The sequence below is a fragment of the Loxodonta africana genome, chromosome X (assembly GCF_030014295.1).
Source record: "Loxodonta africana isolate mLoxAfr1 chromosome X, mLoxAfr1.hap2, whole genome shotgun sequence".
NCBI lineage: Eukaryota > Metazoa > Chordata > Mammalia > Proboscidea > Elephantidae > Loxodonta > Loxodonta africana.
The window spans coordinates 122,983,497-123,055,585 of record NC_087369.1 but is presented as its reverse complement, the minus strand read 5'-3'; the positions used below and the strand labels follow the sequence as shown (position 1 = coordinate 123,055,585).

Here is a 72,089-nt window from a genome sequence, read left to right as displayed (position 1 = left end):
CCAAAAAAAAAAAAAAAAAAACCCGTTGCTGTTGAGTCTATTCTGACTCATAGCAACCCTGTAGGGCAGAGTAGAACTCCCCCATAGGGTTTCCAAGGAGCGCCTGGTGGATTCAAACTGCCAGTCTTTTTGGTTAGCAGCTGTAGCTCTTAACTCCTATGCCACCAGGGTTTCCTGGTAAAGTAAAGGGTCAGCAAAAAAGAAGAAGACCCTCAACATGATGGATTGACACAGTGTCTGCAACAATGGGCTCAAACGTTGCTATGATCGTGAGGATGGGACAGGACAAGGTAGTGTTTCCTTCTGTTGTTCATAGGGTTGCTATGAGTCGGAACCTACTAGACAGGTACCTAACAACAGCAAGAGATCATTCAGTCACTTGATTGTAGGAGGTCTCTTAGGGTTCTGCCACAGATGAGTCACCGCTTTGCATGATATGTGATTTTTACATGCTCACCCTGAGAGGGCTAGCTTATCTCCAGGAACCCTGGGACACCTCACTGTGAATGGATAATATTCCCCTGCACTCTCCTCATGAAGCAAACAAAACTCCTGTCAGCAGGAACATGCTTTCTCCCTCCCAACTGGGCGGACTTCTGCACATCGCTTGGGTCCCAGCCCAGTTGCTCTAATTAGAAGGCTCTGTCAGGTGGGGGCTGAAGGGCACAGGTGCTCTGCTTTCAGCGAAAGATGAAGAGGGGAGGGATGGCTGTGTGGAGACGTTTCCGGTGTCCAGAGCAACCAGCTGCTCTGTGGTTGCCATAGAAACAGACATGAGATGGTGACCATGACAACTTTTCAACAGAGACAGACGTGACCCGGTAGGAGGAGTGGATTCCCACAGTCAGGTGCTTGGAACTCAGCGGAGGGGGTGGGTGCTCAGCCCTCGGCGTGGGGAGACAAGGGGTCTCAGGGCCAAGGTGCAATTTCCCACTTTGGGACTCGAGTGAGCGTTGTATCCTGCTCCGGGGTGGCCTGGAGATCTCTACATCCACAGGCAGGGTTAGTGAGGGAGGGTCTTGGGTGGAGAGAGAGAGAGAATAAGAGAGCATGTGTTCATGCTCTGGAGCTGGAGAGAGAGTGTGTATGAGTGTGTGCGTGCGTGTGTGTGTGCGTCTGTGTGAGTGTGTGTGTGTGTGTGTGTGTCACTGCAGCTGCGGGGAGTGTTTATTGTGAGGAATACTTGAGCTTACCTTTTAGTTAGCAGCTGAATCTTTAATCACTGCACCATCAGTGCTCCATTGAGCTTAGTTACTGTGAATCATGTCAGGCTCTTTGAGTTCCCAGCCGATATTAGGAACTAAGTCAGGCTTGTTGTTTTTCCCAGGTTTAGGGGACCAGCGTGGGTACCGTGGGAACTTGGTGACTGCTGTGGGATTTGGTGCAGTCTGAGCCTCCATTTACGATTCTTACTTGAACCACTTATTACTATGATAGTTGTCAGGTGTTGCTTTTCTAATTCTGTCATTCCTTTTACATTAGCATTGGATCAATCATGGAATAGAGCTTTCTCTTCTCCCTTACCTATTCGTTTATTCATTCATGTATTTATTTACATGAGTAATACTCATAGATTCCTATTATGCTTAAAGGTTTACCATCTGTTTCTATTGTTATTTCAATGCTCATTTTGCCCCCAAAGTGGCCAGTGGAAGCCCTTTCAAGTTGGTTTCTGTGTCCATTTGACACCTCCCTAGCATTCTTTGAAGATGTACTTTGCTCTCTGAGCCTATTTCCCCATCTGTAAGGAAAGTAATGATGCCTGCCCCAGAGCATTGCTTTGAGGATTTGAAGAGAAAAAGTCTGAAAATAAAACCCCAGTGTGTGGCATCTGTGGGCTTCAGCAAATGTTGGCTCCCCATTCCACATTTTCCTCCTTTGTTCTGTGAGCGCCATGCTTCTGACATTAGCATAATAGCAGAGCTAGCAGAGAGCATAGATGGAAATGTACTAGCAAGCAGGGATAAACCCACATTTCACCATGTGTGAGCTTCAGTGTCACTGCTGTGTGCTGGAGGGGGCTGTCTGATGGAGCTGGGGAAGAGGAAAAGCCTCCTGCACCACTTCCAGTTCACTGCGTGGGGATAGGCCAAGAGAGTCATCAGCCCTTCCCCTCCTGTTTCATGTGCTTTGCCTCCTCTTACTTTTCTCTCTTCTGCTTATCTGGAAATGCCCAAATTTCACCTTCATATTTGAGAGACAGTATTGCTGTATATGTAATTCTTGGCTGGCAATTTTTTTCCTTCAAGGCTTTATATATGTCATCCCTTTGTCTTCTTGCCTGCATGGTTTCTGCTGAGTAGTCAGAGTTTAGTCTTATTGACTCTCTTTTGTAGATGACGTTTCATTTATCCCTCGCTGCTCTTAAAATTCTCTCTTTATATTTGGTTTTGGCAGGTTTGATTATGTCTTGGTGACTTTCTTTTGGAATCTACCTTGTGTGGGGTTCAATGAGCATCTTGGATAGATATCTTCTCATCTTTCACAATATCAGGGAAGTTTTCTGCCAACAGATCTTCAACAATTCTCTCTGTATTTTGTTATCCCTCCCTGTTTGGTATTCCCATCACTCGTAGGTTATTTCTTTTGATAGAGTCCCACATAATTCTTAGGGTTTCTTCATTTTTTTTAATTCTTTTATCTGATTTTTCCTCAAATAAGTTGGTGTCAAGAGCTTTATCTTCAATCTCACTAATTCTGACTTCCATTGCCTCAATTGTGCTCCTGTGACATTCTATCGAAGTGTCTAATTCTGAAATTTTATTGTTAATCTTTTGGATTTCTGTTTGCTGTCTCTCTACAGATACTTGCAGGCTGTTAAATCTGTCATTACACTTTTGTATAACCTTCTTAAGATCCCCTGTTGCTTTGTCTGTGTGTTCCTTGGCTTGGTGTGTGTTTTGCCTGATCTCCTCCCTGATCTCTTGAAGAGTTCTGTATATTAATCTTTTGAATCCTACCTCTGGTAATTCCAAAACCTTATCTTCCTCCAGAAGGTTTCCTGGTTCTTTGTTTTGGTCACTTGCTGAAGCGATCATGGTCTGCCTCTTTACGTGATTTGATATTGACTGCTGTCTCCGAGCCATATGTAAGTTATTATATTTATTTTATGTTTCCTTACTGTGTCCTAGCTTCTTATTTTGTTTTGTTCTTTGATATGCCCAGATAGGCTGGTTATCTGAGCTACTTTGATTATTGGCGTCTTTGAAGGTCTCAAGTCCTGTCACCAGGTGGCTAGAGCTGCTACTAGGTATGTAAGCCCAGAAGTCTGTTTCCTTTTCTTCTGTGGATTCAGCTCATGTGTCCAGATTGTTGGTCACTAAGTATGTGGTGCAGGCTCTCATCTACAGTACTAGACAGGCAGGGCTACATAGGGTGATTGGAGCAGACATAGGTATCTGGCTGCAGTAGGGGGTTATGTGTTCAGCAAGGTAGGGGGCTGATGGCTGCCCCTGATTGCTTGGGTTGAAGGCATATCCCTGTTCCCTAGAGCACATAGGTGGGTGGGTTTTGCAACTGAACTTTAGGCACAATGATCTTGGCTGTAAGGACTGGGAGACATCCCTTCTTCTCGGACCCCTGTTGTGGGTGGCTAGGTGGAGTGGGTGCAGCCACCAGTCCTCAGGCCCTTGATGTAGGTAGGTAAGGATGCTGCATATTGGGCAGAATGGTGTCAAATGTCATGAATCTGCCACTTTCCCTTAGCTGTTACAGCTGAAAATAGACTTCAAATATATACGCTGTTGTACTATGCTGTTGAGGGCCTACACTGTTGAAATGGGCCCACACAGGTCTAGGCAGGGGTGAAAGGCATTTGAACGCTCTGAACTCCCCTAGGCAAAGGGGCAGTGCCTCCCCTGAGGTCCCAGCTTAGGGAAGGCGGCAGATTTTTTTCCTGTTTGTTCATTTGTTTATTTGTTCCCTTTCCAAAGCTGGGAGATTGGCTTGGGCACTCACAAAGAGTCCCATTTCTGGCCTAGGGGGCGTGGCAATCATTGAAGCCAGACAAGGAACAGAGTAGAGCTGGGAGAGGGCAGGTGAAGGGCAGAGAGGCACTTCCCAGAGGGGAGGAGGTTATTTTGATTCCATGAGGTAGGTTAGACACTTGCACTTAACTTTCACAGAACCAGCGCCACTTCCCCCTGGCTCCAGAGGCTTCTGTAGATTCTCCACCCATCAGTTTCTCTTGACAAGGAAAATGCATCCTGAGCACTACTGCTTGCCTCAGCCTGTGTGTGCCAGCCCATCCAGGCTGCAGGGTGCTGGCCAGGTCAGGTCTGGCAAGTCCTCACTGCTTCTGAACTGTCTCTCCCTCCCTCTTCCACTCAGTGCAACTCCTCAGCTTTGTCTTTGATGTTCAGGGCTCCTAGGTATATAATTGATTCACTTGTGTTTACAGTTCTTTGTTGTAAGAGGGGCCACAGGAAGCATCTGACTATTCCGGCATCTTGGCTCCACCTCCCCTTATAGCTAATCATTTTAGTCATTTTTTTTTAACCTCCCAGTTTCTAAAAATATAAGTAAATTGTTGTTGTTGTTAGGTGCCGTTGAGCTGGTTCCGGCTCATAGTGACCCTGTGCACAACAGAACAAAACACTGCCCGATTCTCACAATTGTTGCTATGCCTAAGCCTATTGTTGCAGCCACTGTGTCAAGCCACCTCGTTGAGGGTCTTCCTCTTTTCTGCTGACCCAGTAAATACAATATGCATATTAGTTTTCTCCTCCTTTCATAGGTAAAATGTGACGTATTCTATGCCAGCACTACTTAATAGAAATTTCTGTGGTGATGGAAATCTTCTGTATCTGCACTCTTCAACATGGTAGACACTACTTACATATACCTGTTGAACACCTGAAGTGTGGCAATTTTGACTATGGAACTGAATTTTTAATTTCATTCTCTTTTAATTAATTTTAATTTAAATAGCCACATGTGGCTAGTGGCTACCATATTGGATAGCAGCAGCTTTACACATTTTTCAGCACCTTGCTTTTTTCACTTAACATTATATCCTTGAGATCACTTCATAACCGTATAGAGAGGGAGTCCTAAGTGCTTTACATAGCAGCATAGTCCTCTATGATGTAGATATATTGTAGATTATTCAACCAGCCCCCTACTGGTAGACATTTGTTTTGTTTCTAGTCTTTGGCTGTTACAAATTGGTCTTCCAGGAATGGCCTGGTGCTTATGCTTTTTTTGTATTTTTGCATTGTTTCTTTGGAATAGATTCTTTGAAGAAAGATTATTGGTTCCAAGTGTAAATACCTATATAATTTTACTAGGTATTGTCAAATCCCCTGTATAGGCATTGTACCATTACCACCAGCAATACATGAGCATGACTATTTCCTCACAGACTACCTGAGAGGAACCCCGAAGGAAGGTGATCATCACATGAGAAATCTGTGAAAACCATTCCACTAAACCAGGAGAAGAAGATGTTGGGACTGGGGTTCTGGTCCTGTGCTTGCCTTTGAGAACTCAGTCTTTACTCTTTTCTATCTCCTGTGGATCCAGGTCCACATCCCCTCAACTGGGAGAGAAGACCTTACATGAAGCAAAAACTCCATGTTGCTCCAGATGGGCCCTTCAGGCAACTGAATGGGAGGGACCACCCTCCTAGAGACAAGGATGACACAAAAGTATTTTGGAAATCGTCCACTAGACCCAGCAAAGGGCTCAAGGAGACAGTAAAACCTCTAGTCCCCACCCATGTTAAGGACCAAGACTGAACCCACACAAGGGTTATCTTGTTCTTCACGCTCTCTGGGAGTAAGATCCTAGCAAAGAAGGTAGTAACACAATAGCACTATGCAAGAGGGCTGCTGTGTGGGTTACAAGGTGCCTCAGTTTCCCAAGGTAGCAACTTCTCCCCACTCAACCCCATCACTTCCTGTTGAGATGCTGGGTGCCCATGACTCAGGGCAAATCTTAGACTTAAAGTAATTGAAATGGAGTTTGTTTGAGGCCATACAACATGGGGAGGGCACTGACATGCGTCTTGCTCCCTGTAGACATTTTCGGTTATGCAGGTCTAGGGATTGGGGGAAAGTGTGGGATGCAGACAGGCACTTAGACTGACAGTACCTGGCACACAGTGAGCACCCAATACACACTGAATAAATAAATGAGATGTAGATGGAGGAGTAATCTTTTTATACACATATGAATTTTTCAAAGAGAGTTGGAATCATGGTGTACTTATCATTTTGCAATCTGCTCTGAAGAAAACATTTTGTTTCCATTTATAAAGAATTACGCCTCTTCAATGGGAAAAAATAACCCCTAGAAAATGGAGAAAGATGCCACCTGGTGATCAGAGTCAGAATTGCAGCTATGGAGGTCAACTCTGGCACAATGAAGGGGTTGAAGTTTAGGGAGGAGTGAGGGAGGTGCATGGATTCCATTGTTTAGGCCAGAGCTTTCTGAAATTTTTCACACACCCTCAGCCATCCTTCTATCTTCATGCCCATCCTGGAATCTTGAAGCCCTACAAATGGAAGTTGTGAACTGAATAGAAAGCTGCACAAATTGGTGTGTGAATAGCTGGTGTGAAGAAGGTTGAGATAGAGAAACACACACAGAGAAACACTGTCAAATAAATTGTTTTCATCTGTTTCTTCTACCTATAAAACAGAATAATCTGAACATGCTTCCAAAGCAATAAATATGAGAGTATCCTATTTGTAATAAATTCACAATTATTTTGTTTTTAACATTTTATTCAGCAGTTTCCGTATTTCCAACACCATAGAAATGCAAATTTATAAAAAGAGCCCTGGTGGTACAGTGTTTAGACATTTGGCTGCTAACCAAAAGGTCAGCAGTTGGAATTCACCAGCCACTCCTTGGAAACCCTATGAGGCAGTTCTACTCTGTCCTGTAAGGTAGCTAGCTATGAGTCCGAACTGACTGCATGGCAACAGGTGACAGGTATCTTCTACAGAGAAGCCCTGGTGGCACAATGGTTAAGCTGCTAACAGGCTGCTAACCAAAAGGAGAGTGGTTCCAATGAACCAGCAGCTCCAAGGGAGAAAAACCTAGCAATCTGTTCCTGTAAAGATTACAGCCTCGGAAACCCTATGAGGCAGTTCTAGTCTGTTCTACGAGGTTGCTATGAGTTGGAATCAACTGGACAGCAAACAACAACAACAAAATATCTCCTACTAGCCAGCACACACTCAATTATTATGTAATAAATTTTTAACATCTTATTTTCACACAATAGTATGACTCGATGGCACTGGGTTTAGTATATGAACATATTTCTAAGTCAAGAAATGTATTTCTGCACTATCATTTGCAACTCAGTGCACAGATTTTACTGTTTTACAAAACTTTATTACAATAACTTTGTCAGATTGCCAATTAATACTTTTAAAAATAATTTTTATTGTGCTTTAAGTGAAAGTTTACAAATCAAGTCAGTCTCTCACATAAAAACCCATATACACCTTGCTGCACACTCCCAGTTACTCTCCCCCTAATGAGACAGCCCGCTCTCTCCCTCCACTCTCTCTTTTCATGTCCATTTTGCCAGCTTCTAACCCCCTCCACCCTCTCATCTCCCCTCCAGGCAGGAGATGCCAACATTGGAGAGGGATGCTGGTGAGCAGTGAGCTTCTTGGCCAATTAATACTTTTTGTTGTTCACAAAGTATCAAATAATACAGAAACATGTATTTAGAAATTGAAATTATTCTGTTGCCCTTCTGCCCCCTAACTTCTCCCCCCTCATAATACAAAGATACTCTGTTAATTTATTGGTGTTTATTCTTCAGATTTTTTCTCTGTATGTAATGTACTAACTTATGTTTAATCACACACATACACCTGTACACACATGTTGATATATATTCTTTTGCAGGAGAGGGATCATATTTACATGTTTTATGGCTTGTCTGTTTCCCTTAATAAAATTCATTTTCATTTTATTTATTTGATTTTGCATGTTTCCAAGTGTTTATTGGGGATTTATATTGCTTTTTTATGTGTATTCTGGTATCATTTGCCTCTTTTTTTGTTGTTGTTGTTGTTGCCTATATTCTTTAAGAGTAGTCCACATATCAACAGTATAAATATAGGTTAGGAATCATTTGTCTTAGCTTTTCACATACCTTTTTATTTTTTTGCTATGCAGACAGCATTTGACACTTTATAATAATTTATAGTATTTTAAAATACTTGAGCACATTGTTTTAAGAAGAACACTAGAATTATAATGTTTTGAAGTTTATTGAATTTCAGTTCACAGGATTGAGGGGCAGACAGCTTAATTTTCTGAGCAATTCCAGATTCTGAGTGCTTGAGCAGTAATGTATAAGGTTGTTTCCCTAGGTCAGGTTACCTAACTTTTAACTTCTGTACCCTGATCCAAGTAATGGGATAATTATTGGTCTTGAATAGAGTTGTTAAGATCAAATGAGATGAAAAGTATTCTTCATACAGGAGGTTAGTAAATGTTAATATCCTCCCATTCAGGTTCCCTTTCTAAAGGGCAACAGCTTGTGCTGCTTCCTGGGTCCAGTTTATCACCTCAGGAATCAGCCAATCCATGTAGCCCTCACACTCAGTCCTCTTGGCCCATGGGACAGGATTTCTTTTCCACCATCATCTTCATTACCAAGAAGGGTTGTTGAGTGATTACCAATGGAGGCACGACACAGCCCAGGTTCCATATCAGGGGAGTTTCCCACTATCAGTCCTTAAGACGTGAAAACTCATCCTCTAAAGAGGAGTTTGCAGATTGTCCTGTGCAGAGGGCAAGGAGTAGATGTTTTACCATAAAAAGTTTACATACCTGCCGTGAGTCTGAGCTTGGTCATCTGTAAAATGGAACTAATGGTTTCTTTTTCACAGAGTAGTTATAATAAGAAAAGAATACCTAAAAGAATGCCTGGCACATAGTAACCCAGAAAAACCCAGTGGCACATAGTAGGACTTTGATATACGTTATTTGTGGCCCACCCTGCCTCGTCTCTCCCATAAAATACAAGATTGAGACAGAGAACATCTGGAAATGTAGCAACAAGAAGTAGACTTTGGTCTCATCTCATCATTTCCTTTTATTCCACATTCTTACCCATCTCCTTATTTTCCTTCTCATTTGGCCTGGGTGGACCAGGTTCTTGCTGAGGCCCAGAAAGAAGAAATAATACTGACCAGCAAAGAATACTAAGAGGTCAGCTAGACAGAAGATGAGTCATTAAACCTTTGCCTCTGTTTCCAGATCCATCAAGTGACCAGAGAAACTTGGGTGAGTACCTTCCCTGTGCTGGCCTCAGCCCTAACATAGAAGAACACTCTACATAGAAATAGTAGTTAGCAGCGTGGGCTTTGGGGTCAGAAGGACTGGGATTTGAACCTGGGAACCAATACCTGCTGGTTGCATGATCTTGAGCAATCATTTTCATCTACTATGTGCTCTATAATTGTTGGTATCTTTTATTGTTGCTGTTATTTCTACTACCCATCCAAAGGGTGAATGATAGAAATGAGGAGGAATGGGGATTATACTACCAGGTATTACAATGTTTCACAAACCTATAATTTTATAACCATGGAATAAAGTGGTTGACATAGAGATAAAAGGAAGTCTACAAAAAGCTCATGAGCAGACTCAAATATATAACATCATTTAATATGCGACAAGTCCAGTTATATATATTGTATAAAAAATGGGGCTGGGTCAGCTGGTAAAGGTCTCATTAAAAAGTAAAATGAGATCCTGTCTCCTACTTTGTCATTTAATGCTAATATTAAACCAAAGACAACAACAACAAAAAAAAAAGAGCAGGATGCTAAACTGTATACGATATGATAATAGTTATATGAAATGTATACGTAATGTATGTGTTAGCGAACCCCAAAATCTGAGGCACCTGGCATAACTAGGATAGCTGACGCAGACCTAAATCAGACTCCATTTTGATTCACTGAGAAATTGGCTCCACTCTTGCTTTTCCCATAACTCTTTGTATATCTGTAACTTAGGGTTGAAGCATAGCCAGTTATTTTAAGATAAGAGGAATGGGCTAGATATGCAGTTGTTACAGAAAGTTTGACACAAATGTTCTCAGAAGAATGATTTGTTCAGAATGCTCACAAATGGAATTGCTAATATAAAGACTGTTAAGAAAGATTGTGGTTTGAAGTCGCCTTTATGGTTTTTGCCTATCATGGCTTCCAGCACAAACCCTTTCATGCCTTCCAGCACATAACCTTTGTTTACTCCACCCTAATAAGAGCCTCGTTAACATCATGCGTTATGCAGATGACACAACCTTGTTTGCTGAAAGTGAAAAGGACTTGAAACATTTACTGGTGAAGATCAAAGATCTCAGCCTTCGGTATGGATTAAACCTCAACATAAAGAAAACAAAAATCCTCAGTACTGGACCAATAAGCTACATCATGAGAAACAGAGAAAATATTGAGCTTGTCAAGGATATCATTTTTCTTGGATCCACAATCAACACCCATGGAAGCAGCAGTCAAGAAATCAAAAGATGCACTGCACTGGGCAAATCAGCTGCAAAAGGTCTCTTTAAAGTGTTGAAAAGCCAGGATGTCACCCTGAGGACTAAGGTGTGCCTGATGGAAGCCATGGTATTTTCAGTCGACTCATATGCATGTGAAAGCTGGACAATGAATAACGAAGACTGAAGAAGAATTGATGCCTTTGAATTGTGGTGTTGGTGAAGAATATTGAATATACCATGGACTGCCAAGAGTAGGAACAAATCTGTCTTGGAAGAAATATGACCAGAATGAATGCTCCTTAGAAGCAAGGATGGTGAGACTACAACTCAAATATTTTGGGCATGTTATCAGAAGGGATCACTTCCTGGGGAAGGACATCATGCTTGGTAAAATAGAGGGTCAGCGAAAAAGAGGAAGACTCTCAACGAGATAGACTGACACAGTGGCTGCAAAAATGGGCTCAAGCATAGCAACAATTGTGAGGATGGCAGTGTTTCATTCTGTTGTGCATAGCATCGCTTGAGTCGGAACTGACTTGATGGCACCTAACACCAACAACATAAAAAGCCTCACTCCCCTCCCACACTTCAGAACATTATTTATTATGCTCTGCCTGAGTGTGATAATGTCTCCCAATTTGTGAATCTTTCCATTCCTCAATAAAACTCTTTACTTTCACTTTTAACAGAGTATAAGCCTGGTGCTTCTTCTAGGACATGTATATATATATTTTTTTTTTAATTAACTTTTATTGAGCTTCAAGTGAACGTTTACAAATCAAGTCAGACTGTCACATATAAGTTTATATACACCTTACTCCGTACTCCCACTTGCTCTCCCCCTAATGAGTCAGCCCTTCCAGTCTCTCCTTTCGTGACAATTTTGCCAGCTTCCAACTCTCTCTATCCTCCCATCCCCCCTCCAGACAGGAGATGCCAACACAGTCTCAAGTGTCCACCTGATATAATTACCTCACTCTTCATCAGCATCTCTCTCCTACCCACTGTCCAGTCCCTTTCATGTCTGACGAGTTGTCTTCGGGAATGGTTCCTGTCCTGGGCCACCAGAAGGTTTGGGGACCATGACGACCGGGATTCCTCTAGTCTCAGTCAGACCATTAAGTATGGTCTTTTTATGAGAATGTGGGGTCTGCATCCCACTGCTCTCCTGCTCCCTCAGGGATTCTCTGTTGTGCTCCCTGTCAGGGCAGTCATCGATTGTGGCCGGGCACCAACTAGTTCTTCTGGTCTCAGGATGATGTAGGTCTCTGGTTCATGTGGCCCTTTCTGTCTCTTGGGCTCTTAGTTACTGTGTGACCTTGGTGTTCTTCATTCTCCTTTGCTCCAGGTGGGTTGAGACCAATTGATGCATCTTAGTTGGCCGCCTGTTAGCATTTAAGACCCCAGATGCCACATTTCAAAGTGGGATGCAGAATGTTTTCATAATAGAATTATTTTGCCAATTGACTTAGAAGTCCCCTTAAACCATGGTCCCCAAACCCCCGCCATTGCTCCGCTGAACTTTGAAGCATTCAGTTTATCCCGGAAACTTCTTTGCTTTTGGTCCAGTACAGTCCAGTTGAGCTGACCTTCCATGTATTGAGTATTGTCCTTCCCTTCACCTAAAGCAGTTCTTAGCTACTAATTAATCAGTAAAAAACCCTCTCCCACCCTCTGTCCCTCCCCCCTCGTAACCACAAAAGTATGTGTTCTTCTCAGTTTATACTATTTCTCAAGATCTTATAAGAGTGGTCTTATACAATATTTGTCCTTTTGCCTCTGACTCATTTCGCTCAGCATAATGCCTTCCAGGTTCCTCCATGTTATGAAATGTTTCACAGATTCGTCACTGCTCTTTATTGATGCGTAGTATTCCATTGTGTGAATATACCACAATTTATTTAACCATTCATCCGTTGATGGACACCTTGGTTGCTTCCAGCTTTTTGCTATTGTAAACAGAGCTGCAATCAACATGGGTGTGCATATATCTGTTTGTGTGAAGGCTCTTATTTCTCTAGGGTATATTCCGAGGAGTGGGATTTCTGGGTTGTATGGTAGTTCTATTTCTAACTGTTTAAGATAACGCCAGATAGATTTCCAAAGTGGTTGTACCATTTTACATTCCCACCAGCAGTGTATAAGAGTTCCAATCTCTCCGCAGCCTCTCCAACATTTATTATTTTGTGTTTTTTGGATTAATGCCAGCCTTGTTGGAGTGAGATGGAATCTCATCGTAGTTTTAATTTGCATTTCTCTAATGACTAATGATCGAGAGCATTTTCTCATGAATCTGTTAGCTGCCTGAATATCTTCTTTAGTGAAGTGTGTGTTCATATCCTTTGCCCACTTCTTGATTGGGTTGTTTGTCTTTTTGTGGTTGAGTTTTGACAGAATCATATAGATTTTAGAGATCAGGCACTGGTCGGAGATGTCATAGCTGAAAATTCTTTCCCAGTCTGTAGGTGGTCTTTTTACTCTTTTGGTGAAGTCTTTAGATGAGCATAGGTGTTTGATTTTTAGGAGCTCCCTGTTATCTGGTTTCTCTTCATCATTTTTGATAATGTTTTGTATTCTGTTTATGCCTTGTATTAGGGCTCCTAAGGTTGTCCCTATTTTTTCTTCCATGATCTTTATCGTTTTAGTCTTTATGTTTAGGTCTTTGATCCACTTGGAGTTAGTTTTTGTGCATGGTGTGAGGTATGGGTCCTGTTTCATTTGTTTGCAAACGGATATCCAGTTATGCCAGCACCGTTTGTTAAAAAGACTATCTTTTTCCCAATTAACTGACACTGGGCCTTTGTCAAATATCAGCTGCTCATTCGTGGATGGATTTATATCTGGGTTCTCAATTCTGTTCCATTGGTCTATGTGTCTGTTGTTGTACCAGTACCAGGCTGTTTTGACTACTGTGGCTGTACAATAGGTTTTGAAATCAGGTAGAGTGAGGCCTCCCACTTTCTTCTTCTTTTTCAGTAATGCTTTGCTTAACCGAGGCTTCTTTCCCTTCCATATGAAGTTGGTGATTTGTTTCTCTATTACCTTAAAAAATGTCATTGGAATTTGGATCAGAAGCGCATTGTATGTATAGATGGCTTTTGGTAGAATAGACATTTTTACTATGTTAAGTCTTCCTACCATGAGCAAGGTATGTTTTTCCACTTAAGTATGTCCTTTTTAATTTCTTGTAGTAGAGCTATGTAGTTTTCTTTGTATAGGTCTTTTACATCTTTGGTAAGATTGATTCCTAAGTATTTTATCTTCTTGGGGGCTACTATGAATGGTATTGATTTGGTGATTTCCTCTTCGATGTTCTTTTTCTTGATGTAGAGGAATCCAAGTGATTTTTGTATGTTTATCTTATAACCTGAGACTCTGCCAAACTCTTCTATTAGTTTCAGTAGTTTTCTGGAGGATTCCTTGGGGTTTTCTGTGTATAAGATCATGTCATCTGCAAATAGAGATAATTTTACTTCCTCTTTGCCAATCCGATGCCCTTTATTTCTTTGTCTAGCCTAATTGCTCTGGCTAGGACTTCTAGCACAATGTTGAATAAGAGTGGTGATAAAGGGCATCCTTGTCTGGTTCCCGTTCTCAAGGGAAATGCTTTCAGGTTCTCTCCATTTAGAGTGATGTTGGCTGTTGGCTTTGTATAGATGCCCTTTATTATGTTGAGGAATTTTCCTTCAATTCCTATTTTGGTGAGAGTTTTTATCATAAATGGGTGTTGGACTTTATCAAATGCCTTTTCTGCATCAATTGATAAGATCATGTGGTTTTTGTCTTTTGTTTTATTTATATGGTGGATTACATTAATGGTTTTTCTAATATTAAACCAGCCTTGCATAAGAAAAAAAAAATAAATCCCCCTTGGTCGTGGTGAATTATTTTTTTGATATGTTGTTGAATTCTATTGGCTGGAATTTTGTTGAGGATTTTTGCATCTATGTTCATGAGGGATATAGGTCTGTAATTTTCTTTTTTTGTGGTGTCTTTACCTGGTTTTGGTATTAGGGAGATGGTGGCTTCATAGAATGAGTTGGGTAGTATTCCGTCATTTTCTATGCTTTGAAATACCTTTAGTAGTAGTGGTGTTAACTCTTCTCTGAAAGTTTGGTAGAACTCTGCAGTATAGCCATCCGGGCCAGGGCTTTTTTTTGGGGGGGGAGTTTTTTTTATTACCGTTTCAATCTCTTTTTTTGTTATGGGTCTATTTAGTTGTTCTACTTCTGATTGTGTTAGTTTAGGTAGGTAGTGTTTTTCCAGGAATTCATCCATTTCTTCTAGGTTTCCAAATTTGTTAGAATACAATTTTTCGTAATAATCTGATATGATTCTTTTAATTTCAGTTGGGTCTGCTGTGATGTGGTCCTTCTCGTTTCTTATTCGGGTTATTTGTTTCCTTTCCTGTATTTCTTTAGTCAGTCTATCCAATGGTGTATCGATTTTGTTAATTTTTTCAAAGAACCACCTTTTGGCTTTGTTAATTCTTTCAATTGTTTTTCTGTTCTCTAATTCATTTAGTTCAGCTCTAATTTTTATTATTTGTTTTCTTCTGGTGCCTGATGGATTCTTTTGTTGCTCACTTTCTATTTGTTCAAGTTGTAGGGACCGTTCTCTGATTTTGGCTCTTTCTTCTTTTTGTATGTGTGCATTTATCGATATAAATTGGCCTCTGAGCACTGCTTTTGCTGTGTCCCAGAGGTTTTGATAGGAAGTGTTTTCGTTCTCGTTGCATTCTATGAATTTCCTTATTCCCTCCTTGATGTCTTCTATAACCCAGTCTTTTTTCAGGAGGGTATTGTTCAGTTTCCAAGTATTTGATTTCTTTTCCCTAGTTTTTCTGTTATTGATTTCTACTTTTATGGCCTTGTGGTCTGAGAAGATGCTTTGTAATATTTCGATGTTTTGGATTCTGCAAAGGTTTGTTTTATGACCTAATATGTGGTCTATTCTAGAGAATGTTGCATGTGCGCTAGAAAAAAAAAGTATACTTTGCAGCAGTTGAGCAGAGAGTTCTGTATAAGTCAATGAGGTCAAGTTGGTTGATTGCTGTAATTAGGTCTTCCGTGTCTCTATTGAGCTTCTTACTGGATGTCTTATCCTTCTCCGAAAGTGGTGTGTTGAAGTCTACTACTATAATTGTGGAGGTGTCTATCTCACTTTTCAGTTCTGTTAAAATTTGATTTATGTATCTTGCAGCCCTGTCATTGGGTGCATAACTATTTAATATGGTTATATCTTCCTGATCAATTGTCCCTTTTATCATTATGTAGTGTCCTTCTTCATCCTTTGTGGTGGATTTAAGTTTAAAGTCTATTTTGTCAGAAATTAATATTGCTACTCCTCTTCTTTTTTGCTTATTGTTTGCTTGATATATTTTTTTCCACCCTTTGAGTTTTAGTTTGTTTGTGTCTCTAAGTCTAAGGTGTGTCTCTTGTAGGCAGCATATAGACGGATCGTGTTTCTTTATCCAGTCCGAGACCCTCTGTCTCTTTATTGGTGCATTTAGTCCATTTACATTCAGCGTAATTATAGATAACTAAGTGTTTAGTGTTGTCATTTTGATGCCTTTTTGTGTGTGTTGTTGACAATTTCATTTTTCCACTTACTTTTTTGTGCTGAGACATTTTTCTTTGTAAACTGTGAGATCCTCATTTTCATAGTATTTGACTTGATGTTTGTTGAGTTGTTACGTTTTTCTTGGCTTTTATTTTGAGTTATGGAGTTGTTATACCTCTTTGTGGTTACCTTAATATTTACCCCTATTTTTCTAAGTAAATACCTAACTTGTATTGTCCTATATCGCCTTGTATCCCTCTCCATATGGCAGTTCTATGCCACCTGTATTTAGTCCCTCTTTTTGATTATTGTGATCTTTTACATATTGACTTCAATGATTCCCTGCTTTGAGCGTTTTTTTTTTTAATTAATCTTAATTTCTTTTTGTGATTTCCCTATTTGAGTTGATATCAGGATGCTCTGTTCTGTGACCTTGTGTTGTGCTGGTATCTGATATTATTGGTTTTCTGACCAAACAATTTCCTTTAGTATTTCTTGTAGCTTTGGTTTGGTTTTTGCAAATTCTCTAAGCTTGTGTTTATCTGTAAATATCTTAATTTCGCCTTCATATTTCAGAGAGAGTTTTGCTGGATATATGATCCTTGGCTGGCAGTTTTTCTCCTTCAGTGCTCTGTATATGTCATCCCATTGCCTTCTTGCGTGCATGGTTTCTGCTGAGTAGTCTGAACTTATTCTTATTGATTCTCCCTTGAAGGAGACCTTTCTTTTCTCCCTGGCTGCTTTTAAAATTTTCTCTTTATCTTTGGTTTTGGCGAGTTTGATGATAATATGTCTTGGTGTTTTTCTTTTTGGATCAATCTTAAATGGGGTTCGATGCGCATCTTGGATAGATATCCTTTCGTCTTTCATGATGTCAGGGAAGTTTTCTGTGAGCAGATCTTCAACTATTTTCTCTGTGTTTTCTGTCCTCCCTCCCTGTTCTGGGACTCCAATCACACGCAAGTTATCCTTCTTGATAGAGTCCCACATGATTCTTAGGGTTTCTTCATTTTTTTTTTAATTCTTTTATCTGATTTTTTTTCAGTGTTAATTCCCTGGTCCTCCAGATTTCCCACTCTGCATTCTAATTGCTCGAGTCTGCTACTCTGACTTCCGATTGCGTTGTCTAATTCTGTAATTTTATTCTTAATCTTTTGGATTTCTACATGGTGTCTCTCTATGGATTCTTGCAACTTATTAAATTCTCCACTATGTTCTTGAATAATCTTTTTGAGTTCTTCAACTGTTTTATCAGTGTGTTCCTTGGCTTTTTCTGCAGTTTGCCTTATTTCATTTCTGAGGTCATCCCTGATGTCTTGAAGCATTCTGTAAATTAGTTTTTTATATTCTGTATCTGATAATTCCAGGATTGTATCTTCATTTGGGAAAGATTTTGATTCTTTTGTTTGGGGTATTGTAGAAGCTGTCATGGTCTGCTTCTTTATGTGGTTTGATATCGACTGCTGTCTCCGAGCCATCACTAAAATATAAAAAATTATAGTAGTGGTTTATTCTATAATTGCTCACTGAGTCTTATCTTGTTTTGTTTTCTTTCAATATACGTGGATGGGCTACTAGATTGTGCTCTCTTGTTTGTTGTAGCCCTTGACTTACTTATGACCTAGTACCAGCTGGTTTGGGCTGTTGCCAGATATATATGCCCGAGTCTATTCACTATTCTGGAGTAGAATCTGATTTTCGGTCTTCAAGTTTGTGCTGCACCCTAACACCTATCCACCTCGAGAAGTAGTGGTGATAGTTGTGTGCACCAGATTCTATTAGCAGCTCGGGTTCACCTTCCAGGGGGGGCAGGATGCTGACAGGCTTCCCCAAGTGTCAGTGAGGTAGGTGTGTCTCTATTCCTAAAGCACCTTGGTGGGAGGGCTCTGCAGCTGTACCTTAGGCCCCCAATGCAAGTACCTCTACAGATTGGTAGGTGTCACCCTTCTTAGACCCCTAAGGCAAGAGGCTAGGTGGTCTGGGGGGAGCTTCAGCCCTCAGTTCCCTGTTGTGGGTCAGTTAGGGCTCTGTTGAATAAGCAGAGATATCAGACCTGGGAAACTTGTTTTTCCAGAAAATCTGCTAAAAAAAATGCAGTCAGATCCCTATCAGAACTGCCTTTGGATTATAACCGCCACCTTGTTCCCTGTAAGGATGAAAGTCCGGGATTTGGATCATATATGCTTGGCTGTAGCTGGTTTTGTGTTTTTAGTCCAATTAGGGATGGATTTTTGGTCCCTGGGTTTTTTGTGGTTCCTTCTCTCAGGCCAGAAGAATGGGGTAGGAAAAGACCAAAAAAAAAAAAAAAAAAAAGGGAAAAGCAAAGCTGCCGCAGAGCCGGAGCCATTCTCCCTCTGGCTCAGGAAATTCCAATGTTAATGAAGCCGCCTCAGAAGGGTGGGGAAGGGTTCAGAGAAACAGGAGAGTAGCACCCCGGAATATAGCCAAAGTTGCTTATCTTGCTTGGAATGACTATTTTATCTGAGATTCCCGAGGGGCGTGTCGCCTATGTGTGCTGGCTGTGTGGAGATTGTCCCCGAGGGTCTGGCCTGCTGAAGCTGCGGTCGGATCCTTCGCTGCCAGTCCAATGCCCAGTGTCAAGGTTCCCCTGCTGGGACGCTGCACTCCCGGCTCCAAAATCAGTCGCTGCCTCCCAGGGACTTCTTGTCCCGCCAGCCGTCGCCGCGCCGCCCCTGCGGACCAGCTGGGCCCCGTCCCGGGGTTCGCTCAGGGGAGTAGGGCTGCGCCCTGTGCTTGCGCCTTGACAGCACCCAGTCAAAAGCTCGGCGCCAAGGTGCCCCGGCTGAGACGCTGCTCTCCCGGCTCCAAAACCAGTCACTGCCTCCTGGGGACTTCTCCCACCAGCCGCGTCGCCACGCCGCCCGCGCAGACCAGCTGGGCCCCCTCCCAGGGTCAGTTCAGGGGGGTAGGGCTGCGCCCCTTGTTTGCGCCATCACAAGGTTTTGTGTTCAGCTCCCCTGGGTCCAGACCTAAGCCCGGCGCCAAGGTTACCTGACTGGAACGCTGGCTCCAGGCTCTGAAAACAGTCACTGCTTCCCCGTATTTGTTCGTTCTCTGTCTCTAAATCTGTGTTTGTTGTTCAGGGTTCGTAGATTGTTATGCATGTGATCGATTCACTTGTTTTTCCAAGTCTTTGTTGCAAGAGGGATCCGAGGTAGCGTCTACCTAGTCCGCCATCTTGGCCCCGCCTCTCCTGTGTTGTTTTTAAATACAATTATTATTGAAACACTAACGTACCCTGCTTGGCAAAATAAGCAAAAGTTGGCTGAAATGCCAAATATCTTCAAACAACATGCGGCTTACGAAGCATGCTTACTATTAAACTGAGATGGGCAGGAGATAACACAGTATTGACATAAAGAGTAATCAGTATAAAAAAAATTGATAAACATCTGAAAAGATGCCAAAACACATTAGCTAAGAAAATGCAAATTAAAATCTCAAGAAGAACATGGATAAGGTGATACCTGTACTGAAAAAGGATATGTGAACATGAATGTACATTTGTGGTATGTAAATACAAGTTACTACATCACCTACAGAGAAACACGTCTGGAGACCATGTATCAGTCTATGGACAGTCGGCAACTTCAGGTCACGGATGGCGACCAGGCAGATGGCCATACAGGATAATTCCAGAGGATAAACATACATTTCTATATGACTTGAAGTGTTGTAAACGGAAAAAATTATTGAGATAAAAATTCAAAAACAGAAAATACTTTAAAAGATCTACTCATGATATTACTGCTTTGGAAATGCACTGAAATGACACTGTTTTAGGGAGAAAAGAAGCAAATTTAACAAATTTATCTAAAACAGATATGTATATGTGATTGCATATCTCTGTGTGTTTCTACGGCTGAAACTGGCAGTGAATGTGTGTGTGTGCATATGCGTGTGTATGTTGCTATGTGTTTTTCTTTCTTTTCACAAAAATTATTTTTATTTCAATAGCATTTTAAATTGTGATACATATACATAAAATTTGGATTGTAGTCATTTTAAGTGTACAATTCAATGGCATTAATTATATTTATACGGTGCAGCCATCACCAGACTAAGCTGGATGTGGAGTGAAGGATGAGGCAACCCTCAGGTGGTTTGGTACTTCGTGGTCCTCATGGGCAGGAATGAGGAGTTTCAAACTCACTCTCCTTTAGACCTTTGCTAGGTCACAAGACGAACAAATCTGTTTTGGAAGAAGTAAAACCAGAATGCTCCTTAGAAGCAAGGATGGAGAGACTCCATCTCACATACATTTTGGACATGTTATCAGGAGGGATCAGCCCCTGGAGAAGGACATCATGCTTGGTAAAGTAGAGGGTCAGCGAAAAAGAGGAAGACTCTTAACGACATGAACTGACACAGTGGCTGCAACAATGGGCTCAAGCATAACAATTGTGAGGATGGCACAGGACTGGGCAGTGTTTTCTTCTGTTGTACATAGGGTCGCTATGAGTCGAAATGGACTCAACGGCACCTAACAACAACTAACAACTTACAGTGTGAGGTTTCCGGCCTGGCTTTGTGCCTGTCTTATCTCCAGAAGGGTGACCACTCCAATTTGGTATTCTCCATGCTCTCTGTGCCTGAACCATCACCTTTGAAGTGGCATGGAGGTTCTCTTTACATACCACCTCTTCTAGTCGTGGGTCCCTGGGCACAGAAACTGATGGGCAGATGGAGAGAGGAGGGCCTGAGTGCTTGGCTGGGAGGCCAGCAGAATAGTGACCATGATCCAGCCACGCCCACTTCCAGCCTGGCTCAGGTGCACTACATCACAGCATCCAGCTTTCGTCTTAACAGCAGCAACCAGCTTCCTCCACTGAGGTCCTAACCCACCACCTCCACAGATATGTGGCAGGGAGGAATGTTCTGGAAATCACCCACAGCACCCATCCTTCCAGGCCTCTGCACAGAGAGACCCCAATTCAATGCCCAGAATGGAAGAAAGGGTTGTATTTGGATGCCCCTAAGACACTTGGAAATAGGTCCTAAAACTAAAACTCTATATGGTACTTCTGCCCTAGCTGACGAAAACTGATCATGTCCAACACATGAGTGTGTGCTTATGGTCAGGTTCCTCTTTCAACCAGCCCAAATCACTAATTTTCTGCAAAAAGGAGCTTTCTCCAAGTTGGGCCTCACTGTTAATAGACATTTTGGTATATTTGTCTCCAGTATATACTTTGGTATCTTTGTGTAAACATATATATATGTTTTTTTAAAAGACACCATTAAGGAAGTGAAAAATTCAACCCACATAACGGGAAAAAAAAATGTCTGTAAATCATCTATCTGTTAAGGGACTTGTGTCAGTATATAGAAACAGCTCTTAATACTTAATAATAAAAAAAATGAATAACCCAATTTAAAAAATGGGCAAATGACAAGAACAGGCATTTCTCCAAAGATGCACAAATGGACAATAAACACATGAACACAGCCTCAGTATCATTAGCCATTAGGAAAAGGAAATGTTAATATTGCAGGGAAATGCCATGATAATTACAAATAAAATCACAGTGAGATACCACTTCACACACACTAGGATGCCTTCAACCAAAAAGACAGATAATAACAAGTGTTGGAAAGGATGTGGAGGAATTAGAACCCCAAAAAATGTAAAAATAGCACAGCCCTTTTGGGACGCTGTCTGACAGTCCCTCAAATGGTTAGTTACAGAGTTGCCATAAAAAAAAAATTTTTGCCGTTGAGTCAATTCCAACTCATAGGGACCCTATAAGATAGAGCAGAACTGCCTCATAGAGTTTCCAAGGAGCAGCTGGTGAATTCAAACTGCTGATCTTTCGATTAGCAGCGGAGCTCTTAACCACTGAGCCACCAGAGCTCCAGAGTTGCCATATTACCCAGCAATTCCACTCTTAGGTATTTATCTAGGAGAAATGAAAGCAAATGTCCACATAAAAATTTGCACACCATTATTTTTACCAGTATTATTATGAAATGTGGGAACAACCCAAATGTCCATCAATTGATGAATGGATAAACAAAATGTGATATATACACAGAATGGAATATTATCAACCCTACGAGGTAGTTCTACTCGGTCCTATAGGGTTGCCATAAGTCAGAATTGACTTGACAGCAACAGGTTTGGTTTTGCTTTTTGATAACTGTACCTCAGGCCTGCTCTCTCCATGTCTTGTGTTCCTCCAAGCAGTGATCCTTCCCTTATGTGATACCTGAGGCTGTGCTTGTGTGCAAAATTTGATTTACTATGCCACCAGTATTCAAACACCAGCAGGGTCCCCCATAGCGGACAAGTTTCAGCTGAGCTTCCAGACTAACACAGAATAGGAAGAAGGACCCGGCAGTTTACTTCTGAAACTAATTAGCCGGTGAAAACCTTATGAATAGCAGCGGAACATTGTCTGATATAGTGCCGGAACATGAGGCTGTCAGGACACAAGGTAATTATGAGCCCAAGAGACAGAAAGGGCCACATAATCCAGAGACCATATTAGCCTGAGGCTAGAAGAACTAGATGGTGCCCGGCTACAGTTGATGACTGCCCTGACAGGGAACACAACAGAGAACCCCTGAGGGAGCAGGAGAGCAGTGAGATGCAGACCCCAAAATCTCGTAAAAAGGCCAGGCTTAATGGTCTGACTGAGACTAGATGGACCCCGGAGGTCGTGGCCCCCAGACCTTCTGTTGGCCCAGGACAGGAACCATTCTCAAAGCCAACTCTTCGGACAGGGATTGGACTGGACAAGGGATTGGACTGGACAATGGATTGGAGAGGGATACTGGTGAGGAGTGAGCTTCTTGGATCAGGTGGACACTTGAGAGTATGTTGGCATCTCCTGCCTGGAGGGGAGATGAGAGGCTGAAGGGGGTTAGAAGCTGGCAAAATGGACAGGAAAAGAGAGAGTGGAGGGAGGAAGCGGGCTGTCGCATTGGGGAAGAGCAATTGGGAATATGTAGCAAGGTATATATAAGGTTTTGTGTGAGAGACTGACTTGATTTGTAAACTTTCACTTAAAGCACAATAGAAATTTTTTTTAAATGTATGCCTTGAGCATTATGCTCTTTTAAGAACTATCTACATGGGATCAAAGTGCCAACAGCAACTTGTAAGATTAGATAGGAGCTTTGAGGGGCAGTGGATTTATGTCAGTGGGGGAGGAACAATTCAGAACAGGAGGATGAGAATGGTTGCACAATTCGAAGAATAAGATCAATATTACTAAATGGTACATGTAGAAACTGATGAATTGGTGTATGTTTTGCTATGTGTGTTCTCAACAAAAACAAAATTTTAAAAAGGGGGTGAGTGGGGAATGTTCTGGTGTGCTGTAACACCTTGGAATGTCTTGATGGTGGTGGTGGTAGTGGTTGCACCATTGTATGCATTTGTCAGGATTCCTGAATTGCAAGCTAAAAGCAGAAATTTTATCTAAATGATACCTTAATGAAAAGAACTTAAACAGTGTACATCTTGTCAAGGGAAAAGTATAAGGACTGTTATGCTGTGATTCCAATTACCCCCGCTGCCATCGAGTCGAGTCCGACTCATAGTGACCCTATAGAACAGAGCAGAACTGCCCCATAGTGTTTCCAAGAAGCGCCTGGTGGATTTGAACTGCTGACCTCTTGGTTAGCAGCCGTAGCACTTAGCCACTACACCACTAGGGTTTCCATGATTCAGGTACTAAAAAACAAATAAGTAAACTGGTATATGACTATGTCCATATACTATGCAAGTATGTATATTTGCGTATACGTGGAAAGATGTATGCTAAACACAGACGAAAGATAACAGTGGTGACCTTTGGGGAGGGGGAGGGGGAATGGTGGTCAGGAAAGGGACTTCACCCTGTATGGCTGCAGTCCAGTTTAAACCACATGTAAATTATTTGTGGAGCCCTGATGGCACAGTGGTTAAGACATTGGCTGCTAACCAAAAGGTCGGCAGTTCGAGTCCACCAGCCACTCCTTGGAAACCCTATGGGGCACTACTACTCTGTCCTAGAGGGCCATTATTAGCCGGAATGGACTGGATGGCAGTGGGTAAATTATTTGTATTAATCATCCATTACAAAACAGCATGTATGGAACATATACTGACACCCTGATAAGCAGAAAGGGTAATAAGGAGAATAAAAATGATATTCCGTATATGCATAAAACAAACTTGTCTGAGCCTATTCTCCATTAAAATCAATGTAAGAATATAATCAACTTCATATATTTTATGAGTTAAAAGTACAATCATGTTCAGTGGTTTACAGCTATAAATTTGAATAAATGTGATCTATCTATAGCTCAGATCTATTATACATAGTTCAGAAGGAAAAAGGTTATGCCCTGGTGAATAATATCTTCTTTTTAATGTTCTAGTTTTTTATTCAAAATAGGATAGTGACAAATCATAAATACATACCTTTTAAAGAATATCCGAATAATCAGGAACTGTGGCTGGGTATGATTGTAACAGGGAAAATACGTGGGGGAATATGGACATTTTCTCATGAACGGAAGGAGTATTTGCAGCCACTTCAGTGCATCTCAGACCCAGACAAGGGAAGTTGAGCTGTGGGCCTCAGTGACGTTTTTCCTCTTAGGAGGGTTGATAGCATGACCTGAATGTCATGACGGATCATCTAACTCCCAACTGTCTTCACCTTGTTCAACACACGCACTGAGATGGGGAATCAGGAGAGCCCCTTGACAAAAAGGGGGGAGTTCAAGTAAAGCAGCTGGCACAGTCCCTGGGACATCATGGGTACTTGCTCAGTCCTGGTACCAAACCCCCATTGGCCTGGCTCCCTGGTGCAATCCCCTTGGGCAGCTGAGGAGAGGAGAGAGGAAATAACTCATGCAAGTTCTGTCAGGGGTGAGTCCTCAGGCACTAGGACTTGGGCAGAGCTCTTGACAACTCCCTCTGCTATCTCTCCCTGCAGACCCACAGTCACCAAGTGCCTCCTTGTCTTTCAGGATCTCCAAGAAGGTCAGGACTCCCAGGTCATGTGCGTGCCTGATGTGAACCCACTGGACCCAAAGACACCTCAGGAAGCCACAATCATTCAATGGGGAAGACTGAGCACTTTTCCCCACCACAACTCCCTCAGAAAACTCATTTCATGCCACTCGCAACCTCAGACATGGCCCCAAATCTGCTACCTAATGTGCACAAGTGGTTTGTTCTCCATCCTGGAATATTCCCAAAATGCTAAGACACAGTGATGACCTGAGGTTAAAATAAAATCTCTGTTAAAGAATGGAACAGGAAGGAAATAAACATTTGCTGTCCCTACATGTTCTCCCTGCACATCTGTCAGTTTGTCACACTGTGGCGGTTTGGGTGTTGCCGTGTGATGCTGGAAGCTATGCCATCACTGTTTCAAATACTAGCAGAGTCACCTATGTTGGACAGGTTTTATTTGAGCTTCCAGACTAAGACAGACTAGGAAGAAGGACCTGGCAGTCTACTTCTGAAAAGCATGAGCCAGTGAAAACCTTATGAATAGCAGCGGAACAATGTCTGGTATAGTGCGAGAAGATGAGCCCCTCAGGTTGGAGGACACTCAAAATACAACAGGGGAAGAGCTGCCTCCTCAAAGCAGAGTTGACCTTAATGACGTGGATGGAGTCAAGCTTTCGGGACCTTCATTGCTGATGTGGCATGACTCAAAATGAGAAGAAACAGCTGCAAACATCCATTGATAATTTGAACATTGAACATACAAAATATGAATCTAGGAAAACTGAAAGTGTCAAAATGGAATGAAACACATAAGCATCAATATCCTAGGCATTACCCACTGCCGTCGTGGTAATAGACTGGTATTGACCATTTTGAATTGGACAATCATATGGCCTACTATGACAAATTGAAGAGAGTTGGCCTCGCATTCATCCTCAAAATGAACATTTGAAGATCTATCCTGAAGTACAATGCTGTCGGTGATAGAATAATATCCATATGCCTATAAGGAAGACCAGTTAATACAACTATTATTCAAATTTACATATCAACTACTAATGCCAACAATGAGGAAATTGAGGGTTTTTTTTTTTATCAGCTTCTGTAGTCTGAAATTGATCAAACATACAATCTGGATGCATTGATAATTACTGGTGATTGGAATAGGAAAGTTGGAAAAAAGAAGGATCAGTAGTTGGAAAATACAGCCTTTGTGATAGAAATGATGCCAGAGATTACATGATAGAATTTTGCAAGACCAACAACTTCATCACAAACACCTTTTTTTCAACAACATAAATGGTGACTATACATGTAGACCTCACCAGATCAAATACACAGGAATCAAATCGAATACATCTGTGGAAAGAGACAATGGAAAAGCTCAGTATCATCAGTCAGAGGAAGACCAGGGGCTGGCTGCAGAACAGACCATCACTTGCTCATATGCCAATTCCAAGCTGAAGGTGAAGAAAATTAGAACAAGTCCATGAGACCCAAAATACAACCTTAAGTATATCCTACCTGAATTTAGAGACCATCTCAAGAAATAGATTTGACACCTTGAATCCTAATGACTGAAGACCAGGCAAGGTGTGGAATGACATCAAAGACATCACACATGAAGAAAGCAAGGAGATAATAAAGGTAATAACAGCATAAATTAGGAGGAGATGACTGGCATAGCTATAGAGTTTTAGCATGTTACTGAAGTTAAGTTGGTATCAATATAGCCCAGGGTGTTATAAATGTAAGGTAATAAATATAATCCTTATGGTAACAGCAAATAAAGTATATTTGAAAATATACACAAAAAATAAAGAAAAAGGGAAACAAAATGGTTCACTAAGCATGTAAACGATATACACACAAAGAAGTCAGCACTGGAGGGAAAGAGAAACAAAGTAGGTATAAAAAAAAAAAAAGGTATAAGCCCCCCCAAAAAACAAAGCTGAAGCCATCGAGTCGATTCCGACTCATAGCAACCCTATAGAACAGAGTAGAACTGCCCCAAAGGGTTTCCAAGGAGCAGCTGGTGGATTTGCACTTATGACCTTTTGGTTAGCAGCTAAGTTCTTAACCACCAGGCCACCTGGCATAAGTCACACAAAAAACAACAAAATGACAGAACTAAGTCCTCCTTTATTGGTAATTGGTTTGAACATGAATGGATTAAATGCTCCAGTCAAGACCAAAGAGTGACAGATTGGATTAAAAAATATGATCCATCTATATGATGTCTACAAGAGATATAACTTAGGCACAAAGACACAAACAGATAGAAAGTGAAAGGATGGAAAAAAACATCCCATGTAAACAGTAATCAAATGAGAGCAGGAATGGCAACTTCCATATCAAACAAAATAGACTTTAAGTCAAAATTTATTGTAAGAGATAAAGAAAGACACTATACAATGATGAAAGTGTGAATTCAGCAAGATATAAAAATAATGAGTATGCACCTAACCTTAAAAAAAAAAAAGCACTGCCGTTGAGTCGATTCCAACTCACAGTGATCCTACAGGACAGAGTAGAACTGCCCAATAGGGTTTCCAAGGAGTAGCTGGTGGATTTGACTTGCTGACCTTCTGGTTAGCAGCCGAACACTTTATCACTGCACCAACAAACAGTGACAAAATTGAAGAGAGAAATAGATACACAAGTCTATAATAGTAAAAAGACTAATACATCGCTTCTGATAATGGATAGAGCTAGAAAGAAGATCAGTAAAGCAAATAGAAGATTTGAACAACACTATTAACCAACTAGACCTAACAGACACATACAAAACACTCCACCGAACCACAGCACATAATTCATTCTTCTCCAGTGCACACGGATAGACTATATCTTAGGACACAAAGTAATTCTCAATAAATTTAAAAAGACTGAAATCATACAAAGTATCTTTTCTGATCACAAAGAAATTATATCAGGACTTAATAACAGAAAACTGAAAAGTACATAAACATGTGGAAACTAAACGACACACTCCTAAGCAATCAATGGGCCAAAGAAGAAATCAAGAGAAAAATAAAAATACTTAGAGTTGAATGAGAATGAAAACACAACATACCAAAACCTACCGGATGCAATGAAGGCAGTACTCAGAGAGAAATTTATAGCAATAAATGCCTACGTTAAAAAAGAAGAAAAGACCCCAAATCAATAGCTTAACTGTACAATTTGAGGAATTAGAAAAGGAAGAACAAACTCCCAACGCTACAGGAAGAAAGGAAATGATAAAGATCAGTGCAGAAATAAATTACAGAATAGAAAAAACAACAGACTCAACGAAATCAGAAGTTGATTTTTTGAAAATTTCAATGAAATCAACAAATATTTGGCTAGATTTACAAAGAAAAAGAGAAAAGATGCAAATACCTAAAATTAGAAAGGAAAGTGGGGACATTACAACCAATCCTACGGAAATGAAAAGTATTCTAAGGGAATGCTATGAATCATTGTATACCAACAAATTAGATACCTTAGACAAAATAAAACGAATTCCTTGAAACACAAACTCCCTACACTGACTCAAGAAGGCATAGGGGATCTCAGCAGACCCATAACAAGAGAACAGATTGAATCAGTAATCAAAAACCTCCCATACAAGAAAAGTCCTGGACCAGATGGCTGCAGTGGGGAATTCTATCAAACATCATACTCTATAGAGAAAGACTCAGAGCTTCTGCATTAAGATCAGGTACAAGACAAGAATGTCCACTCTCGCCACTGCTATTCAACACTCTGGAAGTCCTAGCCAGAGCAATTAGGCTAGAAAAAAAAATAATGAAACAAATCCAAATTGGGAAAGAGGTAGTAAAACTATCCTTTTTTGCAGGCAGCATGATCCCATATATAGAAAACCCTAAAAAGCCGTAAAGAAAGCTATTAGAATCAATAAATGAATGCACCAAGGTGGCAGGGCACAATGTCAATACACAACAATCAGTTGGGTTTCTGCACATCAGCCATGAGCTAAGAAGAAAGGAAATTAAGAAAACATTTCCACTGGTAATAGCAACTAGAAGAATAAAGTACCTAGGAATAAATTTAACCAGGAAGGTGAAACGCATGTATACAGAAAACTAAAAAACATTAGTCAAAGAAATTAGAGAAGACCTAAGTAAATGGAAGGACATTCCATGTTCACGAATTGGAAAGCTTAATATAGTTAAGATATCGGCACTACCCAAAGTAATCTATAGATTTAATGCAATCCCCACCAAAATTTCAATAGGCTTCTTCGCAGAAATAGAAAAGCCAATCCTCAAATTTATATGGAAGGTCAAGTGACACCAAATAGCTAAAGCGATCTTGAAGAAGCAGATTACAGTAGGAGGACTCACACTTTGTGATCTCAAAGGATACTATAAAGTCACAGTAATTAAAACCACCTGGTACTAGTATAATAACTGATATGTAGGCCAATGGAATAGAATTGAAAGTCCAGAAATAAATCCATACATATATACCCAGTGCCGTCGACTCATAGCAACCCTATAGGACAGAGTAGAACTGCCCCATAAAGTTTCCAAGGAGCGCCTGGCGGATTTGAACTGCTGACCCTTTGGTTAGCAGCCGTAGCAATTAACCACTACGCCACCAGGGTTTCCACTATACATATATGGTCAACCAAATTTCAACAACGATGCTAAGTCCATTCCATGGGCAAAAAAAGAGCCTCTTCAATAAATGGTACTGGGAAAACCAGATTTCCACATGCGGAAGAATGAATCAGGATCCGTGCCTCACATCATACACAAAAGCCAATGCAAAATGGGTCAACAACCTAAATGTGAAAACAAAAACCATGAAAGTGTCAGAAGAAAATGTACCAGCAAGGCTGCAGGTCCTAGTTTTTAATGATACATTATCAGATATGACAACAAAGCACAAGCAGCAAAAGACAAAATAGATAAATGGGACCTCATAAAAAGTAAATATCTTTGTTCATCAAAGAACTTAGTTACAAAGTGAAGAGACAACTTATAGATTGGGAGAAAATTTTCAGGAACCACAAATCTGATAAAGGTCTAATATCCAAAATACATAACAACCAAAAGACAAACAATCCACCCAAAAAATGTGCAGAGGACTTGAACAGACATTTCACAAAAGGGTCTATCCAAATGGCCAACAAGCACATAAAAAGATGTACAATGTCATTAGCCATTAGGGACATGTAAATCAAAGCTACAATGAGATACCACCTCAACCTCATTAGAATGGCAATGCTTAAAAAAAAAAAAAAAAGCAAAGCAAAAACTGGAAAACAACAGGTGTCAGCTAGGTTTTGGAGAAACTGGAACCCCCATCCATTGCTTGTGGGGATGTAAAATGGTACAGCCACTGTGGAAAACAGTTTGGTGGTTCCTCTTTTTTAACATATGAACCAGCCATCCTGCTCCTAGGTACATACCCAGAAGAAGTGAAAGTAGGAACGCAAACTGACCCCTATACACCAATGTTCACTGCATTACTTTTACACTAGCCAAAATGGGTAAACAGCTGAAATGTGCATCAACAGATGAATGGGTAAAGAGAATCTGGAACATGCATACAATAGATTGTTACTCAGCCATAAAGAGAAGTGAAGCCCTGATGCATGCCACAACACGAGCCTTGAAAACATCATGCAGAGCTCAATAAGGCAGTGGCAAAAGGACAAACACCGTATGATCTCACTTATATGAAATAAGCAAATATATAGAAACTAAAGATTATTAGTGATTACCACGGGGGAGAGGGAGGGGGAAAGGGGAGTGCTTTGCTTAGGGGGCACTGAGTTTATGTCAGTGGTACAGGAGTAATTTGGAAAAGGATAGTGATAATGGTTGCACCACATGAAGAACGCAATCATGTCACTGAGTTGTACCTGTAGAAACTGCTGAATCGGTGAATGTTTTGGTGTGTATATTTTCACCAAAATAAAAGAAAACCCTATGGATCGCAACAAAAACAACAACAAAACATCAGCAAGGACGTAGAATAAGTAAACATCGTCATGAACCAACTGGATCTAACTGACATCTATAGAACACTCCACGCAACAGCAACAGAATGCATGTTCTATTCAAATGCACATGGAAGTTTCTGCAAGACAGACTACATTGTGGGTCATAGAAAAATCCCTAATGAATTTAAAGAATTGAGATCAGAGTATCTCTCTGACAAAAACACTATTAAACTACAAATAGAAAGATAAGAGGAAAATCTCATACGGCGTCGTGAGGAATAGGAATTAATTATAGCATTTTTGAATGTAATGTATTAACTTAAAATTTTATGGACTTTATGGTTTGGAAAAAACACATTTAAGAACTTATAAAGACATGCTTACAAAGATATTTGCTCATCTATGAGCAAGGGTGTTAAGTATACTATTGTTTGTAATAGAAAAACTGATACAGGAAGGAAGTTTTCAGCAGGATGGTACTGGTGAAGTAAACTTGGGCGACCACACAGTGTAACACCAGGTCAATGTAAAAAAAAAAAAAACATTGAAACGTTCTTGTAATAAAAACGTTATCCTAGAAATGTCACAGTAAGTGCAAAAGCACATTACACAGGTAACAAGTGGCATCAATCCATTTTTGCTTACATAGATATCTAGCTGTTTACCCAGAGGGCTCAAAGCACAAAAAAGAAAAAGGATCTTTTTCTTCCACTCACATACAGCTTTCTCTTCAGTATAGAAAGCGAATGCACCTCCCGTCTGGAGACCTTCTGTATTCCTGCACCCTGGGTATGCCTCCTTTGTCACCCAGCCTTCCAGAAAGCTCTCTCTGATGGGTTTGGGCCACTGCCTCTCCCTCCCACTTTTCTACTCTGCCAAGTTCAGGCTGCAGTTCAGGCTTCTGTCACGAGGTGGCGCCAAAGTACCTCCACTATCAAGCTTCTCTGCAGAGGGGTTGATAAAAGGACCAAAAACCGCAATACCCTCTCTTAAAACCCAGGTTATGAACCTATGTACAGAATGATTCTGATTCTGTCTGACAAAGGTACAGGCATAAAATAAGACTATACAAGCACATGCTCTGAGCACCCAGAGGCTGAAACACCAGGTAGCTGTAGTGCACCTTGGTGTGCCAGAGGGCGGCAGAGCGCAGAGCCTGGCGGGCAGGGGTGACTGAGAGGATGGGGGTGTCGCAGCGAGGTCTGGGCAGCTGTGTCCAGAGTGGCCTGGAGAAGGGTGAGAGAATAGGAGAGTGTCTGTGAGGCCTTTGTAGGGATGGGGCGATGAAGCGTGAAGCCCTGCTCTCTTGCCAGTGTCCTCTCTACAGTGTGCACGTATTAGCTGACACTCATGAGGGAAGAGACAAATCAATGAATGAGATAGAGAGTTGGGGTCAAGAGAAAATGTAACTGCTTTAATATACACAAGAATTTTTCAAACAGAATTGATATCATAGCAAACAAGACGTTTCGTGACGTTGTTTCGCTGTGCAAAATGCAGTTTTCCTTAAAAAGAAAAAGAAACGACAATGAATGCCACTTGGTGGCCAGACCCAGGATTCCAACTCCTAGAGTCAGACCAGGGGCCTCAGGAAGGATAGAAAAAACGAGGTTGGGATCTTGGCTTAATGGTAGCAGACAGTTGTTGTTGTTGGGTGCTGTCGAGTGGGTTCCAACTCAGAGCGACCCTATGCACAACAGAACGAAACACTGCCCAGTCCTGCGCCATCCTCACAATAGTAGTTATGCTCGAGCTCATTGTTGCAGCCACTGTGTCAATCCACCTCGTTGAGGGTCTTCCTCTTTTCCGCTGACCCTGTACTCTGCCAAGCATGATGTCCTCCAGGGACTGATCCCTCCTGACAAAGTGTCCAAAGTATGTAAGACGCAGTCTTGCCATCCTTGCTTCTAAGGAACATTCTGGCTGTACTTCTAAGACAGATTTGTTCATTCTTTTGGCGTTCAATATTCTTCGCCAACACCACAATTCAAAGGTGTTAACTCTTCTTCGGTCTTCCTTATTCATTGTCCAGCTTTCACATGCATGTGATGCGACTGAAAATACCATGGCTTGGGTCAGGTGTACCTTAGTCTTCAGGGTGACATCTTTGCTCTTCAACACTTTGAAGAGGTCCTTTGCAGCAGATTTGCCCAATGCAATGTGTCTTTTGACTTCTTGACTGCTGCTTCCATGGGTGTTGATTGTGGATCCAAGTAAAATGAAATCCTTGACAACTTCAGTCTTTTCTCCCTTTATCATGACGTTGCTCATTGGTCCAGTTGTGAGGATTTTTGTTGTCTTTATGTTGAGGTGTAATCCATACTGAAGGCTGTGGTCTTTGATCTTCATTAGCAAGTGCTTCAAGTCCTCTTCACTTTCAGCAAGCAAGGTTGTGTCATCTGCATAAGCAGGTTGTTAATGAGTCTTCCTCCAATTCTGATGCCCCGTTCTTCTTCATATACTCCAGCTTCTCAGATTATTTGCTCAGCATACAGATTGAATAGGTATGGTGAAAGAATACAACCCTGGAGCGCACCTTTCCTAACTTTAAACCAATCAGTATCCCCTTGTTCTGTCCAAACAACTGCCTCTTGATCTATGTAAAGTTTCCTCATGAGCACAATTAAGTGTTCTGGAATTCCCATTCTATAGCGGACAGAGTGTTCTGGAATTTTTCAACCATTGGTAACAATCTCTTTGTACCCATCATTTTCTGGGATATTCAAAGTGAGACTGGAAGTGAACAGTCTGAGCAGAATGTAAAGCTGCACCTGTGCATATCTGGGGTGAAAGAGCTAGAGAAGACCTAGACGAGCGTGTGCACACACACACACACACGAGCAGTCAAAACAATTATTTTTATCTACTTCGTTTCCCCATAAAGCTCAATACAATGAACCTGTACCCACATTACTCTGTTACCCATTTGTTCACAAGTATTTTGTCTTCCAAATTTGTAGAATAATTTATTTCCTGAGTGCAACATTTCAAACAATATATCAAAGTATATTTATAAACTGAAATTACCCTGTATCTCTCACTGGCTGGACTCACACCCCCTGACCCCAAGAGGTGTGTTGTCAATGGAATGGAGCATGTTCTCTGGATCGTCCATCAGTGAGGCAGACACAAACACGTACACCTGCACAGCCACACCTAGAGAGGAAGCACATTACTCATCTTCTTTTGCAACTTGTTTGCATCTCATTAGTTCTTCTGGTCTTGGCACGTTTTAACCTGCTTACTGTTCATGTATATTTTACTGTGAATTCTCTGTTGAAATTACTTGCCAATCTCTGTTTGTTAGTAAGTGTGCTTCACAAACCATGAATATCAACACAGTGTCTGAGATGCACCGGTAGTTAACAAATGTGCTCTCCCTGATTTTCACACAATTCTTGGTGTGTTTTTACTGTTTCAATAATATTGTATTGAATAAAAGTAATATTACTATTAATTAATTCCTCCCAAAATTTTGAATTGTAATACTGAAAACTGTACAGATCATCATTTAAAAAAAGATAAACAACACCCTGGAGGCTTGGAGACAAAATGTGAAAACTTCTTAGAATAATGTCAGTTAGGCGCTGATCGGGAGACAACAAAGTTGTTTCCTGATTTATTTAAACTCCCCTAAAGTCAGAACCCTAATATGGAAAAATGGTCAAATAATGGGTAACCTGACAGCTGTTAGGATTCAAGGAGATGAGATATAAAGTGTACCTCACATAAAAGTAGTTCTGTGCCTGTTAATGTCCTTCCCTCTAGGTCACCTGCCCCAGGGCAACACCTGTGCTCTGCCTGAGGCCCACTCACCTCTTCAGGGATGGGGCGATTGATGTGGCCCTACCCCCAGGCCTCTTGGCACAAAGGTCAGGAGTTCATCTCCACTATCATCTTGTTCACCAAGTGGTTGAGTGGGTATCATGGGGCCACAATAGCAGGTGGTGTAAAAGAGCCATTTCTCAAGCCCTGGAAGTCCGTGTTCTAAAGGGGAGGCTGCTCGGTGACTTCTAGGGAGGGCATGGGAGGGAACCTCATTGCAATCCTGCCGCTTATCTAGAGAGGTGACTCAGGTCCTGTTACCCTGAGCTTGTTCTTCTGTGAAATCAGACTCACCATGCCTTCCCCACAGAGCTGTTCTGAGGGACAGATGAGAAAACTCAGAGCACAGCGTATATGGCATGTAGCAGGACTTCAATCACCCTTTAAATGTTGAGGTACAGCAGTAGGGGCTGCCTGAGCCTATGGTAATACAAGAATGGCGTTGTTGTTCTTGGCAAACGTCCGGCACACAGCAGCCACTCAGTACGTGGTTATGAATGAATAAAGGTTACTGCTGGGTTCAGTCTTTGGTGAGCACCCACCTCACACAGGGCCTGCAAGGATGCAGGGCCTGAGCGCCTCTGTCCAATGGATGCTGGATGCCCTCCACTCCAGAGTCCAAGGGCAGCATCCTTCAGAAGATCGCGTCCCTTCTCTCCTTGTGGGACCCAGAGCCAGGCCCCCTTCCACAACTTTCCTTCCATTCTGGGTGTTGAATTGGGATCTCCCTATGCAGAGGCCTGGAAGGATGGGTGGTGTGGGTGGTTTCCAGAGCATTCCTTCCTACCACATATCTGTGGAGGTGATGGGTTAGAACCTCAGCAGAGGAAGCTCGTTGCTGTCCTAAGATGAAAGCTGGACGCTGTGATGTAGTGCACCTGAGCCAGGCTGGAAGTGGGTGTGGCTGGACACTGGTCACCATATCGGTGGTCTCCCAGCCAAGCACTCATGCCCTACTCTCTCCATCTGCCCGTCTGTGTATCAGTGTGTCTGTGCCCAGGGCCCTGCGACCAGGAGAATTGGTGGTATATAAAGGGAACCTCCATGCCCACTTCAGGGATGATGGTTCAGGCGCAGAGAGTGTGGGGAAGACCAAACGGGAGCGGTCACCCTTCTAGAGATAAGAGAGGCATAAAACCAGGCCAGAAACCTCCCTCTCTGACCTTGCAAAGGTGTAAAGGAGAGTGAATTTGAAACTCCTCATTCCTGTCCTTGAGGATCAGGAAGAATCAAACGATCTCATCCTTCACTCCCACACATTAGCCGTGTGACCCTGGGCAAGTCTCTCAATGTCTCTGTGCCTTGGTTGTTGGGTTGAAAATGCAGTATTTGATACGGTTTCTACAGAATGATCCTCCCTAGAGTTCGAGAAATACATAGGCATAAAAAAGATTGATGATTCTCTATTCTATACGCCATATGCATTTATTTAATATATATTTAATGGAGTATCTATTATGTGCCAAGACCCACAAGGCCATACACCATGTCTTCATCTCAGACCTTTCTCCTGGGTTCCAGACACATATATTCAACCACCCACTGGAAATGTGTATCTAGAGCAGCGGTTCTCAAATGGGGGAGATTTTGCACCCCACCTCAAGGGGAAGCGTGGCAACGTCTGGAGACATTTTTGGTTGTCAGAACTAGGAGTGCTACTGGTATGTACTGGGGAGAGGTTAGGAATGCTCCTAAATATGCTACAATGCATAGGACAGCCCCGTACAACAAAGAGTTATCTGGCCCAAAATGTCAATAGTGCCAAAGGTGAGAAATCCTTTTCTAGAGGAAGGTAAAGTTATAACCCAATTATTACCTATGTGCACAGATTCAGGGTAGAACCCAATCCTGGAGTCTGACAAACCTCAGTTGGAATCACCAGGCTGCCTTTTTCCTGGTATGCGTCCTTGAAAAATGTATTTGACCTCCATGAGCCTTAGTAAAGTATGCCTGGGGTGAAAAATGAATTAAAACAGGGAATACTGATACCTAACTCACAGAACAGTCCCAAGGTTAGTTTCTTTCCCTCCCCACGTCCTAGCTTCTGCTTTGGAGATGACTTTTGCCTAACCTACATAGTCCTAAACATTATAACTCTGCCCTAAAGAGCTTCTGGAAATATAACAACAGGAAGGAAAATAAATTCCCATTGTGTATAAGTCAGTGCCACTTCTGTGTGGTAGAGTTGTCTAATGCAGATGGGATAGGGGAAGATTTTCACCCCATTTCCATAGCGTCGGTGTGTCTTTAGTTATCCCTTCGGGGCCCCTGTTGGACAGTTAACGTCAGGAGTGCCCGTGACCTGGGTGTCTGGGTTGTTCTTGTGGCTCCCAGAGAAGCACACAGCATGATGATGCGTCTCCTGGAGAGGACAATGGAGAGAAAGGAAGGAGATGTTTACCAGTGCCAAACCCACTAACTTCCTTCTATGTGACGTGGGGTGGAACCCTACCTGCTTGTGGCTACAGACTCAGTTTTAGGACATGTGATTTGAGTTGATCTTCTAGTAGGTCAGTTTTGTGTATAAGTCATCTATCCTCCCTCTTCTGAAGCATTTCTGTCATCATTTCAATGTTTATATTCTCACAGAGCCCTGGTGGCATAGTGGTTAAGAGCTTAGGCTGTTAACCAAAAGGTCAGCAGTTTGAATCCACCAACCGCTCCTTAGAAACCCTATGGGGCACTTTGAGTCAGAAACGACTCGATGGCAATGGGTTTGGTATTTTCATTCTCATGTACTGAGGGTAAAATGAGTTCAACCACATTACAAGAAATCTGGGACATTGCTGGGACCAAGGGAGAAAGAGTGCTAGTGGAACCCCTCAATGGCTCTTAACACTTGTGCTTGGAAGGGGCACACTCCATTTCCTCCCCGATTTAACTGGCCACATCTAGTCACATGGCGAGTCCCTGGGTGGTGCAAATGGCGAAGCACTGGACTACTAACTGAAAGGCTGGCGGTTCAAATCCAACCAAAGGTGCCTCGAAAGTAAGGTCTGCCAATCCGCTTTCAAAAGGCCAGTGACCTGAAAAGTCTACGGCGCAGTGCTGCAACCACAACAGTCACATGTCCAAGCCGGATGTCAGTGGAGGGAGGTCAGTGGGCCTGGCAGGAAAGGACCTGGTGGTCAGGGGCAATTAATATGTTTGAATAATTATAAAATTGTGGGACAGTTCTACTCTGTCCTGTAGGGTAGCTATGAGTCTGAATCGACTCGACGGCACTGAGAGAGTTAGTTCTCTAGAAAAAAAAGCTAGAGAGAAAGAACAGGTCCAAAAATTACTGTGAGCAGCCACCTGAGACATGACTGAGACCCTTTGTTGGTTTAGGGATGGCCTCTGATGTGAAGCTGATTCAGAAAGGATGGGGTGTTTATTTCTGCCCTCACGCCACATTTGAGTATTTTCCTCGTTATTATTACACAGTCCTGTATGTTTATTGTTAACAGTTTATAAGGTAAGACATAAGGAAAAAATAAACCGTCCAATTACATCACCCTATAATAGCCTTTTCACCCCTCATGCTCTGGTGGGAACGTGATTTCTCAGTGTCGCCCTCCTGTATATACACCATGTGGGCGCTGTGTTATGATTAGTAGTAAAGTGCTGGGAAGGCCCCGCGTGTGTTAAAGGAATAATAGACAACAGGGCGGCTCAACTGGGGCATGGAGGACACAGGACATGAGGCTGGAAATGCAGGCTGGGCCCATGCAGTGGGGAGCTTTGAACGCCAGCTGGGGGCAAGGAGTTTGTAGTTCTCTTGGGAGGCGGTGGGCTGCCTCGGAGAGCATCTGGGTGATGAGATCAGACCTGGATTCGGGAAACTGTTCTGGGCAGCTGTGTGCACAGTGAAGTAGAGAGAGGATGATGACAGAGAAGAGGGTGAGAAGCAGAAGTGGGGAGTCATACAATAACTGTGCAGATACTAAATAAAGGGGCTTACACTGCTGTCTCTTTCTGAGTGGCACTTGAAACATAGCGGACACATCACTAACGGAATAATCACGGGGTCTTTGTCTCTGTTATCCCAGCACCTAGCACAGCCTCTGATACTTAGCAATACCCTGGCGAGGATCCAGTACCAGTGCCCAGGGTGATCAGATCATTTGCAGCAGGTGAGGCTTCAGGACTCAATGGGCGAACTTATAAGTAATTCTAGGTTTAGCTCAGGAGCAGTTTACTAGACTCTTCCTCTGATTTACTTAACCACCTCCTAACTCCCATACCCTGATCTGAATATGGGGTCAATAATAGTTAACTTGAATACCTGTGAGGATTAAGGATGATAACATGTACAGTGCCTCTTGCCATAGCTGTTTTGTATATGTTCATTTCCTTCCCTCTGGATCATCTTTCCAGATGGCCACATTTGTGCTTCTGTCTGGGCCCCCACACCACCTCAGAGACCACGTGATCCATCTGACCCCACACCCAGGACTCCTGGCCCAAGGGACAGGATTTCATCTTCACCATCATCTTCAACAAAAGTAGAGATTAACCAGATGGGCTTGACTTAATCAGATGAGTCCCTTAAAAGCAGAGGGAGTTCTCTGGCTGTACATAGGAGGGGAGGTTAGAGACTCAAAGCACCGGAAGGATTCAACGTGCCTTTGCTGACTTGAAGATGGAAGTGTCCACATGGCAAGGAATAGGAGTGGCCTCTAGGAGCTGAGAGCATCCCCCATCTGACAGGGGACTGCGGTCCCATAGCCACAGGAAATGAATTTTGCCCACAACAAGAATGACCTTGGAAGCTGATTTTTCCCTGGAGCCTCCAGAGAGGAATGCAGCCTGGCTGACACCAACACCTTGATTGCAGCCTTGTAAAACCTTGAACAGAGAATACGGCCATACTGTGCCAGACTTCTGACCCAAGGACTGTGAGCTAAAAATGGGTGGGGCTTTCAGTTGTTAAGGTGTGGTTACACTCCAAGAGAAAACGAATACACTTTATTTAGGTAGAATCCATATCCATCACATATACAATGTGTGTGTGTGTGCCCGCATGTGCACGTGCACGCAATCCCATGTATAAATAAAAATGGGATGAAATATATCCCCCTGGAAGCAGTTTTTACCCTGAATGGTGGGATTAAAGGTTATGAGTATACTCATAGCAGTGTTAGAATGCATTTCCTACATTTTCTAAATGGATGATGGATTACTAATTGTTCATCAGGGATAAAGACCATTTGAGCTTTATTCATGTAAAATATGTTTTGTTTCAGACTTTTAAAAAGGCATCAGAACCAAAAACCAAACCCATTGCTGTTGGGTCGATTCCAACTCATAGCGACCCCATAAGACAGAGTAAAACTTCCCCATAGGTATTCTAAGGAGCGGCTGGTGGATTTGACCCCCCGACCTCTTCTTTAGCGGCTCTAACTCTTAACCATTGTACCACCAGGGTTCCTAAAAAGGTATAAGATACAAAAAACCTAACCCAGTGCCATCCAGTTGATTCCGACTCATAGCGACTATAGGACAGAGTGGAACTTCGCCCTGGGGTTTCCAAGGAGTGGCTGGTGGATTAGAACTGCCAACCTTTTTAGTAACAGCCATAGCTCTTAACCACTACACCACCAGGTTCCTAAAAAAGTGTAGTAAGTAGTATAATAGGCAAACATGTACACACAACCAAGGTTATGAAGTAAAACATTGTAGCGTGGATGCCCCTGTGTAACCTCTCTGGCTGCCTCACCCCCAGAAGGAACCACCGTCCAGAATTTGTTTACAACTCCCATGCTTTGCTCCATATTTTACTACCCATGAATACATCCCTAAACAAAACACAATCTCTTCGCGTATTTTTAACTCCAAGTATATAAGTAATATCTTTCTATATCACTTATTGAAACTTATCGTCTTCCCTCTGAAAATGGTGCTTCTGAGATTTATTGAATCAGGTGACTTCTCAACTATCCTACTCTCATTAGCCATGCCCCCCTAGGCTCCGTACCTAAGAATGCTACAGCTCACTGTGACTTCCTTCTTCCCCAACAGATGGTGCCAAAGGGCTCTGCAAACAGGGTGTACCAATCTGTACTCCTCCAGCAGTGTATGGTGTTCTCGGGCCCCACATTTCCCATTTGAATGGGATGCAGCATACACACATGCTCACTCACCAGGCTTCCTTCTCACACCCTAGTATTATGTCGGGGCATTTTCTCAGGCATAAACTGAGACCATTAGCTGAGCAATTAGACAAACCTTCCTATGGTTCAATTGACTGGGTTTTTGAAACGACTCTAATATTCTAGGCCTGGTTCCCTGAAATAACTCTGACATTCCTTACCTGGCATTTGTAGATGTTCCTAGATCAGTAAGTCACATGATTGTAGACGGTCTCTTAGGTTTCTGTCACAGATGGGTCACTGCTTTACATGGTGCGTGATTTTTATATGCTCACCCTCAGAGGGCTAGCTTATCGCCAGGTAACCCTGGGACACCTCACTGAGCTCGGCTGCTAACCAAAAGATCGGCAGTTCGAATCCGCCAGGTGCTCCTTGGAAACCCTATGGGGCAGTTCTACTCTGTCCTATAGGGTCGCTATGAGTCGGAATCGACCGGATGGCAATGGGCTTGCTTTTGGTCTCTTTATGAAGCAAACAAAATTTCTGACAACAGGAGCATGCTTTCTTCCACCACACTGGGCAAACTTCACCGATCGCCTGGGTCCCTGTCTGTACCTGTTAAAACCTGTTGCTATGGAGTTGATTCCGACTCATAGCGACCCTACAGGACAGAGTAGAACTGCCCCATAGGGTCCCTGTCTAGTGCTCTAATTAGAACGCTGTGTCAGGTGGCGGTCTGAAAGGCCCAGGTGTTCTGCTTTCAGCGACAGATGAAGGGGGGGGACAACTGAGCGGAGGCGTTTCCGGTGCTTCGCGGTTGCCGTAGAAACCGACATAAAGATGGCGACCGTGACGACTTTTCAATAGAGAAGGACAAGACCCGGTAAGAGGAGCAGGTTCCCGCCATCAGGTGTTTGGGACTCAGCAGAGGAGGTGGGTGCTCCGCCGTGGGTGTGGGGAGACAAGGGGCACCAGAGCCAAGGGGTGATTTCCTGCTTTGGGACTCGGTGTCCTGCTGTGTCGTCAGAGAGAGAGACGGGCTGTTGTGGTCCCTGCCGGCCTGAGGGAGCCTGGTGTCCTTCTCCAGGGGTGTCCTGGAGGTGTTTCCATACACAGGTAGGGGCGATGAGAGAGGGTCTTGGGAGGAAAGGGACAGAGAGGGGAAGAGATCATGTGTGCATGTATGTGTGTGCATCTCTGCAGCTGGAGAGAGAGCGTGTGTGTGTGTGTGTGTGTGTGTGTGTGTGTCGCCGCAGCTGCGGGGAGTGTTTATGGTGAGGAATACTTGAGGCAGTTAATGTGCATCATGTCGGTCCCATTGAGTTCCTAGGGGATATTAGGAACCAAGTGAGGCTTGTTGTTTTCCCTGGGTTTACGTGGCCTCTGTGGGTACCAGAGGGCTCCATGACTGCTGTGGGATTTGGTGCAGACTGAGCCCCCATTTATGATTCTCCCATGAACCACTTATAACTATGACAGTTGTCAGGTGTTGCTTTCCTAATTCTGTCTAGATTTACTAATTAGCCTTCGAATGTAGACTACAGCTTCCCTTTCTCCCTCATCTATCCGTATACCTATCTATTCATGTGTGTATTAATTTTTATCAGTAAAACTCATAGATTCCTATTTTACTCAAAGGTTTACCATCTATTGCTATCATTGTTTTCATGTTCGTTTTGTCCCCAAAGTGGCCAGTGGAAGCTCCTTCAAGTTGCCCTCTGTGTCCTTTTGACAACTCCCTAGAGATGAGAATGCACTTTGCTCTCTGAGCCCATTTCCCCATCTGCAAGGGAAGTAATGATGCCTGCCCCAGAGCATTGCTTTGAGGATTTGGAGAGAACAAGTCTGAAAATAAAACCCTACAGCCTGTGGCATCTGTGGGCCTCAGCAAATGTTGGTTCCTCCTTCCGCCTTTACCTCCGTCTTTCTGTGAACGCCATGCTTCTGACGTTAGCATAATAGTAGAGCTAGCAGAGAGCATAGATGGAAATGTACCAGCAAGCAGGGATAAACCCACATTTCACTGTGTCCCAATGTTCTCTGTAGCAGAATTCTTAGAATAATATTATTCCTGACCATTTATTTTTATTTTCAAAATACCGATTTACTTTGGTAGCAAATGGTTGTTCTTTGAAGACTAGTGAAGGGAGACAAGACCCATTAAGGTGAAGTGAGCTATATCAAATATTCGTTTACCTAAAATTTCAAAAAAAATGGTTACATTTAAAGAGCTAAGCATCTGTATCTACTGATAGCAATGCAAAAACTCCTTTATGGCTTGAAACAAAACAAATGCCCATGACAAAACCAGCTATATGTAATTTTATCTAAATTTACTTTCAGGCAATGGTCCAGTAACACTTTTCCTCCCAATACTCTCTGTGACTGGCGCTTTCCCCTCCATTACTGGAAGAAACAGTCTTAGTTTTCACAGGTTTTTCTGTTTCTTCTTCAGGTCCTCCTGTGGCTCCAGCTCGTTGCGAATTCTCCGGCTTCTCCCCTCCCGCCTTCTTTTCTACCGTTTTCCCCACTGCAGTCTGACCATTTATTTTTTAAAATCTTTTTCTCTTCTATAGGTGAGTATTATATAATCCTGGTTTTGAAGATGAGGCAATTGAGATACTGCAAGGTGAAATAAGGTATTCAAAGTCACACCGTTTGTAAGTGACACAGCTAGGGGTTGAACTGAGCACGTCTCCAGTACTGTACTCCTAGCCAGTCCAGTTAGGAAGAAGAAAAAGGCACCTGTTGAATGATGGCAGCCCATGGTGGTTGATGTTAGGCAGCAATCATAGCTCTCTGGGTGGAAACTATGCCTCAGTAGTGATTTTGCCATGTAGCAGAGGATGTTTCTGTAAGTAAAGCAAAAAGTTAATAATCATAAAAATGAAAAGGCAGTGATCATCACTGTTCCTATGCAGTAGATGGCTTGGGTGTTAAAATCATTCCCTGGACTTCCATGGTGAATTACTTTCCCTTTGAGGAGCTCGGAGCGCTTTTTCAGATGGGAATCCCACTGCCCTATTCCTGAGGCGTTGCTGGTTAGGAGCAGGGCTACTCTGCGCCCCTTGGACAGGTGAGGCCAGATGAGGCCAGGTGCCTTACCCAAAGTTCCCTAGACTTACTGGGTTAGGTGTGGCACTGGGGCCTAGGTGGATCTCCTGTCTCTCATCCAGTTGTCAGTCCCTCATATGTAGTGTTAGCTTTCAACCCTGTGTGTAGCAAATCACTTTTCAAGGCTCAGGGAAATATGCACCAAGGATTAACTTGCAGGTAACGTAGGAGGACCAACCCATTGCTGTTGAGCTGCTTCCTACTTATGGTGATCCCATGTGTTACAGAGTAGAGCTGCTCCACAGGGTTTTCTTGGCTGTAATCTTTATGGAAACAGATCACCAGCCCTTCTTCTGCAGTGCCACTGGGGAGGTTTGAACCCCCAAGCTGTAGATTAGCAGCTGGGCACAAAGCATTTGTGTTATTGTCTCACGGTTCTAGAGACTAGAAGTCTGAATTCAGCTTGTCGGCAGGGACATGCTCTCTCTGAAGGCTCTAGGGGAAGGTTCTTCCTTGCCTCTTCCTAGTTTCTAATGGTTCCTAGCAATTCTTGGTGTTCTCTGGTTTGTAGGTACATCACTGCAATGTCTGCCTCCAACTGTACATGGCCGCTTGCCTCTATGACTCTCTGTGTCCCTTCTCTTCTTTTTATAAGGACAGGAGTCATATTGGATTAGGGCCCACCCACTCTAGTATGACCTCATGTTAACTAATAATATCTTTAATGATCCTATTTCCCAACAAGGTCACGCTCACAGGTGTGGGAGGTTAGGACTTCAACGTATCTTTAAACCCATTGCTACTGAGTCGATTCCGACTCATAGCCACCCTATGTGACAGAATACAACTGTCCCATAAGGTTTTCTAAGCTGTAATCTTTACGCGAGCAGATCGCCAGGTCTTCCTTCCATGGAATCACCTGGTGGGTTCAAACAGCCAACCTTTTGGTTAGCAGCTGAGGACTTAACCATCGTGCCACCTGGGCTTCCTAACATTATCTTAAAACCACCAAAAAGATCTTAGTGTAGTTTTAATTGCATCTCTGTTAGTAAAAGCAAGTTTGAGCCTCTTTATATATGTTTAAAGACAATTTGCATTTTTTTCTGTTAGCTGTTGATATTCCTTACACGTTTTTGAATGGGTAATTAGTTTTTATGCTTTTCTGTTTTAAACTTTGATATAGAAGTGAGTCAACACTTTGTGGGAGATATAAGTTACAAATATTTTTCCCAGTGCTTTTTTAATTGGCTCTCATCTTTCTCCTACAGATTGGCTGATGGGTTCAAACCGCCAACCTTTCAGTTAGCAGCCAAGCACTTAACCACTGTACCACCAGGGCTCCTTCTATTTATGGGTAGAAAACCAAAAACCAAACCCATTGCCATTGAGTTGATTCTAACCCATAGCAAGCTGAGATATTTATTTGTTCTTACCACTTTTTTCACTTCCAAAACCAAGACATGTTTGACGTAGGTAAAAATGGAAAATTCAAGAAAGGAAAAAAGTAATTAGAAACTTGTAAAAGTGTACTACACATGGGTAGGCACTGTTAAGAGTTGAATATAGATATTATTTTCAGAAATTTTACTATGTGAATGTCACTTGTATACTTAAGGACAGCAATGAGATGATATTACTTACAATTTTCTGAACTACTTTTTTCCAACAAATATCATATTATGAAAGTCAGTCCATGTCTATCAAGATAAATCCACACAATAATAAAAGTGGCAGTAGAAACACTAACGGTCAATTTTAGAATAGAAATAATGTTGAAAATGGTTAGTATTTATTGCTGACTTCCTCTGTGCCCAACACTGTTGTATATGCCAAAGCTATACTTACTCATTCAATCCTCACAACAGCCTATGAGGAGGTACTTTGTAACCGACTTTAATCATAGTGGAACTGAGGCACAGAAAGCAATTTGCAAGGACAAAACTTGAACAAGGCTGTGTGGCTCCTGAGTCCATACAGCTACACAGTATACACTACCTCCTGTTGTAAGAGCTTACTGTTAATCAGGGCAAAGCACAATAACAGAAACCAAGGTACTGTGATCATTAAGGTTATGTGTCACCTTGGCTGGGCCATGATCCTCAGTGGTTTGGCAGTTATGATGTAGCTTGGCAGTCGTATGATGATGTGATCACTTCCAGGATGAGATTTGATATAATATGATCACCTCCATGATGGGATCTGCTGTGACTAGGCTATCAGTTGAAAGGGCGTTTCCTTGGGGGTGTGGCCTGCATTGAATATATAAGTGGACTTCCTGGCAAGGTTCATGGGCTTTTGCTTACTCTGGATCCTGCACCTGGCTCCCATTCATCTGACCTCTACTTCTTGGGACTTGAGCTAGCAGCTTACCTGCCGTCTTCCATGCTGATCTTAGGATTCACCCATCTCTGCAGCCTGTGAGCAATAGCCCTGCTGTCTGACCTGCCAATCTTGGGTTCATCAGCCCCTGCAGCTATGTGAATCAAGAGAAGCCTCTATCCTGACCCATGGACTTGGGACATTCCAGCTTCTAAAATTTCATGAGCCTTTCTCTTGATATAAATATATATATATATATATATGTATGTATTTGTATACTTTACTGGTTTTGCTTCTCTAGAAAACCCAGCCTTAGATAGCTACCATGTTTGTTTGTTTGTTTTTTGTCAGTTTACTAGGCATAAATTTAAAATCTTGATAATAATCAGTGTGGCTTAGAAGATGGAGAAAATGGGCCTTGTTATACTGTGAAAGGGGCTCCCCCGACATCTTGTCTCCCTTCCTGTACCTTGGGGATGTTCCTCATTCTAAAGCTGAGTTGCTTTCCTGTGGGTGGGGATGAGAACACGTAGGTTTCCCTGCCATTTTTTTATTCCGTATAATTGCAAGACCAATAGGTATTTATAATAGATATAAGAATAGATAACATAGAAAAGGAAATAAAATAACTCCCCCAAAATATACTAAATAATTTCTTTTATAAGGATTAACACAGACTGGCTCCTATGAGGCAGAGGTTAAAGATATCCCAAATGTCCAACTTTTCTAAACTACTTTACCACTCCATCATGTCTAACATCATCTACTCCTCCTCCCTTCAGTACTCTTCCTCTGGTCTTTGGGTTCTGTAAGTTACTGCAACATCTTACAGAACTCACAAACCATACATAGAGTTAAGAGTTAAGTGGTGTATTAGGTAAGTAACAGGGTACAACTCAGAATCAGGAACAACTCAGAAGTAAGAGGAACAACTCAGGATACAGTTCTTGATCGGGATAGCTTCTTCTTGCCCTCTGGTGTTGGGCCCTGCTCAGGGCCTTCTCGGGCAAGTGTTACAACTCTCAGCTCCGTGGGTCGGGAAGCCCCCCCCACCTCAGCTGTCTGGCGCCAGTCTCCTGGTTCCTGCAGTCTCGTGCTGCTATCGCTCTTGCTACTGCTGCGCAGCCATCTTGCTGTTCTCTGTGTTCCAGCTCCTCTCTCTTTCTCTCTCTCTGTCTGTCTGTCTCTCTCTCTCTCTTTCTCTTGCCTCCTTTTAAGCCTAATGGGATGGCAAAGCTGACTAATCTCCTTGTTAAGGTTTCATATATCTTATTTGCAGGGTCCCACCCCCATAAGTGCTTCACACACCTTATTTGCATTAGCAGCAAGCAGTCCAATCCCCTTGATGGACCATAAGCACCTTATTTGCATAGTCCCACCAAATCCTTGTGTGGGAGTCACAAAGATTATGGCTAGAAGGGCCATATTAAGTAATTCACTGCACCGCAGGCCACCCCCTGGCTCTTCCAACCACCAGCCCCTTCATACTTGAAGAATTAACTTCCCCCTCTGTCTTAATCATCTAGTGCTCCTGTAACAGAAATACCACAAGTGGATGGCTTTCACAAAGAGAAATTTATTCTCTCACAATCTAGTAGGCTACATGTCCAAATTCATGGCGTCAGCTCCAGGGGAAGGTTTTCTCTGTTGGCTCTGGAGGAAGGTCCGTGTCATTAATCTTCCCTTGGCCTAGGAGCTTCTCCCTGCAAGAACTCAGATCCAAAGGACATGCTCTGCTCCTGGCACTACTTTCTTGATGGTATGAGGTCCCCATGTCTCTCTGCTCACTACCCTCTTTTATATGTCAAAAGAGATTGACTTAAGACACTATCTAGTCTTGTAGATCTCATCAATATAACTGCTGCTAATCCATCCCATTAACCTCATAGTCATAGGATTTACGGCACATAGAAAAATCACATCAGATGACAAAATGGTAGACAATCATACAATACTGGGAATTATGACCTAACCAAGTTGAAAGATATTTTTGGGGGGCACAATTCAATCCATGACACTCTCCCAATCATTTTACGAGTCCCAAATAGTCATTAACAATCAGTCGTTCAGTGGGGCAAAGAGTACTCAGGGTGAGGTTACTCAGGTAGCAGTCATTCAGGTCTGCAGCAGGTATCCATTTGCTCTGGTCAGGTTCTCCAAAAGTCTTCTCAGATTAACCCTTTCTGGCCTCTGATAAAATTTACCTGAGAGATTATTCCCTTGCTCTGAGTATCTCTTGAGGTATCAGTATAATGTTAGATTTCCCCTACTGCATTACCCGTTTTTTCCTTCCTTTACCTTCAGCTATTATTTCTCCTTCCTTCCATTTGTCATTTATTTTTATCCAAACTTTTTGACCTTGGGAAAGAACATCAGGTTTAGCTGCTGTGCTAGTCCATATTGCTGGTAGCAACACTAGTCTAGCAAGTGCTTCCCCCTCAATCCACTCCCATTCGTGTTGGGTGGGGTTACCTGGGTATAACACTAGTGGGCTATCTCAGCCACTAGGCAATACAGCAGTATTCACTGTCAACCCCAATTTTGCCAGATGGGGGAAGGTACAATCCATCCCATCAGGCCCTTGAGAATTCTGGCATACAAGTTCAGGGGTATAGTTACAGTCTCTTGCTTAGGGATCACCCCTGCTTCCAGCGCCTGCAGCTGCATCCCTGGTCCTGGGGCTGTAGCAACCAGCTGGAAATAAGTAATTTTAGGTGACATGGGGAAAAACTGTACAGTGGCACCAGCGTCCTCCCCCAATCCCTCTTCCCCAGATCCCCCAGAGAAGCGTAGCAATCTGTCCAGTGGTGATCCTCCCTTTTCCCTCCACATGTTAACTGTGAGCACATACTCATGAAAGCATGTGAGCCAGCCCTTCATGCCTTTATCTCCCTCTGTTTTAGATAACAAATGTTTGAGTTGGCCATTCCAATTCTCTATCAAACCATTACTCTGAGAGTGGTGTGCAACATGGTATGTCCATTTACTATGATGTTTCTTGGCCCATTGCTACACCCTGTGGGCTGTAAAGTGTGTTTCTTGGAACAGTATCTTTTGTTCCAATCCCTTAATGGTGTTTTTGGCATTTGCATCTGTCACAGGATATGCAAAACCCAGTCCAGAGTAAGTATCTATCTATTCCTGTGAGGACCCATTTGTAGCCACCTGGTGCCACAAGTGTCATTGGTCCAATATAATCAACTTGCCAGCTATGTGCAGGGCCTTCCCCCCAGGAAATCTGCCCCATAGGTATCTGCAACCTCTGTCTTTCATGCTGGCAGACAGAGCAGTCCTGATTGGCATTTTGTGCCTCAGAGGGTGCAAGAGGGATGTGTCTAGATTCAGCCCATCTCTGTATTGCTGCAGCACCCCCATATCTGCCCATTTCATGGACCCCATTGGCCAACTCACGTGAGCGTAGGAGCAGATCCACTCGCTGCCTCCAGTAGCCTTCCAATCCAGGAAGGGCCACAGGCTCCTCCTCCCGGTGCTATATAATCTCATGGGACCATGGACCTATATGCAGCTGGACATTGCCCGAACTGACATTATGTGGCACATGGCTATAATTCACCGCATCACACATACCACCCACAAATAAGCCCCGGTAATGTTTTCTTCAGGATCACATTCTTCCAAAAGATTTCTTATGCAGATATGTATATATTTATACATGTGTGCATGTATTTATATTTTTATGTACAAAAAATAAGATGCCACCTTACATTCAGTTTTGTAAACTTCTTGTCTCACTCACCAAAAAAAAAAACCCATTGCCATCGAGTCGATTCCAACTCATAGCTACCCTGTAGAATACCTCTAATTTCATTGATGGAGAATAAACATCAGCCTGTATCATATATTTTCATGGCTGTAAAAATACTAATGGCCAATAAGAATACATAAAAACGGCTAAAATTTATAATGTGCCAAGTGTTTTTATGTATTGATTCTCCAGGAGGAGGACTCGCCTTTGGTAGGGAGGTGGACATCTCCTGAGGACCCCCGCTGTGTGGGCAAGCTCCCATAGGTAAGTGAGGTAGGATCTAGGTGTGAAGCACATGGGGAAGGTGAGGGAGCACATAATGCTATTATTGAAATAATAGTTCCCACTACCTTCTCTGCATGCTTTCTAAATATAGTTGCCTGTGTTCTACTACCCACTCCTGCACCTCATGTTTTTGTCAAGGAAAGAGGTGTGCCCTCTCCTGGGAAATGGCTGACTTCAGAGTTGGGGGGAGGGGTATTCAGACAGGCTGTGTGTCTCGGGGGGAGATGGCTGGGGAATCACTGGAGGAGACCTAGACAGGTGGTAGGCATTTAACATGGCCTTGAATATATAAAAGCTAGTGTTATAACCCTTGTCATGGGTGTTGGGCCATCTGCTAGTCCCCCTATTTCTTCTTTTCTGTGCCCTGTCTTTCTCTCGATCCATAGCTCTGTCCCTTTCCTATAGATGTCTGTAGGGAGCCGTTCTCTTGGAAGTTAAGAAAGAAGACAGACTATTAACTTGGATCCAAGGTGGAAATTAACATGAGTATCCCCGTTGACTGGGGGTGGGGGTTGGCTGTTGACAGTCGGGTTAGACCAGATCATATCTTGGACCATTGACTTCCAGCTTTCTAGACACCTCTGCCCTCTCCCATTTGTGTACAGGAAATGGGGGTGGGTGAGCCAGGATCATGTCTATAGAGTAATTGGTAGATACTGTGGTGGGAAATGGGGAAGGAAGTGATGCCAAGAGGGTCCAAGGACGTCAGCTATGTTGCATAACCAGTGCTGTAGATTTGGAAAGGCAGATGTTTGTTGGATTGAGAGACCACCCTTGTGTGTTTTTGCCCATAGATCTGCCTGTGGATCTGCTGTAGAGCTTGTCTACTTTGGAAGCAAGGAAGGAGGAGAGAATCGAACCAGATCAGTGCAGGCTGGTGTGAGAATGAGGCCTGCCTGGGTAGACCTGTAGGGGAGTGGTGTACACCAGCATGGGGTCAGAAGGGCTGGGTGCTCCTTAGCCTCTCATGTTCTCATCTCAGCAAGCTTTCTCATGGTCCATGCTCCTCTATGAGGCAGAGGAAAGAGTGTGTAGGGCCTGGGCAGGGTATTGTTTGGGAGTAGTGGGAGTGTGGAAGGGATAAAATGAGGATGCAGGTGTTCTACTGATCGACTTGTACCACACAGTCAGTCTCTGCTATTTCTTTCATGTCTCTCTATGTGACTTTGTGCATAGAGCAGTACAGTGGGAAGAGACTCAAAGCCCCGTTTCATTCTTCCAGATCAGGTCCATCTGCAGTGGTAGCTGTGGTGGCCTTGGAGTGGCAGAAGACCATCCCTCTCAGCAGGCCTGCACCCAGGAGCCGTCATCTTCCTCCAGCCTGAGTGTGCCTCTGCCCTCTGTCTGTATCATTAACAGAGGCTGTGTGTTTTCAAAGGGGAGTCTGTGACTGTCGAGCCGACAATTGACTCTGACTGTTGCTTCCAAGGCTATAGGCTGACCCAGTGAAAGAGTGTTAAGACACTGACCTGAGACACCTTGAGTTCTAAGGCCGATACCGAATAGGGCTACATAACAAGACTTCAGCCATGCCTGAGAATAAGAGTGGAACCCATGCTAAAACTAGGAAAGGGGCTGGCATAAAGGCTGAAGCAGAGAGGGAGACTACTGACATAGTCAAGGCCAAGGCAGGGTTTGAGACAGATGCAGTAACAGAGACGAAGGCAGTGTCTGAGGCTAAGGGTGCTACTGAGACGAAGGCAAGAGCCCTGTCAGAGCCTACGGCTCTGGTCAAAGGCGTGGCTAAGGCCATGCCTAGATCCTGGGCCAGGTCAGGGGAGGAGATGAATACAGACTTTGGTCCCAGGGCTGAGGATGAGGCCACTCTGGTGTCTGGTTTTTCTTGTGTGGCTGAGGAGAGTGCTGCATATGGGGCCACGCACAAAGATGAGACTGATTCTGATGCCTGGTTCTGGGCTGGGGAAGAGGCCAGTATCGGTTCCTGGTACTGGAATGGAGAAGAGGCTGGTGGTGATCAGACGAATGCTAAGGATGAAGGTGAAACTGAAATTGGTGCCTCAATCAATACTGAGGATTTGGGTATAGAGGCTGCTACTGGGGCCAGCTGGAAGCCTAGGCCAGGGGCGGAGGAGGGGGAGGAGGACGAAGAGGAGGAGGAGGAGGATGAAGAGGAGGAGTGGGAGGACTACAAAGAGGAGGAGGAGGAGGAACAGGAGGAGGAGGAGGAGGGGGAAGTCGTTATTGGGAAGTGGTTCTGGGGTGGAGATAAAACTAGTTTTGACCCTAATCCTAGACCCGTGTACAGGACAGTTAAGCCCTGGGTAACATGTGAAATTGATGAAAGAAATAGGCCCAAGGACTGGTCTGAGGTAACTATCTGGCCCAACGCCCCTGCTGAAATTCCGGCATCGTTGGCATCTAGATACCAGGTCCTGTCGAGGACAAGGCCTCTTTCATGTACTGCCCAGTCCTCAGCTGAGAAAAACACGGGTTCCCTGCCTGCGGCAGAAGCCAGTCTTCGTGAGGGCACTTCCATATGCCTGCAGTCTATAGACGCGTACCCATTTGATTCTGAGACTTGCACTCAGGCCATAGAGAAGATCAGAGGGCAGATCAGGATCAGGGAGCTGAATGGGATTAGGCCATTTCCTTGCCCTTGCAAAATGGAATGCCGCCTGAATTCTGAGGACTTTGAAAAACTTGTTAGCTTACTTAAGTCAAATGCTGATCCTGTCATTCATAAAATAGCTCAAATTGCAATGGGTATCATCAAGGTTCATCCCCTTGCCCAACAGCTCGTTAATGAGATGGGTGTGCTGACTGTTATTGAAAGCTTGCTCCATTTTCAATTCCCAGACATGACAAGAAAGGCTGAAATTACTCTGAATCCCATTTCTGTGGAGGAAAGACAACGCAGGATTATATTACATGTTGTGCATATGTGTAAGGAAACCGTGTCTTTTCCCTTGAACTCACCTGGTCAGCGATCTGGATTAAAGGAATTGGGGCAGCTGAGTGCTGACCGTGACCATCACTTCATTGTTGCCGCTTACCTTCCAGAGCTTTCCCGTATGGTATCCCTGGGAAATCATAAAACCAGAAATCTGGTTTTGAAAGTACTTTTGAATATGTCTGAAAATCCCATTGCAGCAAGAGACATGATGAATATTGAGGTATTGTCAGCATTAAAACTCATCTTTCACCAGAAAGAGGCAAAAGCCAATCTTGTTACTGCCGTGGCCATATTTGTTAATATAAAGGAGCATATCAGAAGGGGATCGATTGTAGTTGTTAATCCCGTGAGTTATAATGAACTCAAGGCCGTGTTCCATGAAGTTAAAACAATTATTGAAAAATTGTAAAATGAGTCAGAAATAAAAGAGAAAACTTGGAACAATCTCCAAACTTTAATAGGCTGTATGTTCCCAAAGAGCCTTGCATAATGCTGTGCTTATCACCATGTGCACGTTATAAATTGCATCTTTAACATGATGTTACTTGTGACAGCCTCTGGGTTTGAGCTAGATCATATTTGGATATCAAATGAATATTACCCCTTGAGCCAAAAATACCTGTTGATCTTCATCCTGTCTAGTTTGGGAGATGTGTAGCATTTTCCGTAAGGAGATGGTGAACCAACATTGGAAGTAAGCCAGCTTGTTCATTAGTATCTACATAGATCCATTTGTGGCTTCACGTGGCAAAAAATGAAAAGCAAAACAAAACAAAAAAACCCTTGAGTTTATAGTCTAGTTGCCGAAATAAGGCATATACACACAGAAATATAAGCGCCAGTACCGACAGCGTATATATGCTCGTAGCCAAACGTGCCCTCTTGATCCTTAAAGGAAGCAGGGATTGCTACAGTGTAGACTGTTTAATGTAAAAGGAATAACTGTTTTCCCTATTCCACCTGCATGACACAACTCATTCTACAACACATAAACGGACCTGAGTCTCAGTCAAAATGTCATGTTAGTTTATTTAATTTTTTATCTTGGTACCACATTTGGAGTTCTCATATTGTCAGGCTATTTGATTTATGTCAATAGTGTCATCCCTTACAAAAACAAAGGAAGGAGGTTTACAGGAGAAACATTCCCCTAGTGCCTACTCTATTTCAGGAACTCTTGGCACCATATTTAGGGTTTTGTTTTGTTTTTTTCTTTCTCACGATGATCCTGTTGGATAGGCTACTAGTATTTGTTGTAAGTCATTAATCTGGGTACTCTCCAATGAGAATCTGAGATGTTTAATTTTTTCCTACATCCCCACAGCTGGCAGGTGTCATAGCTGTTTTGTCTGGTAACCATGTTTGTTTGATACCGAAACCCACTCTCACCACACTGCCTTACAGTCCCCCTTCACTTTTTCCCATGGTGGTCTTCAAGGCTCAGGGACTATTTGGTTTTAATGGCTCAATTCTGCTGTGGATGATGTCCCTGCTGGGCTTGCAATTCTTAACATTTAAATTTCTCCAAATTGGCCATGTCAGTTAGGCTTTTGGCTCCACCTGGCTGGAGGTCAGGAGAAAAGTCTGGGATGAATAGATGGGTTTGGCCCAACAGTCGACCCAGAGCGGCAGCTGTCTCAACCCACAAGATAGTGATTTCTGGAAGTCTGTATGGTCCAGAAAGTATTCCCAGGAGTTTGGCCTGTGGCTGAGTTCTGTAAGTCTTATGGCAGGAAGTACAACCCATGGTCTGAGCTGAAGAGAAAGATTCTGTGTGTGAAAGTATCAGGTTATATGCTTTAAGACTTTTACACAGTTAAATGAAATCATGCTCTCAGTACTGTTTGTAACATGCTTTTTCCCTAGCAGTATATTGTGAAAATCTTTCCATGTCAATAAATGTACTTATAGAGCATATTTTTGAGTCATGTAATATTGTTATGTAGTCTCGCAATTTTTTCTTTGCATATTTTCTAGTATACATATGAACACATTTATTCTTTTGCAAAAATGGGAGAGTGGTATTCTGCAACTTGCCTTTTCCTCGTCATTATTTTCCTAATTCATTATTGTAGAGATCTGTCACATGCTTTTTATTAATAGCTTCATTGAGGTATAACTGACAGACACCAAACTGCACGTATTTGGTAAGTTTAGACATACGTATTCATGCATGTCACCATCACCACAATCAAGATAGTCACCATATCCATCTCCCCCCAACAGCTACTTCCTGCCCCTTGGTAATCCCTCCCTCCCAACCCTCCCTTTGTTTCTCCTCCCCCCACCCCCGGCCACCATTGATCTTCTTTGTATCCACATAGTTTTCATTTTCTATGATTTTATATCAATGGATTCATACAGCGTGTACTCTTTTTCTTTTTGTGGGGAGGGGGTGTGTCTGGCTTCTTGCACTCAGCATAATTATTAGACATTCATCCATGTTGTATGTGTTAATAGTTCATTGCTTCAAATTGCCAAGTAGTATTCCATTACATGGTTATACCACATTTTTTTATTCTCCTGTTGAAGGACATTCGGGTTGTTTCCAGCTTTTGGAGATTATTAATAGAGGTACTGTAAACATTGGTAGACATATGCTTTTATTCCTCTTGGGTAAATGCCAAGGAGTGGAATGGCTGGCTCATATAGTAGGTATACATTTCACTTTTACATTTCCTAAGTGGCTGTGCCGTGTTACATTACCACAAGCTGTGTGTGAGGGTTCCCATTCCTCTCCATCCCTGCTAACACCTGATGTGGTCAGTCTTTTTTCATTTTAGCCATATGGTATTGGGGTTGTAATTTGCATTTCTCTAGTGAGTAATGATGTTGAACATCTTTTCATATGTATGTTTGCCATCCACGTATCTCCAGTGAAGACTGTGTGCAAATCTTTTGTCCATATTTTAAAAAGTGGATGCTTTTTTTTATATACTTTTTTCGTTGTACTTTAGATGAAGGTTTACAGAACAAACTAGTTTCTCATTTGTTACTACACATATTGTTTTATGACATCGGTTAACAACCCCACGACATGTCAACATTCTCCCTTCTCAACCTTGGGTTCCCTATTACCAGCTTTCCTGTCCCCTCCTGCCTTCTAGTCCTTGTCCCTGGACTGGTGTGCCCCTTTAGTCTCGTTTTGTTTTATGGGCCTGTCTGATCTTTGGCTGAAGGGTGAACCTCAGGAGTGACTTCATTACTGAGCTAAAAGGGTGTCCAGGGACCATACTCTCAGGGTTTTAGGTAGTTTTCTTACTGATTTAAAAAAAAAATTTTTAATATATTGTGGATACAAGTCCCTTATCAGATGTATGTTTTGTAGATATTTTCTCCCAGTGTGTGGGTTGTTTTTTCAAATTCTTTTTAAAGTATCTTTCAAAGAGCAGAAGTTTTTAATTTTGATGAAGAAAAATTTTTTATTTTCCAGTTGTGCTTTGGTGTTGAATATAAAACATTTTTGCCAAACCCGGTTCACAAAGATTTTCTCCTATATTTACTTCTAAAAGTTTTATAGTTTTAGGTTTCATTTTAGGTCTGTGACCCATTTTGAGTTAATTTTTGTGCATGGTGTGAGGTACGAATCAAAGTTCGTTTTTGGCATAGCAATATCCAATTGTTCCGCCAACATTTACTTAAAAGACTCTTCTTTCTCTACCGGGCTGCCTTTGCACCTTTGTCAAAAATCAGTTGTCCATGTATGTAGGGTCTATTTCTGGATCCTTTCTTATGTTCCATATACCTACTTGTCTATCTTGATGCCAGTGCCTGACTGTCCTCATTGCTGTGCCTTCATAATAAGTCTTCAAACCAGACAGTGTGAGTCCTCTTTCTCCTTTTTCAAAGTTATTTTGGCTATTTCACCTCTTCATTTCCATATGCAGTTTAAAATCAGCTTGTCAATTTCTACAAAGACACATGTGGGGTGTTTGGTTGGGCTAGATTAGAATCAATAGATCAATTTGGGGGAGAACTGTCTCCTTAACTATAAATTGAGTTTCCTGAGCCATGAACAAAATACATCTCCCCCATTTTTTTTAGACCTTCTTTAATTTCTGTCAGTAAAATTTGGAGTTTTCATGCAACATGCTTTCTAACAGCTGCAAAAAAAAAAAGTCTTTTATATGGCTATACCACGTTGAATCGGTCCCTTGGTGAGAGCGTTTACAGGTGTTTTTTTCCTGTGAGACATGATGCAGGGAGCACCCGTGTTTCTATCTTCACACCTGTTTGAATACATCTGTATGGTAAATTCCTTGAAGTGGAACTGCTTTGTCAAAGGTCATGAATGGCAATACCCTGTAGCCAACGACCACCAGAAACCTGCCTGTATTTGTGTAAGTTTATTACTCGTTGCAGTGAGGGAGAGGACACACTACGGGGAACTATGGATGCCTCACTAAGAAGCTGTTATATGTAAATAATCCTAGAAATAATTATGGGATTGGGCTTGTGTTAGGTGACTTGGGGTAGGGTTTAAGGATGTGGCCCTTGCTCTGGATTGCATGGGACAGTTTGTTTGTTTTTTTTTTCTGTTTTCAGACATGATGACAGAGTGGTCCTATTTTTTTGTCTTGATCCGTCACAGTCACAGAGTGTCCTTGTCTGATGATGGCGTTCTGTGGAATTGTTTGTATTCAACAAGAGACCACCCCAAGGCCTAGCTGTGAGGGCTAAGCTAGCCCCTGGATGGCAGGAATGCTTTTCTTCTCTCACAGGTGTTTACAAACTCTGATATGTACTGCCGAACCGACCTTCAAAATGTATTCCCACCATTCTTGACCCATGACTATGAGTGTCTGTTTCCTCATACGTCCCAGCACTGGGTATCAATATTTTTAATCTTTGCTACTGTGATAGGCGGACACATCATCTCTGGTTGATTGTAATATTTTTAAGGGTGCATAATATTCCATATTATGCATGTGAGAACTGAATCACACCCTATATTCCTTTAGGTTAATTCTAGGAATGTGAGGATGGACCTCATCACCTGGCAGGGAGAGGAAAGAGGAGTAGTGTATATGCACGTGTGTGTATGACTTTGCCTATTTTTCTTATGCCCCCTTTGTGAATCAAATCCACTTTTTCTGACACCAGCTATGAGGATAATGATCAACACCAAACAAAATCCCCACTTTTCCCTTCTCTGCCACATTCGTTCTGACACCAGCTGCCCATGCAGCACTTCCCCCTTTGACCCTAACCACCCCGAGCTAGGTCAGAGCTCACAAGTTAAAGAGCAGACCTCCAAACTACCAAGTGGGCCCAAGGCTTCAAATGCCAGTCACAAGCTTGGGGGGTCCCCATGACACCCACACTTCTGATCTGCTTGCTACAAATTTGGGGGTTCCACTTTTTTTTTCTACCCCTTCAGCATACCGGACACAAGCTCAGCAGTCCCTAGGCCTCATAATCCCTGGCTCCCATAATGCTTGCTGTTTGGTAATCCACTAGAATGACTCACAGAACTCATGGCAAGCGCTATACTTATGATCTCAGCTTTGTAATAAAGGACACAAAGCAGGGTCAGCACAAAGAAGACACAGGGCAAGGCCTGGGAGGGTTTCCAACATAGAGTTTCCATGCCCCAAAGAGGGCATGTCACTGAGAGCAGATGTTTTTCACCAACCAGGAAGCTGGTGGAAATTCAGTGTCCAGAGCTTCTATTGGTGGTCTCCTTACGTAATGCAAATAGCAGCCCCTCTCCCCTGAGGTTGGTTGATATCAGGAGGTGATCATGAGGTGAGTTTCTCAGATCATGTCATCCTGAAGTGATTATCACGAGGTTGGGTTCCTCTTACCTAGCCATTTCCCAGCCCTGAATCTCCTCTCTGGTATAACCTTCCAGGTCTTGAGTCCTTATTGAGGACTCTTTAACCATTATGGAAATTTCAAGGGTTTTAGGTGTTCTCTCTCAGGAACCTCAAGCAAGGACTAGGTTCTTTGAGTAAGGTTAAATTCTAAGCCCCCACCCCCTTATTGCTGCCCTTCCCCTGTGCTGCCAACTTAAGGCTCTTGCAAGTATTACCAAACTGACAACCAGAAAAGTTGTACCACTTTATATTTTGTGAACTAGATTTAAAGAAAGAAGAGGAGGAGTTAACTGTGCTGACAGGGTATTACAGAGTTCAGGATGTGAACTCTCTTAGGACCAACACTCGAGCAACAACCACAGTCAGTAGACTAGCAAATGGTAGGTAGAACATGAGACCGAAGAATGGGGGGTTATTAGTGAGACAAGTGCAAGCTTTGCAGTGAGCTGAGCTGCTTCCCAGATACAGTTTTGTGGAGATCATATAAGAGTATTTCCAGTTCTTCAGATTAAAGAGATTGGTCATCATTCTGGACAATAGGCTCCAGAGCAGCATCATAATCATGAGCTAATAAAAGTCTTCAGTCAAGCAACATGCAAATTTTGCTTTCAGAGATTTTAGGGCCCCCTTAGCTTATCTCTAGAGGCCTACTCTCAGCTGGATGCTCTTCTGTCCTCTGTCAACAAGTCTTCTGAAAGTGTTCTGCCCACCTCTCTCCTAATGGTTCCATATCCTTCTTAATAGTCACTGCCAAGGTTTCTCTGAAAGAGAGGACAACTTCAGAAACCTGCACAATGAGACAAACACTTGTGTATGTTGAACACCTTGTTTAGCAAACTAAACTCAGCGGCTCTTGGGTTGGAGCACCCAAAATAACCAAATCATCGAGTTGGTGCTGACTCATAGCGGCTCTATGTACAACAGAACCAAACACTGCCCGATCCTGCACCATTCTCACAATCATTGTTACACTAGAGCCCATTCATTGTTGCAGCCACTGTGTCAGTCCATCTCGTTGAGAGTCTTCCTCTTTTTCACTGACCCTCTCCCTTACCAAGCATGATGTCCTTCTCCAGGGACTGGTCCCTCCTAAGAACACATCCAAAGTATGGGAGACAAAGTCTCTCCATCCTCCCTTCTAAGGAGCATTCTGGCTGTTCATCTTCCAAGACAATTTGGTTTCTTCTTCTGGCCACTCAGGGTATATTCAATATTCTTTGCCAAAACGATATTTCAAAGGCATTCATTCTTATTATGAATAGGAGGCATTAATCTTCTATCAGAACCATCTGTATTCTACCAAAGGTGACAGTGTGACATGAGATTCATTGTACTCAAAAAACATCAAAATGTAAGTGCACATGAACACTATACAATAGTCCCCATAGGAGGCCATACCCTTAAGCTGTAATCAATCAAAACATTAGGAACTACCTTTAAAACCAGTTTCTGAGTTCAAACAAAGACACCAGAGTCATTACTTTATAGCCATAGTTTATATACTTGATATTTCTGCTCTCTAGATCAGTGTTGCCCAACCTTGACCACATCAGGGCATACATAGAAAATGATAACTCTTGTACCGGGGTAAACAGACAGGTCTGCTCCCCGTTGAAGGCAGCCGCCCCAGCCCCTCTAGCCGCCCCAGTCCCCACGGCAACCACTCTGAGCACCTCGGGAAGCAGCAATCCGGCACACCTGTAACCCATTCCCAGCATACCAGTGGGAGGCTCTGCTCCAGGTCAGTGGTTTCCAATCTGTGTTCCTTCAAGTCCTAGGACTCCTTGGAAATGCCTTATAGGGCACTGAAGAGGTTCAGGAGGAGGCTCAGTGGGTTGGATCTGTGTGCTCCATCCACCTTCAATCAAAGCAGCTTAGTTTTGGGGTTTTGTGGAAGGGTCTATTTGGAAAAAGTTTTCTCCTGTTAAAAGTTGTGAGACCACTTCTGTCTTTCAAAGGAACTTTATGTCTAATGACTACACTGCCTTTGTGCATATTGCTACCACTGACAATATCAGTGTCTACTGGCTTTTTCCAGTTGAAGGAGATCCAAAAATTGTTACTCAAAAGATTCAGGCTTCGCATAATTCATTGAAGGCCTTGGATGGAACTCTCCAATATACAGCCTGAGAATTGACAGAAATTCCACTTTTGAAGAAGTAGGTCACCCACAGGGCATGCCAAAGTAAACAGTCGTTTTGAATACAAGCCCCAACTTTATTATTTGCTGTGATTTTAGTGCCAGGGTTCTCGAGTCCCTTGCTTTTATTTTCTTTCTTCCAAAGCCAGAAGTCTGCACACATACACACATGCACACAGACATACACCTTTCTGCAAGTGTTTCTATAGGTAAAATTTGCAGGAGTAGAATTTCTAGGTCTCCAGTTGGTGAACGTGTAAAAAAGTGATTCTCAGCCCTGGTTACATTTAGATCGCCTGGAGAGCTTTGAGAAAATACTCCTACTCAGGCCCCTGCTCCCAGACATGCTGATTTAATAATCTGGAGAGGAACTTGGGCCTTGAGATATTTTGAAAAGCTCCCTAGGTGATTCTAATGTGAGGTGTAATTTGAGAACCACTGTTGTAGAGAATCAGCCAATCTCATCTACTATTGGAGGTAGGAGAATCATTTCCTATAACCCCTTTGAATGGTTATTTGCCAATATCTGTTAAAATATATAAATGTTCATATGTTTGAATGAGACATGAATTATTTTCTATTTTTATGACAGAAAAATCCATACAAGTGAGCAAAGGTATGTGTGTATGTTCATTGCAATATTGTTTGTAATAACAGAAAATTGAAATATCCCAAATGCTCATGAATATATTAAATAATTTACAATATTTCCATCACATGGGATATTATACATTAGTTTAAAATAATCAGATCTATATGTACTAAAGCATCATCTCCTTTTTGAAAAATAATGGTTTAAATGCAAAGAGAAAAATAGCAATGACTTAGAAAAAAGGCTAACTGATTGTAAGTAGTGGAAGGAATGAAGTTTTTAAAGTTATTTTTACTTATTTCAAATTTTCTTTCTTTCCTGTCTTTTTAATGACCTTTTGCTTTTTTCGTATCTGATGTCCTTGATTTTATTCCACAAGTCTCTGGTCTTAGGTCGTTAACGTTCAATACATCAAATCTATTCTCGATCTGGTCCCTAAATTCTGGTGGCATATGCTGAAGGTCGGAAATCCTGGTGGCTTGGTGGATAACAGCTACTGCTGCTAAGCAAAAGGTCAGCAATTCAAATCTGCCAGCCACTCCTTGGATACCCTACGGCCAGTTCTACTCTGTCCTTTAGGGTTGTCGCTATGAGTCGAAATCGACTCGAGGGCAACGGTGTACTCAAGGTCATACTTCAGCTCTCGTGGACTTGTTTTAATTTTCTTTAGCTTCAACTTGAACTTGGATATGAGCAATTGATAGTCTGTTTTGCAGTCAGCCTTGTTCTAACTGATGATACAGAGCTTCCCCAGGCTCTCTTTCCACAAATGTAATTGATTTAATTCCTGTATATTCATCCGGAGAGGTCCGTGTGTGTAGTCATTGTTTACTTAGTGAAAAAAGGTATTTCCAGTGAATAAGTCATTGCTCTTTCAAAATTCTACCATGTGTCATTTCATCACCAAGGCCATGCTTTCCAACTGCTGATCCTTCTTCTTTGTTTCCAGCTTTCACTTTCCAATCACTCTTAATTATCGTTGCATCTTGACTGCATGTTTGATCAATTTCAGACTGCAGAAGTTGGTAAAAATCCTCAATTTCTTCATCTTTGACATTACTGGTTGGTGTGTAAATTTGAATATTAGTCGTATTAACTGGCCTTCCTTGTAGGCATATAGATATTATCCTGTACTTCAAGATAGATCTTGGTATATTCTTTTCATTCTTCAATTTATCCTTTCCAGTATAGTAGACCATATGATTGTTTGATTAAAAATAGCCAATACTTGCCCATTTCAGCTAGCTAATGTCTAGGATATCCATCTTCAAGCCTTCCATTTCATTTTTGAAAACTTCCAATTTTCCTTGATTCATACTTTGTACATTTCGCATTCTACTTACTAATGGATGTTTGGCGCTGTTTCTTCTCAGCTTGAGTTGTGCCACATCTACAAATGAAGGTCCCAAAAGCTTTAGTCCATCCATGGCATTTAGGTCAACTCTCCTTTGAGAAGGCAGCTCTTCCCCAGTCATCTTTTGAATGCCTTCCAACCAGAGGGGCTCATCTTTCAGCACTGTATCAGACAATGCTTCGATTCTATTCAAAAAATTTTCACTGTCCCGTTTTTTCAGAAGTAGACTGCCAGGCCCTTCTTCCTAGTCTGTCTTAGTCTGGAAGCTCAGCTAAAACCTGTCCACCATGGGTAACCCTGCTGGCATTTCAAATACCGGTGGCATAGCTTCCAGCATTACAGCAACACAGAAGCCATCACAGTACGACAAACTGTCAGAAAAGTGGTGGTTAAAATCTATAGTAGGTTTTTAGTTTTTCAGCCATTTTTCAATATGTTTTATGAACACAGACATGTTTAGCTTTTCTACCTCTCATTGATTTCAAATTTATTTTTTCAAAAATATTTTGTCATGCAGATTTTAAATAATATTGGAACAAATTGCAAATTATATTATTTCACAAGACTTTTAACCTTAGCTGTAATCTGTGGTTTCACCTCCTTTGTGTTCTCTGTGTTGTATGTTTTGGTTTTCTTCTTGCTCCTTTCAGTCCATCCGGCTTGGTAGAGGTTAGTGTTTTTTATTTGTTCAAAGAATCAGTTCTTGGTTTTATTGGCTTATTCATTTTGGTGTTTCAATAAATTTACTTTCTGCTTTACCTTTATTTTCTAAAAGCATTACTTTTTTATTTTCTTGCATTCAATGACTAGTTTATTTTCTCTCTTTCATGTTTAGTAGGAAAAGCATTTAAGGCTATGACTTTCTTATGGGTTGTGACAGGAAATCTGGTTGTTTTTATTAATCTCTAAATAATTTGTAATTTAAGTACAGGTTTCCTCTTTTACATAAGGGACTTTTTTTTTCCTTAAAATCTGTGTGTCTGTAGTTGTATTGATGATTTTTGTATTATAGTTACAGAGTATAGCCTGTTTAATTTTTTTTGGGGGGGGAAAATCTTTTTATGTTTTCTTTGTGGCCAGGAAACTGATCTTTTTAAAAATGTTGTATGGATGCAGAAGAAGACTGTGTGGTCTCTCCGTGAAACAAAGTTCTAATTATAGGTCTTAAATCGACTTTGCTATTTGTTCTATTCAAATCCTTTGATTCATCTGTTCAATTGTGTAAATGTTTCGGAGGTCTGTGAACTTGAAAAAAATCACACCATCACAATGCAGTAATAATTTATGATATTTCAATGTGCAAATGAGAAAATAAAACTGCTTTCTACTGAAAAACAAAAATGAACAAAGAAACAACAACAGGCAAAACATGGAATGTTTTTGAATGCGATTTATGTTTGCCTCTCCAAGTTCAAGGAAGCCCAAATTTTAAATCTTAATTCTTTGACTCCATCTCTTAGTTTCCATGGCAACAAAGCTGAGACTGCTTGAAAGACTAGGTCTAGGCATGTATAAGAAGTTCTCTGGATTTATACATAAAATGCAAAGAGCAGTTAAGTGACCTGGCTTGAGCTTTAGAGCAAATTCCTGGAGGATCCCAGGATTAAACCAGTCCCTTTTCCGGACTGCTGATCTCAGGCATTCTTCAATGAGGTCTCAAACCAGATGTGACAGGGTGAAGGTAGTGAGGATATTCTTGCAACCAAAGACCACAGGAAGTCCAGTGCTTCCTGCCTGTCCTTTCTGGGGGATGCTGGACAGCTTGTTAAGGGCGGGAGGAATTCACTGAGTGCCCAGTCCTGGGGGAGGCTCTAGAGATCCACTGTTGCATAGTAAACTATCTTCGAGGTTAGTACCAATGGGCTGCGACACAATACAGACGTAGTTAAGGCTCTGCCTCTTCCATGCTTTAGCTGTGTGACCCTGGGCAAGTTTTTAAATATCTCTGTGCCTTGGTTGTTGGGTTGAAAATGGAGTATTTGATACGGTTTCTACAGAATGATCTTCCCTAGAATTAGAGAAATACGTAAGGATGAAAAAGGCTGATGATTCTGTATTCTATATGCCCTATGCCTTTATTTAACAAATATTTAATGGAGTGTCTATTTGGTGCCAGGCCCCGCAAGCACACACACCGAGTCTTCATCTCAGAACTTTCTCCTAGGTTCCAAAGACATATATTCAACTGCCCACCAGAAATGTATATCTAGCCCTAAGCAGTATAACTCTGTCCTAAAGAGCTTCTGGAAACATAACAGCAGGAAGGAAAGTAAACTCACGTTGTGTATAAGAGTCAGTGCCAATTCTCTGTGGTAGAGTTGTCTAATGCAGATGGGACAGGGGAAAAGTTGTCACCCCATTTCCATAGAGTCAGCGCATCTTTAGTTACCCCTTCAGGGCCCCTCTTGGAGAGTTAACATCAGGAGTGCCCATGAATTGGATGTCTGGGTTGTCCTTGTGGCTCCCAGAGAAGCACACAACATGATGATGGGTCTTCCGGAGAGGACGATGAGGGGGAACAGAGTGCTGGTGGAACCCCTCAATGGCTCTTAACACTTCTGCTTGGAAGGGGCACACTCCAGATGTGTGGGGAGAACATGCAGAGAGGCAGCAAATGTTTGTTTCCTTCCCATTCCATTCTTTTCCTTCTTTAACAGAGATTTTATTTTAACCTTAAGATTATCACTGTGTCTTGGCATTTTGGAAATGTTCCAAGATGGAGAACAAACCACTCATGCACATTAGGTAACAGACTCGGGGCCATGTCTGAGGTTGAGCGTGGCATGAAAGGAGTTTTCTGATGGAGTTTTGGTGGGGAAAAGTGCTCACTCTTCCCCATTGAATGATTGTGCCTTCCTGTGGTGTCATTGGGCCTAGTGGGTTAAAATCAGGTGTGCACATGACCTGGGAGTTTTGACCTTCTTGGAGCTCCTGAAAGATGAGGAGGCACTGGGTGACTGTGGGCCTACAGGGAGGGACACCGGAGCAAGTCCTCCGGAGCTCTGCCTGAGTCCTAGTGCCTGAGGACTCACTGCTGACAGGACTTAGGTGAGTCATTTCCTCTCACCTCTCCTCAGCAGCCCAAGGGGATTGCACCAGGGAACCAGACCATTGGGGGTTTGGTACCGGAACTGAGCAAGTACCCACCATGTCCCAGGCAGTGTGCCATCTGCTTTACTTGAACTTTCCCCTTTTTTTAAGCACATTTGCTCAAGTGGCATCATGGGTCCAACTTTGGCATCCTGTGAGACAGAATAGCCCCGGGGATCTAATCTGCATGGCAGTGGTGTTGGTGGGAGCACAGAAAACTCCTCTGAAAAATTCCACTCAGGTCGCAACCTCAAGTGTGAACAGGAGAGAGCTCGGGGCGGGACAGCCTCCCAAGTCCTAGGGGGAGCAGCAGGTGCAAAGGCCCTGGGGTGGGAAGTAAATTGGCACATTTGGGATGAGGGAGGGCAGTGTAGCAAAGTGAGTGCAGGAGGGGACTGTGCCCCTAGGTAACAGGAGTAAGGAAGGCAGGGGCCAGAGAATACAGGGCCCTGTAGGACATGATCAGGACTTATATTTTACATGCTCAGCTCTTGGAAGGCCCTGGAGAGTTGGTAAACAGTGTGATCCCACTTACTTTTGCCAGCCCGAAAGGAGTTGGTCTCTGAGGGCCAAAATGCCATACTTCCTTGGGAACAAAGTGGAACAGCCATGAGGAGCAGCCTTGTGGATGGAGCCTCTGCTGCTGAGGTGACAGGAGCATGTCCTTGTTCTTACGGAAACCTGAGGTAAGGCTACTGAGGCAGTGATGGGGTCCTGTGGCAGGACTTGGTGGGGAGAAGGCGGGCCCGTGATTCAGGGTCTGGGCCTCTCCTGATTCCCCATCCCAGTGACTTGTTGAGCTAGGTGAACGTGATTGGAGAGCAGCAAATCCTTCATGAGGTCCAGGCCGTGCTATGGACCCAGCTAAGGGAGGATAAAAGTCACTGAGACCATAGCCCCAATTCCCTTGTCTGGATATGAAGTAGCTGGAAATTCTGCTCTTTGACCCATGATTAAGTGGATATTTGTTGTTTAATTTCCGTGTTCTAGGAGATTTTCCTCTTCTCTTTCTATTACTGATTTGTAGTTTAATACGGTTTTTGTCAGAGAAAACACTCTGATCTCAATTCTTTTTTAAATTCATTAGGGATTGTTTTATGACCCAGGATGTAGTCTGTCTTGCTGAACGTTCCATGTGCATTTGAATAGAACGTGCATTCTACTGCCGTTGCGTGGAGTGTTCTATAGATGTCAGTTAGATCCAGTTGGTTCACAATGTTTACTTATTCTACTTCCTTGCTGATGTTTTGTTGTTGTTGTTGTGATCCATAGGGTTTTCTTTTATTTTGGTGAAAATATACACACCAAAACATTCACCGATTCAGCAATTTCTACAGGTACAACTCAGTGACATGATTGCGTTCTTCATGTGGTGCAACCATTATCACTATCCTTTTCCAAATTACTCCTGTACCACTGACATAAACTCAGTGCCCCCTAAGCAAAGCACTCCCCTTTCCCCCTCCCTCTCCCCCGTGGTAATCACTAATAATCTTTAGTTTCTATATATTTGCTTATTTCATATAAGTGAGATCATACGGTGTTTGTCCTTTTGCCACTGCCTTATTGAGCTCTGCATGATGTTTTCAAGGCTCGTGTTGTGGCATGCATCAGGGCTTCACTTCTCTTTATGGCTGAGTAACAATCCATTGTATGCATGTTCCAGATTCTCTTTACCCATTCATCTGTTGATGCACATTTCAGCTGTTTTACCCGTTTTGGCTAGTGTAAAAAGTAATGCAATGAACATTGGTGTATAGGGGTCAGTTTGCGTTCTACTTTCACCTCTTCTGAGTATGTACCTAGGAGCGGGATGGCTGGTTCATATGTTAGTTCTATGTTCAACTTTTTGAGGAACCACCAAACTGTTTTCCACAGTGGCTGTACCATTTTACGTTCCCACAAGCAATGGATGGGGGTTCCAGTTTCTCCAAAACCTAGCCGACACCTGTTGTTTTCCACTTTTTGCTTTGCTTTTTTTTTAATCATTGCCATTCTAACGAGGTTGAGTTGGTAACTCCTTGTAGCTTTGTTTTTTTTTTTTAATGGCTAATGACATTGAACATCTTCTCATCTGCCCGTTGGCCATTTGGATAGACCCTTTTGTGAAATGTCTGTTCAAGTCCTTTGCACAGTTTTTGATTGGGTTTTTTGTCTTTTGGTTGTTACCTATTTTGGATATTAGACCCTTATCAGATTTATGGTTCCCGAAAATTTCCTCCCAATCTATAGGTTGTCTCCTCACTTTGTGATTAAGTTCTTTGATGAACAAAGATATTTACTTTTTATGAGGTCCCATTTATCTATTTTGTCTTTTGCTGCTTGTGCTTTGTTGTCATATTTGATAATGCATTGTTAAAACCTAGGACCTGCAGCCTTGCCCCTACATTTTCTTCTAACACTTTCATGGATTTCAGTTTCACATTTAGGTCATTGATCCATTTTGAGTTAGTTCTTGTGTATGGTGTGAGGCATGGATCCTGATTCATTCTTCTGCATGTGGAAAACCAGTTTTCCCAGTACCGTTTATTGAAGAGACACTTTTTTGCCCGTTGAATGGACTTAGCACCGTAGTTGAAAATCGGTTGACCATACATGTATGGATTTATTTCTGGACTTTCAATTCTATTCCATTGGCCTACATATCAGTTATTATACTAGTACCAGGTGGTTTTAATTACTGTGACTTTATAGTATGCTTTGAGATCACAAAGTGTGAGTCTTCCTACTGTAATCTGCTTCTTCAAGATTGCTTTAGCTATTTGGGGTCACTTGACCTTCCATATAAATTTGAGGATTGGCTTTTCTACTTCTGCAAAGAAGCCTATTGAAATTTTGATGAGGATTGCATTAAATTTATAGACTATTTTGGGTAGTGCTGATAGCTATATTAAGCCTTGCAATTTGCGAATGTGGAATGTCCTTCATTTACTTAGGTCTTCTTTAATTTCTTTGACTAATGTTTTTTAGTCTTCTGTATACATGTGTTTCACCTTCCTGGTTAAATTTATTCCTAGGTACTTTATTCTTTTAGTTGCTATTATCAGTGGAAATGTTTTCTTAATTTCCTTTTCTCTTTGCTCATGGCTGATGTGCAGAAACCCAACTGATTGTTGTGTATTGACATTGTGCCCTGCCACCTTGGTGCATTCATTTATTGATTCTAATAGCTTTCTTTACGGCTTTTTAGGGTTTTCTATATATGGGATCATGCTGCCTGCAAAAAAGGATAGCTTTACTACCTCTTTCTCCATTTGGATACGTTTCATTATTTTTTCTTCTAGCCTAATTTTCTGGCTAGGACTTACACAAATAAAATTTTCGCTAAGATCATTCAAAAGTGTTCGCAGCAGTACATGGACAGGGAGATGTCAGAAGTTCAAGAGAGATTCAGAAGAGGATGTGAAACAAGGGATATCATTCCTGATGTCAGATGGATCTTGGCTAAAAGCAGAGAATACCAGAAAGATGTTTACCAGTGTTTTATTGGGTATGCAAAGGCATTCAACCCTGTGGACATGACAAATTATGGATAACATTGTGAAGAATGAGAATTCCAGAACATTTCATTGTGCTCATGTGAAACTTGTATGGAGACCAAGAGGCAGTTGTTTGAACCGAACAAGTGGAGTCTGCATGGTTTAAAGTCAGGAAAGGTGTGCATCAGGGTTGTATCCTCTCATCATACTTATTCAGTCTGTATGAGAAGCAAATGATCTGAGAAGCTGAACTGTAGGAAGAAGAATGCAGCATCAGGATTGGAGGAAGACTCATTAACAGCCAGGGATATGCAGAAAGTCAGGAGGACTTGAAGCACTTACTGATGAAGATCAAAGATCACAGCCTTTAGTATGGATTACACCTCAACATAAAACCAATATAAAGAAAATGAAAATCCTCATAAGTGAACCAATAAGCAGCATCATGATAAACGGAGAAAAGATTCGAGTTGTGAAAGCTTTAATTTTACTTGGAGCTACAATCAATGCCCATGGGAGCAGAGGTTAGGAAATCAAATACCGTGTTGCATTGGGCAAATTTGGTGCAAAAGAACTCTTTAAAGAACTGAAAAGCAAAGATGTCACTTAGAGGACTAAGGTATCCCTGACCCAAGCCATGGCATTTTCAATCACCTCATAGGCATGTGAAACTGGACAATGAACAAGGAAGACCAAAAAAGAATTGATGCCTTTGAATTGTGGTGCTGGTGAAGAATATTGAATATACCATGGACTGCCAGAAGAATGAACAAATCTGTCTTGGAAGAAGTACAGCCAAAGTGCTCCTTAGAAGCAAGGAGGATGAAACTTGGTCTCATGTACTTTGGACAAGTTATCAGGAGGGACCGGTCCCTGGAGAAGGATGTCAGGCTTGGTGAAGCAGAGGGTCCGCAAATAAGAGGAAGACCCTCACTGAGATGGGCTGCCACAGTGACTGCAAGAATGGGCCCAAGCATAAGAACTATTGTGAGGATGGCACAGCACTGGACAGTGTTTCGTTCTATTGTATATAGGGTATATAGGGTTGCTGACTCAAGGGCACCTAACAACAAGAATAAAGTCATTGTATAGGCCTGAAAGCTGCCCTTTACCAGCTCCGCCCCCATCCAGGGCACCAGGGCTACTCCTCCCCTGGAGCCCTCCTACCCCATTGCTCCTGGGCCTCAGGGGAGGATCCACGGTGGACCCCTTTCAGAGCCGACCCTGAAGTGCCTGCTTCATAAAAATGATTGTCCATCTCCCCCACCCTGAGGGCGTGTTACACACTAGGGAGGGGGACCGTGACTGAAAGAAGAACATGCCTGCCTCTAACAAGTGAGTCATCTCCAGACCTATTTTGTTGTTGCTGGTCTGTAAGCTCTTACTACCTTTTCCTAGTAATCAGCGGGGTCACTCAGCTATGGTGCTGCAAGGCAGGTCCAGGGGCGGGGGAGGGTGGAAATGGTTCCTTTGTCTGTGGCTTGAACTAGGGTCAGTGCGGCGGCAGTGGGGGCGGTGCGGGGCGGCAGGGTCCACACCAGTCCCACTCAATGGCTTTGAGCTTGGTGGGGTGGGGCCAGGGGGTGGCACGGACTGCGGTTGGGGTCCACACTGGTCCCGCATGAGGGCACAGTGCTTGGCAGGAGGCTGCCAAGGGGCGGTACGGGGCAGGATCCTGCAGTTTGGAGGTCTCTGCCAGTTCCGCTCGGGTGCGTAGTGCTTGGCGCAACGGGGCTGGGGAGCGTCCTGGGGCGGGGACCGTGGGTCTGGGGGCCTGTGCCTGTGCTTTTTGGGGGTGTGGCACTCGACGGGGCGGGGCCAGGAAGTGGCACGGGGTAGGGTCCGGAGGTCCGAAGGTTCGCCCCGGTTCTGCTGGGGGTGGGTGGTGCTTGGCGCGGCGGGGCTGAGGGACGGTGCAGGGCGGGGCCTGGGGGTCCATAGTGTGGCTCCGGTGCTGCTTGGGGGTTTGGCGAACAGTGGGGCGACGTTGGGGAGGTGCGGGGCAGGGTCCGGGCGTCCGGGCAGGTCTCACTCAGCAGCTAGGCCGGCAGTAGGCAGGCAGTACAGAGAAGCAGCGGGGAAGGGAGAGGATATGATGTTTGGAGCTAGGTGGGAGAAAGAAAGGAAAGAACAGAGAGAAACAAAAGCAAGTGAAATAAAAGAAAAAAGTGGTGATACTGCAGAAGCCAACTGGTGCGGTGGGGCAGAGCCGAGGAGGCTGTGTGCCAGCAGCTCTCTACCTCAGGGGAGCTGCAAGGCCCATCAAGAAAGGGCTGAGGCAGTGCACCGGGCTAGGTGGGCAGGAGAAAAGAAAGGAAGGATAGGAAAGAGAGTGAAGAAACAAAGAAATAAATAAAACAAACAAGAATATGGTCCTGAGGGAAGCTGCCA

General features: G+C 42.7%; 1 protein-coding gene and 1 long non-coding RNA gene across 3 annotated transcripts; both read left to right on the top strand.

The window, feature by feature from the left end:
• Window positions 1-41,488: 41,488 nt before the first annotated feature.
• Window positions 41,489-68,113, top strand: LOC135228971 (uncharacterized). 2 transcript variants are annotated; one of them, XR_010319821.1, is made up of 3 exons: window positions 41,489-41,819; window positions 43,342-43,462; window positions 66,764-68,113. It is a non-coding gene; the product is annotated as an uncharacterized LOC135228971 (long non-coding RNA). The 2 variants fall into 2 exon arrangements; XR_010319820.1 differs by lacking the exon at window positions 66,764-68,113 and adding an exon at window positions 50,218-50,482.
• LOC111747588 (G protein-coupled receptor associated sorting protein 3-like) lies at window positions 50,930-55,223 on the top strand. Its single transcript, XM_023541169.2, has one exon. The coding sequence runs from the start codon at window positions 51,840-51,842 to the stop codon at window positions 53,631-53,633; it is 1,794 nt and encodes a 597-aa protein (XP_023396937.2). The 5' UTR covers window positions 50,930-51,839; the 3' UTR covers window positions 53,634-55,223.
• Window positions 68,114-72,089: the final 3,976 nt, after the last annotated feature.

Excerpts from the sequence above, each read along its gene's own strand:
- LOC111747588 (XM_023541169.2), top strand. The coding sequence starts at position 51,840 with ATGCCTGAGAATAAGAGTGGAACCCATGCTAAAACTAGGAAAGGGGCT.